The sequence below is a fragment of the Salmo trutta genome, chromosome 2 (genome assembly GCF_901001165.1).
Source record: "Salmo trutta chromosome 2, fSalTru1.1, whole genome shotgun sequence".
In the NCBI taxonomy this organism is placed as follows: Eukaryota; Metazoa; Chordata; class Actinopteri; order Salmoniformes; family Salmonidae; genus Salmo; species Salmo trutta.
In genome coordinates, this window is record NC_042958.1 from 38,826,750 (window position 1) to 38,887,697 (window position 60,948).

Below are 60,948 nucleotides of genomic sequence, written 5' to 3' on the forward strand. Positions count from 1 at the left end.
ACAGGCAGGATATAATCCCACCCACATTGCCAAAGCACAGCCCCCACACCACTAGAGGGATATCTTCAACCACCAACTTACCATCGTGAGACAAGGCCGAGAATAGCCCATTAAGATCTCTCCCACGGCGCAAACCCAAGGGGGGCGCCAACCCGGTTGGAAGATCACGTCAGTGACTCAACCCACTCAAGTGACGCACCCCTCCTAGGGATGGTATGGAAGAGCACCAATAAGCCAGTGACTCAGCTCCTGTAATAGGGTTTGAGGCAGAGAATCCCAGTGGAGAGAGGGGAACCGGCCAGGCAGGGGCGGTTCGTCGCTCCAGTGCCTTTCCGTTCACCTTCACACTCCTGGGCCAGACTACACTCAGTCATAGGACCTACTGAAGAGATGAATCTTCAATAAAGACTTCAGTAAAGGTCGAGACCGAGTCTGCATCTCTTACATGGATAGGCAGACAATTCCATTAAAATGGAGCTCTATAGGAGAAAGCCCTGCCTCCAGCTGTTTGCTTAGAAATTCTATGGACAGTAAGAAGGCCTGCGTCATGTGACTGTAGCGTACGTGTAGGTATGTACGGCAGGACCAAATTGGAAAGATAGGTAGGAGCAAGCCCATGTAATGCTTTGTAGGTTAGCAGTAAAACCTTGAAATCAGCCCTTGCCTTAACAGGAAGCCAGTGTAGAGAGGCTAGCACTGGAGTAATATAATAAAATGTTGGGTTCTAGTCAAAATTCTACTAGCACTAACTGATGTTTATTTAATGCTTTATCCTGGTATACGGAAAGTAGAGCTTTGCAGTAGTCAACAACATGGTAGCAGCACAACATGGTAGCAGCACAAAACATGGTACAAAACATTATTGAGCACAGACAACAACACAAAGGGCAAGAAGGTAGAGACAATAATACATCACACAAAGCAGCCACAACTGTCAGTAAATGTCCAAGATTGAGTCTTTGAATGAAGAGATTGAGATAAAACTGTCCAGTTTGAGTGTTTGTTGCAGCTCGTTCCAGTCACTAGCTGCAGCGAACTGAAAAGAGGAGCGACCCAGGGACGTGTGTGCTTTGGGGACCTTTAACAGAATGTGACTGGCAGAACGGGTGTTGTATGTGGAGGGTGAGGGCTGCAGTAGATATCTCAGATAGGGGGGAGTGAGGCCTAAGATAGTTTTATAAATAAGCATCAACCAGTGGGTCTTGCGATGGGTATACAGAGATGACCAGTTTACAGAGGAGTATAGTCTGCAATGATGTGTCCTATAAGGAGCATTGGTGGCAAATCTGATGGCCGAATGGTAAAGAACATCTTGCCACTCGAGAGCACCCTTACCTGCTGATCTATAAATTATGTCTCCATAATGATTATCCTCTTTGGTATAGGGGGCAGTATTGAGAATTTTGGAAAAAATATGTTCCCATTTTTAACTGCCTCCTACACCAACTCAGAAGCTAGAATATGCATATTATTGTTCAGGTTTGGATAGAAAACACTCTGAATTTTCTAAAACTGTTTGAATGGTGTCTGTGAGTATAACAGAACTCCTATGGCAGGCAAAAACCTGACAAGGCTTCAAGCAGGAAGTACCCTGTCTGACAAGGAGTCGTGCGTCTTACCTCTTTTTATTGAAAAGTAAGGATCTTAGCTGTAACGTGACAATTCCCAGGGCTCCAATAGGCTCTCAGAGCCCGCGAAATAACTGAAGGTTTACGAGGGAACCTCAGGTTGAAATATATTATCGCCTTTTGTAAGTGGATGCTCGGAGGACCTTTCAATGATGCGCGTGCATGAGTCGCTTCTGAGGAGAAATTTTATTCGGCTGTTTAGGCTCAATGCATACTCCCGGTCGGAATATTAACACTTCTCTATGACATAAATGGCATAAAAATTGGTTTTAAACAGCGGTTGACATGCTTCGAAGTACGGTAATGGAATATTTAGACATTTTTGACACGCCAATGCGCCATGCGCGACACCGCGAAGAAGCATTCTAGAACTCACGAACAAAACGTCGCTGTTGGAACATAACGATGGATTATTTGGGACCAAACCAACATTTGTTATTGAAGTAGAAGTCCTGGCAGTGTATTCTGATGAAGAACAAGCAAGGTAAGAACATTTTTCTTATAGGAAATGTGATTTTGGTGGAGGCTGAACTGGGTGGGTATCTAAATAGCTAGCCCTGTAATGCCGGGCTATGTACTTAGATTATTGCAAAATGTGCTTCATCCGAAAAGCTATTTTAAAATCGGACATATCGAGTGCATAGAGGGGTAATGTATCTATAATTCTTAAAATAATTGTTATGCTTTTTGTGAACGTTTATCGTGAGTAATTTAGTAAAATCACCGGAAGTGTTCGGTGGGAATGCTAGTTCTGAACGTCACATGCTAATGTAAAAAGCTGGTTTTTGATATAAATATGAACTTGATTGAACAGACATGCATGTATTGTATAACACAATGTCCTAGGTGTGTCATCTGATGAAGATCATCAAAGGTTAGTGCTGCATTTAGATATGGTTTGGGTTTATGTGACATGATATGCTAGCTTGAAAAATGGCTGTGTGATTATTTCTGGCTGGGTACTCTGCTGACATAATCTAATGTTTTGCTTTTGTTGTAAAGCCTTTTTGAAATCGGACAGTGGGGTTAGATTAACGAGATTCTTGTCTTTAAATAGCTGTGAAATAGTCATATGTTTGAGAAATTGAAGTTATAGCATTTCTAACGATTCAAAAATCGCGCCACTGGATTGAAGTGGCTGTTACGTAGGTGGGACGAAATCGTCCCACATAGCCCAGAGAGGTTAAGGCATAATCTAACATGGGTACGATGGTCATCTGAATCAGGGTTAGTTTGGCAGCTGGGGTGATTAACTTCTCTAGGGTAGGGGGCAGTATTTTCACGGCAGGATGAAAAACGTACCCAAATTAAACGGCCTACTACTTGGGCCCAGGAACTAGAATATGCATATCATTAGTAGATTTGGATAGAAAACACTCTGAAGTTTCTAAAACTGTTTGAATGATGTCTGTGAGTATAACAGAACTCATATGGCAGGCAAAAACCTGAGAAAAATCTAACCAGGAAGTGGGAAATCTGGTGCTTGTAGTCCTTTCAACTCATTGCCTATCGAACACACAGTGACTTAGGGTTCATTTTGCACTTCCTAAGGCTTCCACTAGATGTCAACAGTCTTTAGAAAGTTTTTTGAGGCATCTATGATGAACAGAGAGCGAACAAAGGAAGTTGGAATTTGTTGACTCAGGAAAGCACATGAGTTCATTGGCGCGCATTCACGTGATGGGTAACTGTGTTCCAAAACGTTTTTCAAGACACTGGAATCGTCCAGTTGGAATATTATTGAAGTTATAAGTTAAAAAGGCCCTAAAGATTGATGCTATGCAACGTTTGACATGTTTGAACGAACGTAAATATAACTTTTTTTGACTTTTCGTCGTGACATTTTGGCCGCGCTTCCTACACTTGGAGTAGCTTACTGAACGCGGAAACAACAAGGAGGTATTTGGACATAAATTATGGACTTTATCGAACAAAACAACATTTATTGTGGACCTGGGATTCCTGGAAGTGCCTTCTGATGAAGATCAAAGGTAAGTGAATATTTCTAATGCTATTTATGATTTTAGATGACTCCAAAATGGCGGGTATCTGTATTGCCTGCTGTTGTTTTCTGAGCGCAGTACTCAGATTATTGCAAAGTGTGCTTTCCCCGTGAAGCTTTTTTTAAATCTGTCACAGCGGTTGCATAAAGGAGATGTTCATCTATAATTCTTTGAATAACAGTTTAATATTTTATCAACGTTTATGATGAGTATTTTTGAAAATTGTTGTGCTGTTTCATCGGCAGTATTGGAGGCAAAATATTTTCTGAACATCAAATGCCAATGTAAAATGCTGTTTTTGTATATAAATATCAACTTGATCGAACAAAAAAATGCATGTATTGTGTAACATGATGTCCTAGGAGTGTCATCTGATGAAGATCGTCAAAGGTTAGTGCATCATTTTAGTTGGTTTTCTGTTTTTTGTGATGCCTGTCCTTGCTAGGAAAATGGCTGTGTGGTTTTTCTTGTGTTGGAACTGTCCTAACATAATCTAACTTTATGCTTTCGCCGTAAAGCCTTTTTGAAATCAGACAATGTGGTTACATTAAGGAGACGTGTATCTTTAAAATGGTGTAAAATAGTCGTATGTTTGAGAACTTTGAATTATGACATTTTGTTGTTTTGAATTTGGCGCTCTGATTTTTCCCTGGCTGTTGAATAGTGTGAACCGTGGGTGGGACGGTAGCGTCCCACCTTCCCAAGAGAGGTTAAGGAGTGATTACGATAGAGGAAACCAAGTCTAGATTTAACTTTAGCCTGCAGCTTTGATTTGTGCTGAGAGAAGGACAGTGCCATACTAGCCATACTCCCAAGTACTTGTATGAGGTGACTACCTCAAGCTCCAAACCCTCAAAGCTAGTAATAACACCTGTGGGAAAAATACATTCTTCTTACCAAACCACATAACATTGTTCTGAACACCTCCAAAATAAAGGTTAACTTCTTATGGCATGGGTGCAGTATTTGGAAGTCTGGATGAGAAGCGTGCCCAAAGTAAACTGCCTGTTACTCAGGCCCAGAAGCTAGAATATGCATATAATTGGTAGATTTGGGTAGAAAACACTCTGAAGTTTCCAAAATTGTTAAAATAATGTCTGTGAGTATAACAGAACTGATATGGCAGGCAAAAATCTGATAAAAATGCATCCAGGAAGTAGGATTTCTTTATTTTTGTAGTTTTCTATTCAATGCCATTACAGAATCCATTGACTTAGGACTCAAATTGCAGTTCCTATGCCTTCCACTAGATGTCAACAGTCTTTAGAAATTGTTTCAGGCTTGTATTCTGAAAAATGTGGGAGTAAGACCCTTCTGAATGACTGGACCCTAAAGTGTCACAGAGCTTTTTCATGCGCAATCCCGAGAGCGCGCCTTTCTTGTTTACCTTTTATATTGACAACGTTATTGTCCGGTTGAAATATTATCAATTATTTAGGCTAAAAACAACCTGAGGATTGAATATAAACATCGTTTGACATGTTTCTATGAACTTTACGGATACAATTTGGATTTTTTTTGTCTGCCTGTTGTGACTGCGTTTGAGCCTGTGGATTACTGAAGAAAACGTGCGAACAAAATGGAGGTTTTTGGATATAAAGAGAGACTTTATCAAACAAAACAAATATTTATTGAGTAAATGAACGTCTTCTGAGTGCAACCATATGAAGATCAAAGGTAAGTGATTCATTTTATCTCTATTTCTGACTTGTGTAACTCTTCTACTTGGCTGGTTACTGTTTGTAATGATTTGTCTGCTGGGCGATGTTCTCAAATAATCGCATGGTATGCTTTCGCCGTCAAGGCTTTTTGAAATCTGACACCGTAGTTGGATTCACAAGAAGTTCATCTTTAAACCTATGTATAACACTTGTATGTTTTCTGAGTTTTTATAAAGAGTATTTCTGTTTTTGAATTTGGCACTCTGCAATTTCACTGGATGTTGGCCAGGTGGGACGCTAGCGGAACCCCCTTCCCAGAAACACTGGTGAGGTTAACCTCTCTAGGGCCGGCGGGACGAAATCGTCCCACCTACGTAACAGCCAGTGGAATCCTGTGGCGCGTTATTCAAATACCTTAGAAATGCTATTACTTCAATTTTTCAAACATATGACTATTTAACAGCATTTTAAAGACAAGACTCTCGTTAATCTAACCACACTGTCCGATTTCAAAAAGGCTTTACAACGAATGCAAAACATTAGATTATGTCAGCAGAGTACCCAGCCAGAAATAATCAGACACCCATTTTTCAAGCTAGCATATAATGTCACATAAACCCAGAAGATAGCTAAATGCAGCACTAACCTTTGATGATCTTCATCAGATGACAACCCTAGGACATGATGTTATACAATACATGCATGTTTTGTTCAATCAAGTTCATATTTATATCAAAAACCAGCTTTTTACATTAGCATGTGACGTTCAGAACTAGCATACCCCCCGCAAACTTCCGGCGAATTTACTAACAATTTACTAAATTACTCACGATAAACGTTCACAAAAAGCATAACAATTATTTTAAGAATTATAGATACAGAACTCCTCTATGCACTCGATATGTCCGATTTTAAAATAGCTTTTCGGTGAAAGCACATTTTGCAATATTCTAAGTAGATAGCCCGGCATCACAGGGCTAGCTATTTAGACACCCAGCAAGTTTAGCCTTCACCAAACTCCGATTTACTATTATAAAAGTTTGATTACCTTTGGTGTTCTTCGTCAGAATGCACTCCCAGGACTTCTACTTCAATAACAAATGTTGGTTTGGTCCAAAATAATCCATAGTTATGTTCCAACAGCGGCGTTTTGTTCGTGCGTTCAAGACACTATCCAAATGGTAAATAAGGGTCATGCGCACGGCGCATTTCGTGACAAAAAAATTCTAAATATTCCATTACCGTACTTCGAAGCATGTCAACCGCTGTTTAAAATCAATTTTTATGCCATTTTTCTCGTAAAAAAGCGATAATATTCCGACCGGGAATCTGCAATTAGGTAAACAGACAAAAGAAAATAAAGCACGGGGTCGACTCGGGCACGCGCCTAAGCCCATTGTCCTCTGATCGGCCACTTGTGAAAGCCGATAATGTGTTTCAGCCTGGGGCTGCCTCGATATCGTTCAGCTTTTTCCCGGGCTCTGAGAGCCTATGGGAGCCGTAGGAAGTGTCACGTTACAGCAAAGATCCTCAGTCTTCAATAAACAGAGGCAAGAAGAACAACACCTTGTCAGACAGGCCACTTCCTGCATGAAATCTTCTCAGGTTTTTGCCTGCCATATGAGTTCTGTTATACTCACAGACACCATTCAAACAGTTTTAGAAACTTTAGGGTGTTTTCTATCCAAAGCCAATAATTATATGCATATTCTAGTTACTGGGCAGGAGTAGTAACCAGATTAAATCGGTTACGTTTTTTATCCGGCCGTGTAAATACTGCCACCTAGCCCTAACAGGTTAACTTCTTGGGGCCATGTGGGACGTTAGCGTGCCACCCGTGGCGCACCCTATCAACAGCAGGTGCATTTCAAGAGCGGCAAATTTGAAACCAAATAAATGTCAAAATTCAAATTTCTCAAACATACAACTAACTTACAGCCTTTGAAAGATAAACATCTTCTTAATCTAACCACGTTTACCGATTTCAAAAAGGTTTTACGGAGAAAGCATAAAGTTAGGTTATGTTAGGAGAGTACATTGACAATAGCTGTGTGTAGTGTATTGTCGATTCAAAGACAGGCGTCACCAAAACCATAAAATCAGCTAAAATTATGCACTAACCTTTTACAATCTCCATCAGATGACACTCCTAGGACATTATGTTAGACAATGCATGCATTTTTAGTTCTATCAAGTTCATATTTATATCTAAAAACAGCGTTTTACTATGGCGTTGATGTTCAGGAAATCGTTTCCCCCCAATACCGGCAGTCAAGTCATCTCAACAAAATAATTAATTAATATTAGAAAACATTGGTAAAATATTATATTGTCATTCAAAGAATTATAGATTTACATCTCTTGAACGCAATGGACTTGCCAGATTTAAAATTAACCTTACTGGGAAATCACACTTTGCAATAATCTGAGCACTGCGCCAGAAAAATACGCATTGCGATACAGACTAACCGCCATGTTGGAGAGATCTAAAATCGAAAATACTATGTAAATAATCCATTACCTTTGATTCTCTTCATCAGATGTCACTTCCAAAGAATCCCAGGTCCATAACGAATGTAGTTTTGTTCAAAAAAGCTCATCATTTATGTCCAAAAACCTCCGTGTTGTAGCACATGATCTAAGCCAGCCGGACTTCACTTCACTTCAAGAACGGAAAAAATATATTTTCGTTCGTTCAAACATGTCAAACGTTGTATCGCATAAATCATTAGGGCCTTTTTTAACCAGAACATGAATAATATTCAAGGCGGACCATTGGGTTCTCTTTTAAAACGTTTCGGAATGAGAGTACCCACCATCAAATTGCGCGCCAGGTGTCTAATGGGCCATCGCCGTTCCAACGCTCTTCTTCAGTCAGATCTCACTGTAGAAGACTCAAAACACTTTGTAAAGGCTGGAGACATCTTGTGAAAGCAATAGGAAGTGCCAAAATATTCCTCCTTCCCTTTGTTTTTCAATGGTATAGGCTTAAAGTCAATTCAACACATCAGGTATCCACTTCCTGTCAGAATCTGTCTCAGGGTTTTGCCTGCCAAATGAGTTCTGTTATACTCACAGACACCATTCAAACAGTTTTTGAAACTTTAGGGTGTTTTCTATCCATATATAATAAGTATATGCATATTCTAGTTACTGGGTAGGATTAGTAACCAGATTAAATCGGGTACATTTTTTTATCCAGCCGTGAAAATACTGCCCCCTATACCCTAACAGGTTAAGAGCGGGTGAGGTGAGGATGACGGGACTGGCTTCCTCTCTCACATCAAAACATATCTGCAGACGAGAGACAGATAGATAGAGAGAGAGCATGATTAAGTGTTGTTTTTTTAATTCTAACATGGTCAGTCATCATAATCATCAGGAGGTGAAATGCAAAACTGACCTTGGATCATTAACTCTGGGACTACTACATCTCTATCTGTATTTCAATGTAAGCATCTCTTTAATAATACTTCCTGTTGACCCGACCAAGTGACCTCTCACCTATGATCAAAAGGGGGAGAGGGATGAAGTGAAGGAGAGAGACTTATTGTGTGTGTGTGGTCTCACCTGGTGTCCACACTAAGTGGCTACAGAGTACTTTATGCTGAAAAACAGACAAACAATAGAAGATAATGTCATTATTAGACATAAATACCACTTGAAGCTTGATGATGGCTTGATCATTTGAATCAGGTGTGTAGTGCTAAGGTAAAAACAAAAATGTGCACAGGTGTTTGGAGCATTCCGATATGCCACAGCTGGTGGGGTGTCAGGTTCGCCTCTGTACATAAAGGGTGATTATTCCAACTCTCTGTGAAATGCTGCAGATCTGCAGCAAAGAAGCTGGATCATTCTGGCAATTATACTTGCACCATCTACATGCTGCAGACTCCCTAACTCTTCGCCATTGTACACGATGGCCCATTTCTCTGAGACTTCCTTTGACCATTCTAAAGCCTGCATAGGGCATCCTTGTCTTAATGGCACTGACTTTCTGGTGTAACTCAATCTAACTCAATCTCAGCCTCCAGTATTTATGCTGCAGTAGTTTATGTGTCGGGGGGCTAGTGTCAGTCTGTTATATCTGGAATATTTGTCTTATCCGGTGTCTTATCCGGTGTCCTGTGTGAATTTAAGTATGCTCTCTCTAATTCTCTCCCCTGTCTTATCCGGTGTCCTGTGTGAATTTAAGTATGCTCTCTCTAATTCTCTCTTTTTTTCTGTCTTTCTCGCTTTCTTTCTCTCTCTCTTTCTTTCTCTCTTTCTTTCTCTCTCTCGGAGGACCTGAGCCCTAGGACCATGCCTCAGGACTACCTGGCCTGATGAATTATTGCTGTCAACAGTCCATCTGGCCGTACTGCTGCTCCAGTTTCAACAGTTCTGTCTGCGGCTATGGAACCCTGACCTGTTCACCGGACGTGCTACCTGTCCCAGACCAGTTTTCAAGTCTCTAGAGACAGCAGGAGTGGTAGAGATACTCTGAATTATCAGCTATGAAAAGCCAACTGACATTTACTCCTGAGGTGTTGACCTGTTGTCTGTGACGTTGGATATTTTGTTGTAAAACAATAGAAATGATACAGAAGATTTTACACTAAACTTGAAAAATATTCACTTCTGAACTTCCTGACATCTACTGTGATTACTATTATTTCACCCTGCTGGTCATCTATGAACATTTGAACATCTTGGCCATGTTCTGTTATAATCTCCACCCGGCACAGCCAGAAGAGGACTTGCCACCCCTCACAGCCTAGTTCCTCTCTAGGTTTCTTCCTAGGTTCTGGCTTTTCAAGGGAGTTTTTCCTAGCCATCGTGCTTCTACACCTGCATTGCTTGCTGTTTGAGGTTTTAGGCTGGGTTTCTGTACAGCACTTTGTGATATCAGCTGATGTAAGAACGGCTTTATAAATACATTTGATTTGATCTGACATATCAGAATAGCATTCCCTGACAGACATATTGTGTTCTTTCATCCTTCTGTAAAAAAAGATAACCTTTACACTGTCATGAAATATGATTATATATTGACTATGAAACAAATAGGACATGGCCTGCATATGAGTTGCCATGAAAGAAAGTTAGATTAATTCAACTGAAAATGGCGAGACCAAGTATTCGTAGCTAAATGTTTTTGGTTAGCTTGAGAATAATAATTTCATGAGTTATCATTCTATGGTTTGTATGTACTGTATGTAATATAGTAGAATGTTATGAACCGACACTGAATTGTAGGAGCTAACTACTAGCTATGTAAAAGTTGGACGGAAGAACCCCCAGTGCGGCTTACCTGAGATGCTATCATCACACAGTCCTTCTTCGTAGGTGTTGGATGGAAGAACGCCCAGTGCTGCTTACCTGAGATGCCATCATCACACAGTCCTTCTTCGTAGGTGTCCGCTAGGACGTCCTTTGTGTCGGAAAAAAAGTAGCTTTCAGGACAATTACTTTTGATGACAATAAAAAAGTTTTTCTCTCGACAAAAAGACACAAATGTACCTCCATAGCATATAACAATTTGTCTGTGAATAACCAGGCCTTCATACAAACTTGCTCTGCAGAATTCTTGACGCACAACCAAAGGTGCTGCCATATCCTGCCAGCACGCCCACAAACGAGCCACTCAGGTGCATAATGACATGTGGAAGAGGGCAAGGAACGAGATGGGAGTAACAACAATTTGTTGCATGTTGGGAAGGGGGCTAATAGCTGAACAATAGACTATTCAACCTTTACTAAAGAATAGTCTAATAGCTGAGCCAGGTGTGAAAACACCCATCTCCTATCACAGATTAGATTTTCCCTTACGACCAATGGGTAGCTTGCTACTCAATGTAATAAAGTAATGACTTTTCAAGTAAGTTACCTTACACATTATGTTGGCTGACAATTTGTTAGCTACACTGTCCTTATGAACCACATATCATATCATTACCGCAGTATGTACCGGTATGTTAGTTAGCTACCTACCGTTAGTAGTTAGACATCAAACTTGCCTGTATATTAACTATAGGCTATCTAACTACCCAACATTTATTGACTTGATTATTCCCATCATTCTTAGCTTAGCTAAATGGTATAGTCGTTGTGTGCTGTCAATGAACATTCGGGTACTTTCGTAAATCCGCTCTGGCTATCTACACCGATTTCAGAGCACTCTCATCTGAGTGTACCAGAGCGCAGAATAATGAATTTACGAGCGCTCAACACCCGTTGAATATGGCTGGTGTCAGTAAACATCGGCAAAAAAGCGTATTTAAATTATTTCCAGCAGCACAGTTACAGTCACCAACGCTCTGGTTAACACGAAAACAGCCTAACCAGCTCTGCTAGGGCGAGTAAAATGGTCAGAGTGGTCTCATTTGTGTCTGGAAGTTGCTAGCAAGCTAGCCAACGTTAGCTTGGGTGCTTGAATGCCATTGAAAGGCCAGAACGCTCAAATCAACCCTACTTCTCGGCCCGAATGTCGTGTGTGCGCTCCGAAAGCGAATCGGTCTGAATTTACACAGAGGGTTTTTCATGGAATAGAAACACCATAATATTTATGAAATTAATTAAGCAAGTACCAGTCAAAGGTTTGTACACCTACTCAATCCAGGATTTTTCAATATTTTTACTATTTTCTACATTGTAGAATAATAGTGAAGACATCACAACTAGGAAATAACAAATATGGAATCAGTTAAGAACAAATTCATATTTACAAGGACAGCCTACTCCTTTCTCCCCTTTGCGGGATTGAACCCCAGTCTCCTGTCTGCTATTCCCGTCCGCACGACACAGGGATTCATTAGCTAAATAGCCCAGTACTGTACTGCTGACTGTCACATTTTACAGTGTCATATTTTCCATTCCATCCTAACAGAAACCCACAGGGTTTTTAATTTTTCATGGAATAGAAACACTATAATATTAATCAAATTAATTAAGCAAGTACTTTAGTACTTTACTGGAGAAAAATACCAAAGAATGCGCTCTCAGTCACAAGCTTGGAAACACTACAGCCAAAATGGGAGCCACCTAGAAAAACGACAATTTCTGGCTCATTTTTCCAAAAACCAGCCTGAAACTCTTTCTAAAGACTGTTGACATCTAGTGGAAGCCCTAGGAGCTGCAATCGGGCACAATTTCGCCCTATTATAAAAGTGCCAGCCATTGAAATCAGTGGTAGGATGATTTTTTACTTTTTGGGGGGGGGGTGGTTTGTCCTCGGGGTTTCGCCTGCAATTTCAGTTCTGTTATACTCACAGACATTATTTTAACAGTGTTAGAAACGTTAGAGTGTTTTCTATCCAAATCTACCATATATATACCATATATATGCATATCCTACCTTCTGGGCCTGTGTAGCAGGCATGCTTTTCATCCGGCGTCAAAGAAGTTAAGAACAAATTCTTATTTACAAGGACAGCTTACTCCTTCCTCCCCGTGCTTGCAATATGGAAGACTGTCAAATGCTTCTCAAAGATGCCATCTGTTGGTCAAACTAGCAATAAAATGACTGACAAATAGATAACATGCCACAGAATGCTGCAGCAGCCCGCAAGGTGTGACGCTGTATGACGCAACTTTTATAGGATGAACCACTTTGTGAGTCCCGGACTGAACTTCCTCCCATGTCTCTGACCCATTAATCATGAATTCCCTGTTACAGAAAAACAACTATTTCCATTGATCGTTAATTCCCTCTTCACCTTTAGTCCTCTGTCTTGTGTCTTAAAATATTCTTTGAGGGGCGGCAGGTAGCCTAGTGGTTAGAGCGTTAAGCCAGTAACCGAAAGGTTGCTGGATTGATTCCCCTAGCTGACAAGTTAAAAATCTGTTGTTCTGCCCCTGAACAAGGCTGTTAAACCATTGTTCCCCGGTAGGCTGTTCTTTGTAAATAAGAATTTGTTCTTAACTGACTTGCCTAGTTAAATAAAGGTATCATTTAATTTAAAACAAATCTTACAAACGCAATCACTAACACTGGACAATTGATGAATGGAAAAATATTGCCTGGTTCAATGATTCTTGATTCTGTTGCGCCATGCTGATGGCAGAGTCAGGATTTGGCGTTAAGCAGCATGGCCCCATCCTGCCTGGTGTCAACGGTACATGCACAGTGTATGGTGTGGGGAATGCTTTTCTGGCACACATTAGGACCCTTGATAGCAACTGAGCAATGTTTGAATGCCACAGCGTATCTGAACATTGTTGCTGATCAGGTGCATCCCTTCATGGCTACAGGGGAGTCTGACATGGTACTAGATGGGTGTACTTAATAAACTGGTAACTGAGTATACGTTGGTATGATGTGCATCACACTGTATAAAAATTACTTGGTCAAAGTGACTACAGATTTCGAACTGCATTGATGTCATGGCTGAAGCTTTTTTGAAGTCCTCATTCTTCTCCACAAACCCCTCTCTCTCTCCCCCTCTCCTCTCCCCTTATTTTCTGTGTGTGTGTGTATATGTGTGTGCATGTGTGTGTTTCTAAGCAGAGTTGCGAGTGATCTCACCAGGCCAACAGTTATGTACAAGCCCAGCCCATTCTCTTGAGACTCCTATATCTGCTGCAGAGACACACACAGAGGTGTGGAGTGGGGTGAGAAAGTGGGCGATTGAGGACAGAGATGGGGGAAAGCTTAGAGAGAGGGGGAGGCAGTGTTTTGGAGCCCACTGAAGACAAACTCTCTGCTCATGTCCTATGGAGAACGCTGGTCGGAGGCTGCAGTGAGGACTGTTTGACAGGCCCGTAGTTGGCCCGTAGTCACTGTGATGTTTCAAAGGCGACCACTAACGCACACCCTTTGGTGGTGTGGGCTGAGCAAACCATTAGTTTGATGATGAATATGACATAAGTCTTACAGCGCAGACATTATACAACAGGCAAGAGGCCATCGTGTGGCTTTCTTATTGAATTTTGGTTGTGAAATACTGTAGGACTTTTCCCCGGCGAGTGGAATTTCTGTGTTAAGGTCAGCGGATTCTTTAAGCAATGTGTTTTACATGCCTGTGACATACCAGGCAGGATATATTACAGTGTAGCTTATTGTGAGTGTCTGTGGGATGTCATGTTCAGGAAAAGAGGGTCACATAAGTAGGCTGGGGTTAATCAATGTTTTCCGCATGGTTACCGTTGCCATGATACGCATTAGAGACTAGGGGAAAGTCCTGTTTCTTTTACATGGTGTAGTTACGTCTAGAACAGTCTATGAATGGTTAGTTGTGGTCGTATCCGTGACACGTAGCCTAATTGGAAAGTGTGTGGAACAGAATCTGTGATTTTTCAGACTTCTTGGATGTTGGAGCTCTGTCTCAAAGTCAACAGCATCCAAAAGTTTGTCATTATACAAAATGTAATTCTTCAACTCTACCAACATCAAACTCTTATTGCATCAAGGTGTGATGTATTAGCCTAAGAGGAATTCAATTAGAAGATCCAGGAAGTTATAAGCTTAGCCGGTCTCTGATGACAGCACTAAACACAAAGTATGCAGAGCTACGTCCTGTCCTGGAATGAACTCCTTCGTTTAATTTTTTACCTTCCTGACTGCTTGGTAGAACTGTAGCCATGTCAACATACTGTCAAAGGGGTCGTAAAATGGAGACCTAGACGCAGCGTGGATAGTGCTCATTTTCAAACTCTTTAACTTCTTGGGGCTATGTGGGACGTTAGCGTGCCACCCGTGGCGCACCCTATCAACAGCAGGTGCATTTCAAGAGCGGCAAATTTGAAACCAAATAAATGTCAAAATTCACATTTCTCAAACATACAACTAACTTACAGCCTTTGAAAGATAAACATCTTCTTAATCTAACCACGTTGTCCGATTTCAAAAAGGTTTTACGGGGAAAGCATAAAGTTAGGTTATGTTAGGAGAGTACATTGATAATAGCTGTGTGTAATGCATTGTCGATTCAAAGACAGGCGTCACCAAAACCATAAAATCAGCTAAAATTATGCACTAACCTTTTACAATCTCCATCAGATGACACTCCTAGGACATTATGTTAGACAATGCATGCATTTTTAGTTCTATCAAGTTCATATTTATATCTAAAAACAGCGTTTTACTATGGCGTTGATGTTCAGGAAATCGTTTCCCTCCAATACCGGCAGTCAAGTCATGACAACAAAATAATTAATTAATATTAGAAAACATTGGTAAAATATTATATTGTCATTCAAAGAATTATAGATTTACATCTCTTGAACGCAATGGACTTGCCAGATTTAAAATTAACCTTACTGGGAAATCACACTTTGCAATAATCTGAGCACTGCGCCAGAAAAATACGCATTGCGATACAGACTAACCGCCATGTTGGAGAGATCTAAAATCGAAAATACTATGTAAATAATCCATTACCTTTGATTCTCTTCATCAGATGTCACTTCCAAAGAATCCCAGGTCCATAACGAATGTAGTTTTGTTCAAAAAAGCTCATCATTTATGTCCAAAAACCTCCGTGTTGTAGCACATGATCTAAGCCAGCCGGACTTCACTTCACTTCAAGAACGGAAAAAATATATTTTCGTTCGTTCAAACATGTCAAACGTTGTATCGCATAAATCATTAGGGCCTTTTTTAACCAGAACATGAATAAAATTCAAGGCGGACCATTGGGTTCTCTTTTAAAACGTTTCGGAATGAGAGTACCCACCATCAACTCGCGCGCAAGGTGTCTAATGGGCCATCACCGTTCCAAGGCTCTTCTTCAGTCAGATCTCACTGTAGAAGACTCAAAACACTTTGTAAAGGCTGGGGACATCTTGTGGAAGCAATAGGAAGTGCCAAAACATTCCTCACCCCCTTTGTTTTTCAATGGTATAGGCTTAAAGTCAATTCAACACATCAGGTATCCACTTCCTGTCAGAATCTGTCTCAGGGTTTTGCCTGCCAAATGAGTTCTGTTATACTCACAGACACCATTCAAACAGTTTTTGAAACTTTAGGGTGTTTTCTATCCATATATAATAAGTATATGCATATTGTAGTTACTGGGTAGGATTAGTAACCAGATTAAATCGGGTACATTTTTTTATCCAGCCGTGAAAATACTGCCCCCTATACCCTAACAGGTTTTAATGAACACAGGGGGGTCTTCCCTGTGACTCAGTTGGTAGAGCATGGTGTTTGCAACGCCAGCATGGTGTGTGCAACGTCAGGGTTGTGGGTTCGATTCCCACGGGGGGCCAGTACAATATTTTTTTTTAAATGCATGAAAAGAAATGAAATGAAATGTATGCATTCATTACTGTTAGTCGCTCTGGATAAGAGCGTCTGCTAAATGACTAAAATGTAAAACACACTTGACAAAATAACAAACGACCAACACAGTCCTGTCAGGTAGACTAGCCTAGAGCGGAAAACAACTAGCCACAACCCCAAAAGAAAAACAGGCTGCCTAAGTATGGCTTCCAATCAGAGACAACGAAAGACACCTGCCTCTGATTGGAAACCATACCTGGCCGAACATGAAAACCAACACATAGAAATAGACAACTAGAACAAACCCACATAGAAACAGAAAACCCAAAATACATACAAAACAAACCCTCCTGCCACGACCTGACCATACTACTATGGCAAATGACCTCTTTCACTGGTCAGGACGTGACACATACTGAGTCTTTATTACATTTCATGTAACTTCATTTGATTTAATATCTGTGAGTATCTGCCAAATGAACTCTCACTCAATGTGTTTTATCTGTGAAAACAGAGAGCTCTGTTTGAGTAAAGCTTATTTACTATCTTCAGTGTCAAGGAACACATTGAGAGTATAGTGGGGATTTGATCCCATGTTCTCATCACTTGTAAATTGTGGCCTTGTGAACCTGATGATTGCTGCTAAAGGGGCAATCACCAGTTGCTAAATCAATTTTTAGATTCATAAATGAATGATATGTACCCATTTATTCTTGAAGGACATGGGCTAACTTTTAAATGCGTCATGAGCTCAGTTCAACTGTTGTACACCATCAAAATATAAGGTTGTTTTATTCCAATGTTTGTAAACAAAGTACACACTATATAGCCTCAAAACATGGTTAAAACAACAACAAAAATGTATCTTGGATGGTCAGTCCTAGCTCAGTCTGTGAATTTGAGAGTGGTGACAGTTATCCATACCCCATCCCTGAGCATTTTAGTGAAACAGCGGCAGGGATTGCTTTGTCATTGTTTCAACTGCTGATTGCAGTTTTAAGATCTTATTATGTCATCTGTACTGAAGGTCTCCTATTGGGAGATCTAAATTAGACTAGATTTGTTCATGTTCTCCTATCTGACCAGGCCCTTATGTGTAAATCTTATGGGTGTGCTGCGGATGTCATGTCTGACTGTGTCGCTCTTTGCCTTTCTGCTGAATCTTTCTGCTGCATCCTTCACAGTTTCAATCGATTCAAACCACCTTCTCCCTGTAGGAGGATAATAGATTAAATGAGTAAAGTCTAAGGCCACCTCCAGATATTAATGTTTTCTTCTGTGACTGAATTGTCAATTACACTAGCAGAAGTATGTAAGAGGAAAACATGTTCATCTATCTGTCCTACTTTGAGTGGATTATCTCAAAGGTCACATTAACCATATTAATATTCTATCAATCCCTCTCTATGTTTTTCTCAGGCCAAACAGCAGGATGGGCATGACCAGAGCGAGGCCTCGGCCCTAGCAACAGGGTCCCCAGGCAGGGGGAGTGAGTGCTTCTCCTGGCCGGGCCCCAAGACGCTCCGGCTGCAGCGCACCTCGCAGTGTCTCGGCTTCACGCTGCGCCACTTCATTGTCTACCCGTCCGAGTCAGCCGTCCACTCTTCTCTCAAGGTGAGAACATCATCACTCAGTCAACCTTAGTTAGCATAGATATGACAGCTGTAGCCGTTTTAGTATCAGTTGTATAATTGTTATATATTCCTCAGCTATTTTCAGTGCTACACTTTGGCATACTATTGTACTAACATTCAACCATATTACTATAATATTAATCATCAACTAATATGGACCAATTGTAGTTTGTATAGAGGTAGAGAAAGACGGTTACAGCTGTAAGTTTCCTACAACACTGAAATTCACAACATTATCTGGTAGTAATCTCAGTTGTGCCATCCTACCTGGGAAGTGTGCCAGAAACACCCACTGGATAACGTCAACATTATGCTGCCTCTTGCATAATTTGTCTCTCCCAGCATTTCCGTGCTTAATGGGCTGTCGTTCTACAGTTTTCAGTAAATACCGGAATACTCAACCTCTTCTAATGGGATAGTGCTTCCGATGTCTCCATCTGATCGTTTCAATCCAAGTTTTTAAGGGATTTACTGTAGTTGAACCACCTGCCTCCGTTTGGGATTTTCCTAACGATAAAAACATTTGTAGAGGTGTGCGTTGTGTTTTTTTGTTTAAGTTCACAAGTGTATTTTAACATTAATTTCACTGCGCAGAGCACACTCTTCTCTTCCCGGTCAGTTTTTGCTATGGCATTGACATTTAGATGCAAAGCTGAAGCACTCCGGTCTAGATGTTGCAGAATTTTATCCAGCAGAACTGATGCAAAGGCTCTCCTTTGTGCCACTGTACAGTGTTAACCTATTTTCTTATTTCAAGTAGAATTGGGTTGCTTTGTGTTTCTGAATAATCACAGTTCAGCTCATATCTGGAAAAACTGAACCTTTCCTAACTTCATTGAGAGTTTATGGGTTCTCAGTGCATTAAGAAATAACAAACAAAATACATCTCCATCAATAACAGTTAGCATTTGGCAGGGATTCACAGTCCCAGTCTTTCTGAAACTGGGTTAGCTTGAAGAGGGTCCGTCTGTCTTAAAGGATCGCCAAGGAAAGTTTGGAGACTTACAGGATATGTGGAGAACATATGTGTTTCTGTCGGGGTACGATATTAGCACACGCATGTGGATTTTGAACCTGGATTTTAAGGAAATTCAGAATGTAAGCTTTAAGAAGTCAAATTTCTTATCTCACATTTCCGCGACGGCAACACCCTGAAGAACTCTGCCAGTGTCCCTTGTGTCTCCTGTCACTTTTGCTTGAATTGGTTTCCTTTTTATGACTGTGAAAGCTGTGTACTTCTCTACTCCATAGTCTACTAAACTCATTCACTTCATCTTCATTGATGAAAACTCCAGATTAAAAAATAGAATGCAAAAAATGTCTGACTATCTTTTCTCTTTTTCCTCTCTCTTTTAGGATGAGGACAATGGCAGTAGAGGTAAGTGTGCAGCATTTGTATCACATTCTCATTGCGTTTGTAGCTCTACTCCCTCCAGGCTTTGAATAGAACATGTATTATTTAGAAGAAGACTGATCGGTAAACAAGCTTCATGCCTCTCCTTCAGTGTTATGCAAGGTCACTCACAAACCATTCAGGTGAACCTTCCCATTCAACTTCAAAGCATTTTGCAACGTGACAAAACAGTGCACTCTTGAATGCACTTCATTCCACACTGTATCAAATTAAAGAAGTCACCCCCTTCTCTTACACAGGAGAGAAGCCCCAGCAGTCACTGCACAACTCACTCTGGATCCTGACCAATCCTAGACATGTGTTTGGTTACTCTCTCTAGTTTAGTGTAGTTTACTCTCTGATGATTGCAGTGAGATCACAACGCTAGTAGTCAGAGTGGAGTGATAACAGCAGATCTCTCAAGCTAGATTGAAACCTGCAATTGATTTACTCTTCTTCAATCTCCATTAAAACCTGTTTAGGATAGGGGGCAGTATTTTCACGGCCGGATGAAAAAAACGTACCCGATTTAAACTGGTTGCAACTCTTGCCCAGAAACGAGAATATGCATATTATTAGTAGATTTGGATAGTTTCTAAAACTGTTTGAATGGTGTCTGTGAGTATAACAGAACTCATGTGGCAGGCAAAAACCTGAGAAAATTCCAAGCAGGAAGTGGCCTTTCTGAGAATTTGTAATTCTTCTTTTGATTCTCTATCGAAAATACAGTATCTGTGGAGTTACGTAGCACTTTCTAAGGCTTCCATTGGCTCTCTAAAGCCTTCAGAAAGCGAATTGAGGCGTCTCCTGTCTCTGGGCAGAGTATAGTAGCTCAGTTTCTCAGTGGTCTGCCTGGTGGCAAAGAGATTGGATAAGCACTTCCACGCGACCACGCTGTTTTTTATTTTCCTCTTTGAATGAATACACCATTGTCTGGTTGGAATATTATCGCTATTTTACGAGAAAAATACCATAAAAATGTATTTTAAACAGAGTTTGACATGCTTCTAAGTACGGTAATGGAACATTTGGAATTTTTTTGTCTCGAAATGCGCTCGCGCATTACCCTTTGGATAGTGACCTGAACGCACAAACAAAACGGAGGTATTTGGACATAACTATGGATTATTTGGAACAAAAACAACATTTCTTGTGGAAGTAGCAGTCCTGGGAGTGCATTCTGATGAAGATCAGCAAAGGTAATACAATTTTTCTAATACTGATTCTGAGTTTAGTGTGCCCCGAACTTGGCGGGTGTCAAAATAGCTAGCCGTGATGGCTGAGCTATGTACTCAGAATATTGCAAAATGTGCTTTCGCCAAAAAGCCATTTTAAAATCTGACATAGCGATTGCATAAAGGAGTTCTGTATCTATAATTCTTAAAATAATTGTTATGTATTTTGTCAATGTCTATGATGAGTAATTTAGTAAATTCACCAGAAGTTTTTGGTGGGAATACATTTTCTGAACATCACACGCCAATGTAAAAAGCTGTTTTTTGATATAAATATGAACTTGATTGAACAAAACATGCATGTATTGTATACCATAATGTCCTAGGAGTGTCATCTGATGAAGATCATCAAAGGTTAGTGCTTCATTTAGCTGTGTTTTGGATTTTTGTGACATATATGCATGCTTGGAAAATAGCTGTGTGATTGTTTTTGGCTATGTACTCTCCTAACATAATCTAATATTTTGCTGTCGCAGTCAAGCCTTTTTGAAATCGGACAATGTGGTTAGATTAACCTCTCTAAGGTAGGTGGAACGAAATCGTCCCACCTACGCAACAGCCAGTGTAATCCCGTGGTGCGATATTCAAATACCTTAGAAATGCTATTACTTCAATTTCTCAAAACATATGACTATTTTACACCATTTTAAAGACAAGTTTCTCGTTAATCTAACCACACCGTCCGATTTCAAAAAGGCTTTACAACGAAAGCAAAACATTAGATTATGTCAGCAGAGTACCTAGCCAGAAATAATCAGACACCCATTTTTCAAGCTAGCATATAATGTCACAAAAAACAAAACCACAGCTAAATGCAGCACTAACCTTTGATGACCTTCATCAGATGACACACCTAGGACATTATGTTACACAATATATGCATGTTTTGTTCAATCAAGTTCATATTTATATCAAAAACCAGCTTTTTACATTAGCATGTGACGTTCAGAACTAGCATACCCACCGCAAACTTCCGGTGAATTTACTAAATTACTCACGATAAATGTTCACAAAAAACATAACAATTATTTTAAGAATTATAGATACAGAACTCCTCTATGCACTCGCTATGTCCGATTTTAAAATAGCTTTTCGGTGAAAGCACATTTTGCAATATTCTAAGTAGATAGCCCGGCATCACAGGGCTAGCTATTTAGACACCCACCAAGTTTAGCCCTCACCAAAGTCAGATTTACTATAGGAAAAATGTAATTACCTTTGCTGTTCTTCGTCAGAATGCACTCCCAGGACTTCTACTTCAATAACAAATGTTGGTTTGGTTCAAAATAATCCATAGTTATGTTCAAATATCCTCTGTTTTGTTCGTGCGTTCAAGACACTATCCGAAAGGGTAAATAAGGGTGACGCGCCCGACGCGTTTCGTGACAAAAAAATTCTAAATATTCCATTACCGTACTTCGAAGCATGTCAACCGCTGTTTAAAATCAATTTTTATGCCATTTGTCTCGTAAAAAAGCGATAAAATTCCGACCGGGAATCTGTGTTTTAGTTCAAAGACAGAGAAAATAAAAACATGGGGTCGCCTCGTGCACGCGCCTCAGTCTCATTGTCCTCTGATAGACCACTTACCAAAGGCGCTAATGTTTTTCAGCCAGGGGCTGGAATTACATCATTCAGCTTTTTCCCGGGTTCTGAGAGCCTATGGGAGCCGTAGGAAGTGTCACGTTACAGCAAATATCCTCAGTTTTCAATAAAGAGAGCCAAGAAGCCCAAGGAATGGTCAGAGAGGGCACTTCCTGTACAGAATCTTCTCAGGTTTTTGCCTGCCATATGAGTTCTGTTATACTCACAGACACCATTCAAACAGTTTTAGAAACTTTAGGGTGTTTTCTATCCAAGCCAATAATTATATGCATATTCTAGTTTCTGGGCAGTAGTAATAACCAGATTAAATCGGGTACGTTTTTTATCCGGCCGTGTAAATACTGCCCCCTAGCCCTAACAGGTTAACGAGAGTCTTATCTTTAAAATGGTGTAAAATAGTCGTATGTTTGAAAAATAGAAAGTATTGCATTTTTGAGGTTTTGTATTTCACGCCACGCTCTTCCATTGGATATTGGCGAGAGAAGTTAACTTCTTCAAGTAGCAAAAAATCCTAATGCTTTTTAACCTTCACTGCTTCAGATGAATCAGTGGTAAATAATTTCAGCATAGAAAATAACCAGTTTCAAGTAGGACTGATCAAGTAGTTGATAACCAAATTGTATTCGTCAATCAGCTTTCCCAGTGGTCTGTAACTTTGGTGAGCTATACAAAATCCATCAGTACGGTCAGGACAGTATTCTCTATTGGGGTTAAATATAATTACAAACTAGGTAGTTTGGGTCCTGGATGTTGATTAGCTGAAAGCCATGGTATATCTGACATTATAAACTGGGTGGTTGGAGCCCTGAATGCTGATTGGCTGACAGCCGTGGTATATCAGACCATATACCATCGGTATGACAAAACATTTATTTTTACTGCTCTAATTATGTTGGTAACCAGTTTATAATAGCAATAAGGCACCTAGGGGGTTTGTGATATATGGCCAATATATCATGACTAAGGGCTGTGTCCAGGCACTCTGCATTGAAATGCACGTAAGAACAGCTCTAAGCCGTGGTATTTTGGCCATATATCACACCCCCTCGGGCCTTATTGCTTAAATGTACCACAGGTATGATTACAAATTACTTGTTTACTGTTCTAATTATGTTGGCAACCTGTGTATAATAGCAATAAGGCACCTCGGGGGTTTGTGGTACAGTACATGGCCACTATACCACGCCTAAGGGCTGTATCTAGGCACTCTGCGCTACGTCGTGCTTAAAACCTCTTACGGCTCGGATCCCGCTACCGGGATCAATTTGACAACATCCGGTGAAATTGCAGAGTGCGAAATTCAAATTGCAAAAATCGTAATATTAAACATTCTTGAAAATACAAGTGTCATACATCAAACAAAGCAGAGTTCACTTCTTGAGTAGCAAGCTCAAGGCTTATATTATTTTTGATCACTTTCGGTGAGGACAAACCATCCAGGGAAAAATGAAAAATAGTTCCAATAAGTTTCTATGGGATGCCCTTTTTATTAGGAACCTGGTTGCAGTTCCTATGGCTTCCACTAGATGTCAACAGTCTTTAGAAATTGTTTGATGTTTTTCTTTTGAGAAATGAAGAAGTAGTCCAGGTGGACTCTACTTGGTTTTGGTGCGCGTGACCAGTAGCTCGCCCCACATTGTTTTTCTCCAGTATTAGAAACAGTTTATTCCGTCTTAAATTTTATTGATTATTTACATTTTAGGGTACCTGAGGATGGATTATAAATGTTGTTTGAAATGTTTGGACCAAGTTTACAGGTAACTTATTTGATACTTTGTAGGGCGAGTTGAAACCGGTGTATTTCTGAATCAAACGCGCCAAACAAATTTTTGGGACATAAAGAAGGACATTATCGAACAAAAGGACAATTTGTGATGTTTCTGGGACATTTTGGATTGCCAACAGAAGAAGATCTTCAAAGGTAAGGCATTAATTATATCGCTATTTCTGACTTTTGTGGCGCACCTGCCTGGTTGAAATATATTTTTCATGGTTTTGTATGTGGGGCGCTGTCCTCAGATAATCGCATGGATGCTTTCGCTGTAAAGCCTTTTTGAAATCTGACACAGCGATTGGATTAACCTCTTGTATCTAGATGTTCCGCTAGCGGAACCCCGTTCCGCCAGCGGAACCCCTAGCCAACAGCCAATGGGATTGCATGGCGCGAAATACAAAAACAACTAAAATACCACAATTAAATTTTCTCAAACATACGACTATTTTACACCATTTGAAAGATAAACCTCTCCTGAATCCAACCACGTTGTTCGATTTCAAAAAGGCTTTAAAGCGAAAGCAAAACATTAGATTATGTTAGGATACAACCACAGCAAAAAACAACAACACAGCCATTTTCTTAGCAAGGACAGCCATTTTCAAAGCAAGGTTAGCCGTCCAAAAGCACAAAACCAACTAGAATTATACACTAACCTTTGACGATCTTCATCAGATGACACTCCTTGGACATTATGTTAGACAATACATGCATTTTTTGTTCCATCAAGTTCATATTTATATATAAAAAAAACATTTTACATTGGCGCGTGACGTTCAGAAAATGTATTCACCCCAAAATTTAAGAATTTACAAAAATACTCATCATAAACGTTGACAAAATACATAACAATTATTTTATGAATTATAGATAGAGTACTCTTTTATGCACCCGCTGTGTCAGATTTCAAAATAACTTTATGTAGAAAGCACATTGTTCAATATTCTGAGTATTGAGCGCCATGCTATTCAGTTAGCCGTCCAGCCACGGCATCCCCAAAACGCTGAAATATGTTAAAAATATTATCTTACCTTTGCTGATCTTCGGCTGAATGCACTCGGAAGGTCTCCCACTTCCACAAGAAATTTTAATTTGTTCGATAAAGTCCATCATTTATGTCTAAATAAATCCGTTTTGATGGCGCGTCCAGATCCCCATTCCAAAATGCATCTATCCACCGGCGACGAAAAGTAATAAAGTTCCCTCAGCGTTTGTAGTAACATGTCAAACCATGTTCACAATCAATCTTTAGAGTGTTATAATCGTAGAATTGCGATAATATTCCAACTGGACAATAGCAGATTCATTACAGAAGAAAAAGAAAAATGGCTAATCCTTCGTGAGTGCGCGCGAGGTAAGGCAATGACCCCAGGTCGACCACATACTGTCCCGTGTATTATTCAATCAAATTGTATTCTAGAAGCCTCAAACGAGGTTCTAATGACTGTTGACATCTAGTGGAAGCCTTAGGAAGTGCAATATGACATCACAGACACTGTAGTTTAGACAGAACATCATTTGAAATGACTACAACCCTCTGAAGTCCAACTTTCTGGTTGGAATTTTCTCAGGTTTTTGCCTGCCATATGAGTTCTGTTATACTCACAGACATCATTCAAACAGTTTTAGAAACTTCAGAGTGTTTTCTATCGAAATCTACTGATAATATGCATATTCTAGTTCCTGAGCCCGAGTAGTAGGCCGTTTAATTTGGGTACGTTTTTCATCCGGCCGTGAAAATACTGCCCCCTACCCTAGAAAGGTTAATTTTAGCTGCATTTATGGTTTTTGTGACCCCTCTCCTGCTTGGAAAATGGCTGTGTGGTTTTTCTTGTGTTGGCACTGTCCTAACATAATCTAACTTTATGCTTTCGCCGTAAAGCCTTTTTGAAATCGGACAATGTGGTTGGATTAAGGAGAGGTTTATCTTTAAAGTGGTGTAAAATAGTTGTGTGTTTGAGAACTTTGAATTATGATATTTTGTTGTTTTGAATTTGGCGCTCTGTTTTTTCACTGGCTGTTGAATAGTGTGAACCGTGGGTGGGGCGGTAGCGTCCCACGCAGCCCTGAGAAGTTAACAGTTTTAGAAACTGCAGAGCGTTTTATATCCAATTCTACCAATTATATGCATATCCTAGCTTCTGGGCCTGAATAACAGAAAGTTTACTTTGGGCACGTCAGACAGGCGGAAATTCAGGAAATTGAAGGTTAAAATTCCCAGCTACAATAAATGCAGCCTCAGGATATGTGGTTTCCAGTTTACATAGAGTCCAATGAAGTTCTTTCATGGCAGTTGAGGTGTCTGCCTGGGGGGATGTACACGACTGTGAATATAATCGAATAGAATTCTCTTGGTAGATAATGCGGTCGGCATTTGATTGTAAGTAATTCTAGGTCAGGTGAACAATAGGACTTGAGTTCCTGTATGTTGTTATGATCACACCATGACTCGTTAATCATAAGGCATACACCCCCACCCTTCTTACCAGAGAGATGTTTGTTTCTGTCGGCGCGATGCGTGAAGAAACCAGGTGGCTGTACCGACTCTGATGACGTGTCCCAAGTGAGCCATGTTTCCGTGAAACAAAGAATGTTATAATTTCTGATGTCTCTCTGGAAGGCAACCCTTGCTCAGATTTCATCTGCCTTGTTGTCAAGAGACTGGACATTGGTGAGTAGTATACTCAGGAGCGGTGGGCGATGTGCCCGTCTACGGAGCCTGACCAGAAGACCGCTCCGTCTGCCCCTTCTGCGGCGCCGTTGTTTTGAGTCACCTGCTGGGATCCGATCCATTGTCCTGGGTGGTGGACCAAACAGAGGATCCGCTTCGGGAAAGTCATATTCCCGGTCATAATGTTGGTAAGTTGACGTTGCTCTTATATCCAATAGTTCCTCCTGTCTGTATGTAATAAGACATAAGATTTCCTGGGGTAACAACAATGTAAGAAATAATACATGAAAAAAACAAAATACTGCATAGCTTCCTAAGAATGCGAAGCGAGGCGGCCATCTCTGTCGGGCCGGAAGTCATAATTCCGCCACCTGTGCTGATATTCCTGCAGGTAACGTGCCTGTCACTATCACATTGTCCATTGTAGTAACTGCCCATCCTGCTTTCCTCACACCCCCCTCACAATGCTTGAACCGTCTGTGTATAAGATAAACTCAGGGTTTTCCAACGGATAACTCTTAATAAACCCATCAGAGAGCTGATCCAAAACCAACTCACAACAGTTGTGTTCAAGTAATGCGTTATCTGGAGGAAGCATCAGAGTAGCTGGGTTACATGGTGTGCCACGTTGTATGATGATGTTAGGAGCCTCCAACACAGTTGACCATTTGTTCCAACGAGCAGCTGTGACCTGTGCAGCTCAATTTATTGTCAAAAGAGTATGAACAGCATGTGGACACTTGATGGTAAGATGCCTGCATAGCTCTGAGACAGGGACCCCATCCCAATGCCACATCATCCAATTTCTTCTAATAGTAGCCTACAGGTTTCTGACAATCACCATGGTCTTGTGTCAGCACAGAGGTCATCTTTTTCAGCCACAAAGAGGGTGAACGGTTGGCCTGAGTCCGTAATGTCCAAAGCCGGCACTGATGGCAGAGCTAGTTTAAGCTTGACAGACCTGTTTCTGTTCTTCCATGAAGGCTACAGAGTCTCTTGAATCAGGGTCTCCCTTGAGGCGGTTGTTAAGGGGTTGTGCAATTTCGGCGAAGGAGTCCACCCAGCGTCTGTTGTAGTTGCACAAGCCCATGAAGGAGCGAAGTTATTTTATAGTAGTGGGCTCCTTGGCAGCTTGTATGGCAGCCATACAACTTTGTGTCATCTCTCATTTTCCCTGTGAGACCAGTTGACCAAGGTAGATAACCTGTGATTGCATGAGTTGGGCCTTCGTAGGGCTAGCTTTATGGCCTTTGGCATGCAAGTGGTCTAACAGTGATTTTAGATCCTTAGCATGTGTTGCCTCATCTTCTGATGCCAACAATATATCATCAACATATTGTTTAACAGATGACATCTGAGGGAGATCTTGGAGATGTCTCCGCAATGCTTGATGGTAAATCAAAGGACTATTATGAAGGCCCATAGGAGTCCTAGTCCACTGATACTGTTGACCATCCACAGAAAAAGCAAGCCACCTCTGGATGTAAGGGCACCGAGGTCTCATGAGATACGCATGTATTTAATATATTCAACAGGTTTTTGATGATGAGTGCAAGCAGATCAGAGTGTATGACACAAAAGGCTCCCACCAAGGCATTGGGTCAGAGGGTCTGGACTCAGAAACCTTTACTTTTTCCAGATTTTCTTTACGTGCCAGCCTTATTTTAAAATGTATTAAATTGCTTTTTCCCTCGTCAATCTTCACACAAAAACCCATAATGACAAAGCAAAAACAGGTTTTTAGACATTTTTGAAAATGTATCACACAAAAAACTGAAATATAAGATTTACATAAGCATTCAGACCCTTTACACAGTACTTTGGCAGAAATTACAGCCTCTAGTCTTATTGGGTATGACGCTACAAGCTTGGCACACCTGTATTTGGGAAATTTCTCCCATGCTTCTTTGCAGATCCTCTCAAGCTCTGTCAGGTTGGATGGGGAGCGTCGCTGCACAGCTATTATCAGGTCTCTCCAAAGATGTTTGATTGGGTTCAAGTCCGGGCTCTGGCTGGGCTTCTCAAGGACATTCAGAGACTTGTCCCGAAGCCACTCCAGCGTTGTCTTGGCTGTGTGCCTAGGGTCGTCGTCCTGTTGGAAGGTGAACCTTCACCACATTCAGAGGTCCTGAGCGCTCTGGAGCAGGTATTCATCAAGGATCTCTCTGTACTTTGCTCCGTTCATCTTTTCCTCGATCCTGACAAGTCTTCCAGTCCCTGCTGCTAAAAATCATCCCAACAGCATGATGCTGCCACCATAATGCTTCACCGTAGGGATGGTACCAAGTTTCCTCCAGACGTGACGCTTTTCATTCAGGCCAAAGAGTGCAATCTTGGTTTCATCAGACCAGAAAATCTTGTTTCTCATGGTCTGAGAGTCCTTTAGGTGCCTTTTGGCAAACTCCATGCAGGCTGTCATGTGCCTTTTACTGAGGAGTGGTTTCCGTCTTTCCACTCTACCATAAAGGCCTGATTTGTGGAGTGCTGCAGAGATGGTTGTCCTTCTGGAAGGTTCTCCACAGAGGAACTCTGGACCTCTGTCAGAGCCCTGACCAAGGCCATTCTCCCCCGATTGCTCAGGCAGCCAGTTTTAGTGGTTCCAAAGTTCTTCCATTTAAGAATGATGGAGGTCACTGTGTTCTTGGTGACCTTTAATGCTGCAGAAATGCTTTGGTACTGTGATGTCAGATTTTATCTTGGTGCTTTTCCAATAACCAATTTCTGTGTTCATGCAAGTGACTGATTGAAGAAATCTTCACTATCAGTATCCGCCATTTGGCAGTACGCCCAGTTTTGATAGTTTCAAGGTCTCGGCTAAGAGAGAAGAAGCCTTGTAAGATATTGGTCTGTCACATGCATGACCCAGTACTGGTCAACCACATGAATGAAGCAAACGTTAATGATGAATTAATCATGAATGATGAATAAGCTCAATCATGCAAATATAACAAATTCTTTCAATATAATGTCGCTGGAAGGGATGGGCTCCTTTTTTACGGGCTCCTAACCAACTGTGCTTTTTTATTTGTAAGTCATTTTACATAATGTTGCTGCTACCATCTCTTATGACCAAAAAGAGCTTCTGGGCATCAGAACAGCGATTACTCACCTCAAACTGGACGAAAACATTTTCTTTAATGAGTCTGATGCGAAGGATATACTGCGTTGGCAAAACAAGGCCCAAATCCCGTCATCAGCGTGAAGAAAAGACGGAGGAAAAGGGGGGGAGTAGGGGGGGTGCCTTGTAAGAATTTGCCGACGAGTAGGTAAACCACCACATCCCTCCATATTATTGGCCAACGTGCAATCATTGGAAAACAAACTGGACAATCTACGATTAAGACTATCCAAACATTAGGGACATTAAAAACTGTCATATCTTATGTTTAACCGAGACGGAACGACGACACATAATATAGAGCTGGGTGGCTTCTCTGTGCATCGGCAGGACAGAGCAGCTACGTCTGGTAAGATGAGGAGCGGGGGTGTGTGTCTATTTGTTAATAACTGCTGGTGTGCGATGTCTAATATTAAAAAAGTATTGAGGTATTGCTCCCCTCAAGGTAGAATACCTCATGATAAGCTGGAAATCACACTATCTACCAAGAGAGTTCTCATCTATATCATTCAAAGCCGTCTATTTACCACCACAAACCGATGCTGGCACTAAGACCACTCTCAATCAATCAATCAAATTTATTTATAAAGCCCTTCTTACATCAGCTGATGTCACAAAGTGCTGTACAGAAACCCAGCCTAAAACCACAAACAGCAAGCAATGCAGGTGTAGAAGCACGGTGGCTAGGAAAAACTCCCTAGAAAGGCCGGAACCTAGGAAGAAACCTAGAAAGGAGCCAGGCTATGAAGGCCAATCCTCTTCTGGCTATGCCGGGTGGAGATTATAACAGAACATGGCCAAGATGTTCAAGTGTTCATAGATGAGCAGTAGGGTCAAATAATAATAATCACAGTGGTTGTAGAGGGTGCAACAGGTCAGCACCTCAGGAGTAAATGTCAGTTGGCTTTTCATAGCCGATCATTCAGAGTATCTCTAACACTCCTGCTGTCTCTAGAGAGTTGAAAACAGCAGGTCTGGGACAAGGTAGCACATCTGGTGAACAGGCCAGGGTTCCATAGCCCCAGGCAGAACAGTTGAAACTGGAGCAGCAGCACAACCAGGTGGACTGGGGACAGCAAGCAGTCATCAGGCCAGGTAATCCTAAGGCATGGTCCTAGGGCTCAGGTCCTCCGAGAGAGAGAGAGACAACGAAAAAGAGAGAGAGAGAAAAAAAAAAAAGAGAGAGAGAGAGAGAGAGAGAGAGAGAATACTTAAATTCACACAGGACACCGGATAAGACAGGAGAAATACTCCAGATATAACAGACTGACCCTAGCCCTCTGACCTAAACTATTGCAGCATAAATACTGGAGGCTGAGACATGAATGGATTATAGTAATAAAATGATGGAAGAAATACAAGCCGCAAATAAGATATTGAAAACTACCATGGGCTCCCTAAAAGACACTACAGAGAGGCTACGGTATGATAATAAAAGCTAAATTACTTGATCTAAAGTATGCGGAAGTATGAAAAATAATATTGTTATAATGGGAACAAAGGAGGATGAAAACGAAAACTATCAGTCAACGGAGGAAAAAGTCAAGGTGTTCATGAAACGTAATCTCAAAATGACGAATGAACAGGTGGAAACAATTGTTTTTCAAAGGGCTCACTGTTTCGGCGCCGGAGCAGAAGGAAGGTCCTGTCCGATTGCAGCTATGCTAACCCACTACAAAATGAAAATTGCCTTGTTACAACAGGGTAGGGAATTGAAGAACACCCCATTCTCTATTAATGAACAATTTCCCCATGAAATAGTGCAGAGACGACGTACCCTGTACCCCACTTTCAAAAGGCTCCGAGCAGAGAAGCAGAATGTTCGTCTAGTGGTTGATAAATTATATGTAAACAACCAAATGTTCAAAGTCTCCACGATTACAACGTGGCTGTGAGTGATAGCTACCTCCTGTTGAAGTAGTCCACACAATACATTTTTGCACCGCATAACACATTACAAATATGGATTCATTTGTTTTTTACAAAAAAACGTTTTGCATGATGGACAATTGTTTTATTCATACAGTATGGAACCATGGACAATGTGGACTTAAAATAAGGTTTTGATATAGGGGAAGACGAAGATGGGTTGAGCTCTTTTCTTTATGATTGTTTATTTATTTAATCAGAAGATTGTACATTAAAAATACCAAGGTTGTTTTTGTTTTGTTTGAAATTATATGGCCTAATTGTAGAGGTTGGTATATTATGACTTAAAAACTGTTATATAGCGCGGCCCTTGTTCGTGGATGTGAATCGGAACGATTGGCTTTTAAGAAGAAAAAAAACATAATAAATATGAATAGGATAAAGGATTATGGAATTAAAAACCTGCCTATGTTTTCTATTGGAATAGGCCTATACGATCCTAAAATAATTGGTGTCATTACCCTTTTACATTTAAAAAATACATCTCAATATAAAAAATGTAAAGGATGATTATTGTTCTGATACACACTGGCAATGTCACGTCCTGACCAGTATAGAGTATATTTGGTTATTGTAGTTTGGTCAGGATGTGGCAGAGGGTAGTTGATGTATGTATTTTGGGGTTTGTCACTGGTCTATGTCTGTGTTTCTATGTCTAGTTGATTGGGGTTGGACTCTCAATTGAAGGCAGGTGTGTTGAGTTGCCTTTGATTGGGAGTCCTATATAGTAGGGTGTGTTTGTCTTTGTTTTTCGTGGGTAGTTGTTTGAGAGCACTGCTTTTTGTTGAGCCTGCTTTCACTGTTTCATGTCGTTAGTTTGTTTATTGTTTTCTTCCGTGGTGTTCGCATTATTCTATAAATAAATATGTTGAGCACGAAACCCGCTGTGTATTGGTCCCTTTCTCTCTACAACGACGAGCGGGACAGAACTACCCATAATACCAGGACCAAGCAGCGGAGGATATCTGGCGAGGACTGGGGAACACGGCTGGTAAAGGAGCCCAAGAGGCAGCCCCAATAAAAAAAATTGGGGGGGCACAAGGGCAGTTTGGCGGGGCAAGGATGGAGCCCCAGGCCAGCTCCCCGTACCCTTTACAGGCAGAGACGAACTGGACAGGTCCCGTGCTTTGGGGTGATGGGTACGGTGGTGAGGCCGAGCATTTTCAGGCCAGTACGCGCAGTACCAGCGCCCCGCATGTGCCAGGGCAAAGTGGGCATCCAGCCAGTAGGGGTGATGCCAGTCCTGTGCTCAAAACTGCCAGTGCACCTCTACGGTCCAGTGTTTCCTGCTACACGCACGAGCCTTGAGGTGCATCAGCCCAGTCTGACTCGGCCTGTTCCCACTCCCCGCACTAGCCCTAAGGTGCGTGTGCCCAGACTGGCACATCCTGCACAAGCCCCACGCATCAGGCATCTAGTGCGTCAGCCCAGCCTCGCCAGTCTGGTGCCGTCAGAGCCGCCCGCCAGTCAGGAGTCGCCAGAGCCGCCCGCCAGTCAGGAGCCGTCAGAGCCGCCTGCCAGTCAGGAGCCGTCAGAGCCGCCCGCCAGTCAGGAGCCGTCAGAGCCGCCCGCCAGTCAGGAGCCGTCAGAGCCGCCCGCTAGTCAGGAGCCGTCAGAGCCGCCCGCCAGTCAGGAGCCGTCAGAGCCGCCCGCCAGTCAGGAGTCGTCAGAGCCGCCCGCCAGTCAGGAGCCGTCAGAGCCGCCCGCTAGTCAGGAGCCGTCAGAGCCGCCCGCCAGTCAGGAGCCGTCAGAGCCGCCCGCCAGTCAGGAGTCGCCAGAGCCGCCCGCCAGTCATGAGCCGCCAGAGCCGCCCGCCAGTCAGGGGCTGCCAGAGCCGCCCGCCAGTCAGGAGCTGCCAGAGCCGCCCGCCAGTCAGGAGCTGCCAGAGTGGCCCGTCTGCCCGGAGCTGCCAGAGTGGCCCATCTGCCCGGAGCTGCCAGAGTGGCCCGGAGCTGCCAGAGTTGCCCGTCTGTCCGGAGCTGCCAGAGTGGCCCGTCTGCCCGGATCTGCCAGAGTGGCCCGCCGTTCTGGATCTGCCAGAGTGGCCCGCCGTTCCGGATCTGCCAGAGTGGACCTGCCGTGCCAGATCTGCCAGAGTGGCCCGCCGTGCCGGATCTGCCAGAGTGGCCCGCCAGCCGGGCGCAGTCATCGCCGCCCGGCTGGCGCAGTCATCGCCGCCCGCCAGCATGGCGCTGCCAGAGTGGCCCGTCTGCCCGGAGCTGCCAGAGTGGCCCGTCTGCCCGGAGCTGCCAGAGTGGCCCGTCTGTCCGGAGCTGCCAGAGTGGCCCGTCTGCCCGGATCTGCCAGAGTGGCCCGCCGTTCCGGATCTGCCAGAGTGGCCCGCCGTTCCGGATCTGCCAGAGTGGCCCGCCGTGCCGGATCTGCCAGAGTGGCCCGCCGTTCCGGATCTGCCAGAGTGGCCCGCCGTGCCGGATCTGCCAGAGTGGCCCGCCGGGCCGGATCTGCCAGAGTGGCCCGCCAGCCGGGCGCAGTCATCGCCACCCGGCTGGCGCAGTCATCGCCGCCCGCCAGCCGGGCGCAGCAAGGGTTGCCCGCCAGCCGGGCGCAGCCAGAGACACCCGCCAGCCGGTCGCGGCAAGAATTGCCCGCCAGTCGGGCGAGGTCAGGGGCGCCACTTAAGTGGACTACGTCAGGGATGGAGTGGAGTCCACGTCCCGCACCTGAGCCGCCTCCCATATAGGTGGGTTGGGGAGGGGGGGTGTAGCACTGTTCAGTCGTTGACGGCAGCCACCATCCCTTCCCTCCCTTTTTGTTTAGGGGATTTTTCTGGTTGTTTTGGGGTTTTTCTGTGTTTTGTGTAGGTGCATTCCGGGGTCTGCACCTTTGGGGGGGGGTACTGTCACGTCCTGACCAGTATAGAGTATATTTGGTTATTGTAGTTTGGTCAGGACGTGGCAGAGGGTAGTTGATGTATGTATTATGGGGTTTGTCACTGGTCTATGTCTGTGTTTCTATGTCTAGTTGATTGGGGTTGGACTCTCAATTGAAGGCAGGTGTGTTGAGTTGCCTTTGATTGGGAGTCCTATATAGTAGGGTGTGTTTGTCTTTGTTTTTCGTGGGTAGTTGTTTGAGAGCACTGCTTTTTGTTGAGCCTGCTTTCACTGTTTCATGTCGTTAGTTTGTTTATTGTTTTCTTCCGTGGTGTTCGCATTATTCTATAAATAAATATGTTGAGCACGAAACCCGCTGCGTATTGGTCCCTTTCTCTCTACAACGACGAGCGGGACAGAACTACCCATAATACCAGGACCAAGCAGCGGAGGATATCTGGCGAGGACTGGGGAACACGGCTGGTAAAGGAGCCCAAGAGGCAGCCCCAATAAAAAAAATTGGGGGGGCACAAGGGCAGTTTGGCGGGGCGAGGATGGAGCCCCAGGCCAGCTCCCCGTACCCTTTATAGGCAGAGACGAACTGGACAGGTCCCGTGCTTTGGGGTGATGGGTACGGTGGTGAGGCCGAGCATTTTCAGGCCAGTACGCGCAGTACCAGCGCCCCGCATGTGCCAGGGGAAAGTGGGCATCCAGCCAGTAGGGGTGATGCCAGTCCTGTGCTCAAAACTGCCAGTGCACCTCTACGGTCCAGTGTTTCCTGCTACACGCACGAGCCTTGAGGTGCATCAGCCCAGTCTGACTCGGCCTGTTCCCACTCCCCGCACTAGCCCTAAGGTGCGTGTGCCCAGACTGGCACATCCTGCACCAGCCCCACGCATCAGGCATCTAGTGCGTCAGCCCAGCCTCGCCAGTCTGGTGCCGTCAAAGCCGCCCGCCAGTCAGGAGTCGCCAGAGCCGCCCGCCAGTCAGGAGCCGTCAGAGCCGCCCGCCAGTCAGGAGCCGTCAGAGCCGCCCGCCAGTCAGGAGCCGTCAGAGCCGCCCGCCAGTCAGGAGCCGTCAGAGCCGCCCGCTAGTCAGGAGCCGTCAGAGCTGCCCGCCAGTCAGGAGCCGTCAGAGCCGCCCGCCAGTCAGGAGTCGTCAGAGCCGCCCGCCAGTCAGGAGCCGTCAGAGCCGCTCGCTAGTCAGGAGCCGTCAGAGCCGCCCGCCAGTCAGGAGCCGTCAGAGCCGCCCGCCAGTCAGGAGTCGCCAGAGCCGCCCGCCAGTCATGAGCCGCCAGAGCCGCCCGCCAGTCAGGGGCTGCCAGAGCCGCCCGCCAGTCAGGAGCTGCCAGAGCCGCCCGCCAGTCAGGAGCTGCCAGAGTGGCCCGTCTGCCCGGAGCTGCCAGAGTGGCCCGTCTGTCCGGAGCTGCCAGAGTGGCCCGTCTGCCCGGATCTGCCAGAGTGGCCCGCCGTTCTGGATCTGCCAGAGGGGCCCGCCGTTCCGGATCTGCCAGAGTGGACCTGCCATGCTAGATCTGCCAGAGTGGCCCGCCGTGCCGGATCTGCCACAGTGGCCCGCCAGCCGGGCGCAGTCATCGCCGCCCGGCTGGCGCAGTCATCGCCGCCCGCCAGCCGGGCGCTGCCAGAGTGGCCCGTCTGCCCGGAGCTGCCAGAGTGGCCCGTCTGCCCAGAGCTGCCAGAGTGGCCCGTCTGCCCGGAGCTGCCAGAGTGGCCCGTCTGTCCGGAGCTGCCAGAGTGGCCCGCCAGCCGGGCGCAGTCATCGCCGCCCGGCTGGCGCAGTCATCGCCGCCCGCCAGCATGGCGCTGCCAGAGTGGCCCGTCTGCCCGGAGCTGCCAGAGTGGCCCGTCTGCCCGGAGCTGCCAGAGTGGCCCGTCTGCCCGGAGCTGCCAGAGTGGCCCGTCTGTCCGGAGCTGCCAGAGTGGCCCGTCTGCCCGGATCTGCCAGAGTGGCCCGCCGTTCCGGATCTGCCAGAGTGGCCCGCCGTTCCGGATCTGCCAGAGTGGCCCGCCGTGCCGGATCTGCCAGAGTGGCCCGCCGGGCCGGATCTGCCAGAGTGGCCCGCCAGCCGGGCGCAGTCATCGCCGCCCGGCTGGCGCAGTCTTCGCCGCCCGCCAGCCGGGCGCAGCAAGGGTTGCCCGCCAGCCGGGCGCAGCCAGAGACACCCGCCAGCCGGTCGCGGCAAGAATTGCCCGCCAGTCGGGCGAGGTCAGGGGCGCCACTTAAGTGGACTACGTCAGGGATGGAGTGGAGTCCACGTCCCGCACCTGAGCCGCCTCCCATATAGGTGGGTTGGGGAGGGGGGGTGTAGCACTGTTCAGTCGTTGACGGCAGCCACCATCCCTTCCCTCCCTTTTTGTTTAGGGGATTTTTCTGGTTGTTTTGGGGTTTTTCTGTGTTTTGTGTAGGTGCATTCCGGGGTCTGCACCTTTGGGGGGGGTACTGTCACGTCCTGACCAGTATAGAGTATATTTGGTTATTGTAGTTTGGTCAGGACGTGGCAGAGGGTAGTTGATGTATGTATTATGGGGTTTGTCACTGGTCTATGTCTGTGTTTCTATGTCTAGTTGATTGGGGTTGGACTCTCAATTGAAGGCAGGTGTGTTGAGTTGCCTTTGATTGGGAGTCCTATATAGTAGGGTGTGTTTGTCTTTGTTTTTCGTGGGTAGTTGTTTGAGAGCACTGCTTTTTGTTGAGCCTGCTTTCACTGTTTCATGTCATTAGTTTGTTTATTGTTTTCTTCCGTGGTGTTCGTATTATTCTATAAATAAATATGTTGAGCACGAAACCCGCTGCGCATTGGTTCCTTTCTCTCTACGACGACGAGCGTGACAGGCAAATTGATTTGGTATTGTCAACATTGTTGTTGTCTATAGTAGTGTGTGGCGGGCTGGTTAACACTGGGATAAACTGATTCAAGTTAACGGTAGAACTAACACAATAACTGGCTTATATATTATATATTTCTTTATGAGCTATTTATGCACCTTTTGATATTCTTGATCCTAATGATGTAGGCCTGTAGGTGTAAAACAGCATAGGTGATAGAGCAACAAACCTGGAATAAAAACGAAATATGTGTGGGTGGAGAGAGGGTTGGTTTTACAGGTTTACTTGCTCTGGATTGTCAGTACTATATGTATTATTGGCTATTGTGCAATGGCTGTGTCTGTGTTTCAGACATAAGGAAGTGGATGGCTGCAAACTTTCTACTTTTAAACTCGGACAAAACAGAGATGCTTGTTCTAGGTCCCAAGAAACAAAGAGATCTTCTGTTGAATCTGACAATTAATCTGGATGGTTGTACAGTCGTCTCAAATAAAACTGTGAAGGACCTCTGCGTTACTCTGGACCCTGATCTCTCTTTTGAAGAACATATCAAGACTGTTTCAAGGACAGCTTTTTTCCATCTACGTAACATTGCAAAAATCAGAAACTTTCTGTCCAAAAATTACGCAGAAAAATTAATCCATGCTTTTGTTACTTCTAGGCTGGACTACTGCAATGCTCTACTTTCCGGCTACCTGGATAAAGCACTAAACAAACTTCAGTTAGTGCTAAATACGGCTGCTAGAATCCTGACTAGAACCAAAAAATTTGATCATATTACTCCAGTGCTAGCCTCCCTACACTGGCTTCCTGTTAAGGCAAGGGCTGATTTGAAGGTTTTACTGCTAACCTACAAAGCATTACATGGGCTTGCTCCTACCTATCTTTCCGATTTGGTCCTGCCGTACATACCTACACGTACGCTACGGTCACAAGACGCAGGCCTCCTAATTGTCCCTAGAATTTCTAAGCAAACGGCTGGAGGTAGGGCTTTCTCCTATAGAGCTCCATTTTTATGGAATGCTCTGCCTACCCATGTGAGAGACGCAGACTCAGTCTCAACCTTTAAGTCTTTACTGAAGACTTATCTCTTCAGTAGGTCCTATGATTAAGTGTAGTCTGGCCCAGGAGTGTGAAGGTGAACGGAAAGGCTGGAGCAACAAACCGCCCTTGCTGTCTCTGCCTTGCCGGTTCCCCTCTTTCCACTGGGATTCTCTGCCTCTAACCCTATTACAGGGGCTGAGTCACTGACTTACTGGTGTTCTTCCATGCCGTCCATGGGAGGGGTGCGTCACTTGAGTGGGTTGAGTCACTGACGTGGTCTTCCTGTCTGGGTTGGCGCCCCCCCTTGGGTTGTGACATGGCGGAGATCTTTGTGGGCTATACTCGGCCTTGTCTTCGGACGGTAAGTTGGTGGTTGTAGACATCCCTCTAGTGGTGTGGGGGCTGTGCTTTGGCAAAGTGGGTGGGGTTATATCCTGCCTGTTTGGCCCTGTCCGGGGGTATCATCGGATGGGGCCACAGTGTCTTCTGATCCCTCCTGTCTCAGCCTCCAGTATTTATGCTGCAGTAGTTTATGTACGGGGGGCTAGGGTCAGTCTGTTACATCTGGAGTATTTCTCTTGTCTTATCCGGTGTCCTGTGTGAATTTATATATGCTCTCTCTAATTCTCTCTTTCTCTCTTTCTTTCTTTCTTTCTTTCTCTCGGAGGACCTGAGCCCTAGGACCATGCCTCAGGACTACCTGGCATGATGACTCCTTGCTGTCCCCAGTCCACCTGGCCATGCTGCTGCTCCAGTTTCAACTGTTCTGCCTGCGGCTATGGAACCCTGACCTGTTCACCGGACGTCACCCTCGACAACTACAATGATTATTATTATTTGACCATGCTGGTCATTTATGAACATTTTAACATCTTGACCATGTTCTGTTATAATATCCACCCGGCACAGCCAGAAGAGGACTGGCCACCCCTCATAGCCTGGTTCCTCTCTAGGTTTCTTCCTAGGTTTTTGGCCTTTCTAGGGAGTTTTTCCTAGGGAGTTTTTCCTAGCCACCGTGCTTCTTTCACATGCATTGCTAGCCCGTCTGGTGTTCAACCTTCCCAAGTTCTCTCACGTCACCCCGCTCCTCCGCTCTCTCCACTGGCTTCCAGTTGAAGCTCGCATCCGCTACAAGACCATGGTGCTTGCCTACGGAGCTGTGAGGGGAACGGCACCTCCATACCTTCAGGCTCTGATCAGGCCCTACACCCAAAGAAGGGCACTGCGTTCATCCACCTCTGGCCTGCTGGCCCCCCTACCTCTGAGGAAGCACGGTTCCCGCTCAGCCCAGTCCAAACTGTTCGCTGCTCTGGCACCCCAATGGTGGAACAAGCTCCCTCACGACGCCAGGACAGCGGAGTCAATCACCACCTTCCGGAGACACCTGAAACCCCACCTCTTTAAGGAATACCTGGGATAGGATAAAGTAATCCTTCTAACCCCCCCCCCCCCTAAAAGATTTAGATGCACTATTGTAAAGTGGTTGTTCCACTGGATCCAATGAATGCACCAATTTGTAAGTCGCTCTGGATAAGAGCGTCTGCTAAATGACTTAAATGTAAATGTAAATGTAAATTTGATTTGTGTCAGAGTCGATTGTAAGTTAAACTTGGGTATTCCTTTATGGGCAGTGTGATGCCTAAGACTAATTTTTACTTGCAGTCATTAGCGGTCGTTAGAATCTATTTTCCTTTTTCCTTATTTTTTTTGTCGGAATACAACAGGATATAATGAGGACTACATGAAATATATAATGTATGTAATGGACATAAAAAAGTACTGATCTTGGGATATATTTAGGTTGTTTTCTCTTAATTTTTCCAAAAATGTTCTAGCAATTGAATCCAATGAACTGAGCAGGCTGGGCTGACGTGCTTGTAGCCTTGCTAGGACTTTCTAAATATGAGCATGCATTTATAAGATTCTGCTGTTATTATTTCTATTAATATTATCTATTATTGTTACTATTTATTTTTCTGACTGTTTTCCATGTTATTTTGTTAGAAAGCACCCTCATAGATATTTCTGTTATCATGGGACTACCCATATTTCCCTCTGGCCAATGCCAGTTGGCAGCCAAGGGTTTGCTTTAGGACGCAAAGGTGCATCAAGGGTCAGGGAGATGGTCAGATGGCCTGTGACAACAGACCTAGATATGGGGGGGAGGTTTTAGTGGGGGGAATATTAGGACAATTGGAGATTTACAAATTTGCAACTACAGTATACTTAACAGTGCAAATATTATGGTACAGCTATATGGACACTAATCATCATGGAGCTTTTTAATGATAAGTTTACAAACATTGGTTGTGGTAAGTATGATTGAAACTTGGGTATCATTATGGGAAGTGGGGAAATAAGTATAGACAGTTATAATTGTAATGGCTTAGCAGATCATAAAAAAAGATCCATTTTTAAATGGCTAAAAGAGAAAGAATATAATATATATTTCTGACAGGAAACTCATTCTACAAATATAGATGAGGTTGGGTGGAAAAAGGATTGGGAGGGAAAAATCTATTTTTGTAATGGGCAAAGAAACTCAAAAGGGGTGATTATACTAATTAATACAAATGTTGATCCGATTGTGCAAACTGTGCAAAAAGATCCACAAGGAAGATGGTTTATTTTAAATATGCTATTGGACCAAAAACAGATCTGGATAATTAATCTATATGGGCCAAATAATGATGATCCACACTTCTTTGAAAATATATATAATAATCTATTGAGCTCACAAGCAACGAATTAATCTATTATAAGTACCTCAATGGATCGTAAAGGAAATCACTCTACAAACTATCACCCTCAAGCACAAATGGATACATTAGAACTAGTGGATATATGGAGGCTGGAAAACCCTGACCTAGTGAGATTTTTTTATTTATTCTACCCTTATTTTACCAGGTAAGTTGACTAAGAGCACATTCTCATTTACAACAACAACCTGGGGAAAAGTTACAGGGGAGAGATGAATGAGCCAATTGTAAGCTGGGAATGATTAGGTGACCATGATGGTATGAGAGACAGATTGGGAATTTAGCCAGGACACCGGGGTTAACACCCCTACTCTGACACAGAGAGTCAGGCACCCGTTTAACATCCCATCCGAAAGATGGCAACTGTAGGAGAAAATTCATGACTATGGGGGATTTCCCAGTACATATATTATGCACTTCAGGAGTAGTAAGCAGAATCAATATAGTCTTAAAGAGAAGCCATGCATTATGTATGCATGCCTGTGCTGTTATAGGCCTGAGGTAAGTCATTACCTGGTCCTGTGACTAGCTTTAAGGCATGTCATTGTATTATATCAAATCAAATCAAATTGATTTATATAGCCCTTCGTATATCAGCTGAAATCTCAAAGTGCTGTACAGAAACCCAGCCTAAAACCCCAAACAGCAAGCAATGCATGTGAAAGAAGCATGGTGGCTAGGAAAAACTCCCTAGGAAAAAACTCCCTAGAAAGGCCAAAAACCTAAGAAGAAACCTAGAGAGGAACCAGGCTATGAGGGGTGGCCAGTCCTCTTCTGGCTGTGCCGGGTGGATATTATAACAGAACATGGTCAAGATGTTAAAATGTTCATAAATGACCAGCATGGTCAAATAATAATAATCATTGTAGTTGTCGAGGGTGCAACAAGCACGTCCGGTGAACAGGTCAGGGTTCCGTAGCCGCAGGCAGAACAGTTGAAACTGGAGCAGCAGCATGGCCAGGTGGACTGGGGACAGCAAGGAGTCATCATGCCAGGTAGTCCCGAGGCATGGTCCTAGGGCTCAGGTCCTCCGAGAGAAAGAAAGAAAGAAAGAGAGAAAGAGAGAATTAGAGAGAGCATATTTAAATTCACACAGGACACCGGATAAGACAAGAGAATACTCCAGATGTAACAGACTGACCCTAGCCCCCCGGCACATAAACTACTGCAGCATAAATACTGGAGGCTGAGACAGGAGGGATCAGAAGACACTGTGCCCCCATCCGATGATAGCCCCGGACAGAGCCAAACAGGCAGGATATAACCCCACCCACTTTGCCAAAGCACAGCCCCCACACCACTAGAGGGATGTCTACAACCACCAACTTACCGTCCGAAGACAAGGCCGAGTATAGCCCACAAAAATCTCCGCCATGGCACAACCCAAGGGGGGGGGGGGGGGGCAACCCAGACAGGAAGACCACGTCAGTGACTCAACCCACTCAAGTGACGCACCCCTCCCATGGACGGCATGGAAGAACACCAGTAAGTCAGTGACTCAGCCCCTGTAATAGGGTTAGAGGCAGAGAATCCCAGTGGAAAGAGGGGAACCGGCAAGGCAGAGACAGCAAGGGCGGTTTGTTGCTCCAGCCTTTCCGTTCACCTTCACACTCCTGGGCCAGACTACACTTAATCATAGGACCTACTGAAGAGATAAGTCTTCAGTAAAGACTTAAAGGTTGAGACTGAGTCTGCGTCTCTCACATGGGCAGGCAGACCATTCCATAAAAATGGAGCTCTATAGGAGAAAGCCCTACCTCCAGCCGTTTGCTTAGAAATTCTAGGGACAATTAGGAGGCCTGCGTTTTGTGACCGTAGCGTACGTGTAGGTATGTACGGCAGGACCAAATCGGAAAGATAGGTAGGAGCAAGCCCATGTAATGCTTTGTAGGTTAGCTGTAAAACCTTCAAATCAGCCCTTGCCTTAACAGGAAGCCAGTGTAGGGAGGCTAGCACTGGAGTAATATGATCAAATTTTTTGGATCTAGTCAGGATTCTAGCAGCCGTATTTAGCACTAACTGAAGTTTGTTTAGTGCTTTATCCGGGTAGCCGGAAAGTAGAGCATTGCAGTAGTCCAGCCTAGAAGTAACAAAAGCATGGATTAATTTTTCTGCGTCATTTTTGGACAGAAAGTTTCTGATTTTTGCAATGTTACGTAGATGGAAAAAAGCTGTCCTTGAAACAGTCTTGATATGTTCTTCAAAAGAGAGATCAGGGTCCAGAGTAACACCGAGGTCCTTCACAGTTTTATTTGAGATGACTGTACAACCATCCAGATTAATTGTCAGATTGAACAGCATCTCTGTTTTGTCCGAGTTTAAAAGTAGAAAGTTTGCAGCCATCCACTTCCTTATGTCTGAAACACAGGCTTCTAGCGAGGGCAATTTTGGAGCTTCACCATGTTTCATTGAAATGTACAGCTGTGTGTCGTCCGCATAGCAGTGAAATTTAACATTATGTTTTCGAATGACATCCCCAAGATGTAAAATATATAGTGAAAACAATAGTGGTCCTAAAACGGAACCTTGAGGAACACCGAAATTTACAATTGATTTGTCAGAGGACAAACCATTCACAGAGACAAACTGATATCTTTCCGACAGATAAGATCTAAACCAGGCCAGAACTTGTCCATGTAGACCAATTTGGGTTTCCAATCTCTCCAAAAGAATGTGGTGATCGATGGTATCAAAAGCGGCACTAAGATCTAGGAGCACGAGGACAGATGCAGAGCCTCGGTCTGACGTCATTAAAAGGTCATTTACCACCTTCACAAGTGCAGTCTCAGTGCTATGTTGGGGTCTAAAACCAGACTGAAGCTGAAGTGTTTCGTATACATTGTTTGTCTTCAGGAAGGCAGTGAGTTGCTGTGCAACAGCTTTTTCTAAAATGTTTGAGAGGAATGGAAGATTCGATATAGGCCGATAGTTTTTTATAATTTCTGGGTCAAGATTCGGCTTTTTCAAGAGAGGCTTTATTACTGCCACTTTTAGTGAGCTTGGTACACATCCGGTGGATAGAGAGCCGTTTATTATGTTCAACATAGGAGGGCCAAGCACAGGAAGCAGCTCTTTCAGTAGTTTAGTTGGAATAGGGTCCAGTATGCAGCTTGAGGGTTTGGAGGCCATGATTATTTCCATCATTGTGTCAAGAGATATAGTACTAAAACACTTTAGTATCTCCCTTGAGCCAAGGTCCTGGCAGAGTTGTGCAGACTCAGGAAAATGGAGCTTTGGAGGAATACCCAGATTTAAAGAGGAGTCCGTAATTTGCTTTCTAATGATCATTATCTTTTCCTCAAAGAAGTTCATAAATGTATTACTGCTGAAGTGAAAGCCATCCTCCATTTGCGAATGCTGCTTTTTAGTTAGCTTTGCGACAGTATCAAAAAGAAATTTCGGATTGTTCTTATTTTCCTCAATTAAGTTGGAAAAATAGGATGATCGAGCAGCAGTGAGGGCTCTTCGATACTGCACGGTACTGTCTTTCCAAGCTAGTCGGAAGACTTCCAGTTTGGTGTGGCGCCATTTCCGTTCCAATTTTCTGGAAGCTTGCTTCAGAGCTCGTGTATTTTCTGTATACCAGGGAGCTAGTTTCTTATGACAGATGTTTTTAATTTTTAGGGGTGCAACTGCATCTAGGGTATTGCGCAAGGTTAAATTGAGTTCCTTGGTTAGGTGGTTAACTGATTTTTGTCCTCTGACGTCCTTGGGTAGGCAGAGGGAGTCTGGAAGGGCATCAAGGAATCTTTGGGTTGTCTGAGAATTTATAGCACGACTTTTAATGCTCCTTGGTTGGGGTCTGAGCAGATTATTTGTTGCAATTGTAAACACAATAAAATGGTGGTCCGATAATCCAGGATTATGAGGAAAAACATTAAGATCCACAACATTTATTCCATGGGACAAAACTAGGTCCAGAGTATGACTGTGGCAGTGAGTATGTCCAAAGACATGTTGGACAAAACCCACTGAGTCGATGATGGCTCCGAAAGCCTTTTGGAGTGGGTCTGTGGACTTTTCCATGTGAATGTTAAAGTCACCAAAAATTAGAATATTATCTGCTATGACTACAAGATCCGATAGGAATTCAGGGAACTCAGTGAGGAACACTGCATATGGCCCAGGAGGCCTGTAAACAGTAGCTATAAAAAGTGAGTGAGTAGGCTGCATAGATTTCATGACTAGAAGCTCAAAAGACGAAAACGTCATTGTTTTTTTTTTTGTAAATTGAAATTTGCTATCGTAGATGTTAGCAACACCTCCGCCTTTGCCGGATGCACGGGGGGTATGGTCACTAGTGTAACCAGGGGGTGAGGCCTCATTTAACACAGTAAATTCATCAGGCTTAAGCCATGTTTCAGTCAGGCCAATCACATCAAGACTATGATCAGTGATTAGTTCATTGACTATAACTGCCTTGGAAGTGAGGGATCTAACATTAAGTAACCCAATTTTGAGATGTGAAGTATCACAATCTCTTTCAATAATGTCAGGAATGGAGGAGGTCTTTATACTAGTGAGATTACTAAAGCGAACACCGCCATTTTTAATTTTGCCCAACCTAGATCGAGGCACAGACACGGTCTCAATGGGGAAAGCTGAGCTGACTACGCTGACTGTGCTAATGGCAGACTCCACCAAGCTGGCAGGCTGGCTAACAGCCTGCTGCCTGGCCTGCACCCTATTTCATTGTGGAGCTAGAGGAGTTAGAGCCCTGTCTATGTTCGTAGATAAGATGAGAGCACCCCTCCAGCTAGGATGGAGTCCATCACTCCTCAACAGGCCAGGCTTGGTCCTGTTTGTGGGTGAGTCCCAGAAAGAGGGCCAGTTATCTACAAATTCTATCTTTTGGGAGGGGCAGAACACAGTTTTCATCCAGCGATTGAGTTGTGAGACTCTGCTGTAGAGCTCATCACTCCCCCTAACTGGGAGGGGGCCAGAGACAATTACTCGATGCCGACACATCTTTCTAGCTGACTTCCACGCTGAAGCTATGTTGCGCTTGGTGACCTCTGACTGTTTCATCCTAACATCGTTGGTGCCGATGTGGATAACATATCTCTATACTCTCTACACTCGCCAGTTTTAGCTTTAGCCAGCACCGTCTTTAGATTAGCCTTAACGTCGGTAGCCCTGCCCCCTGGTAAACAGTGTATGATCACTGGATGATTCGTTTTAAGTCTAATACTGCGGGTAATGGAGTCGCCAATGACTAGGGTTTTCAATTTGTCAGAGCTAATGGTGGGAGCCGTCGGCGTCTCAGACCCCACAGCGGGAGGAGTAGAGACCAGAGAAGTCTCGGCCTCCGACTCCGACTCACTTAATGGGGAGAACCGGTTGAAAGTTTCTGTCGACTGAATAAGCGACACCGGTTGAGTATTCCTACAGCGTTTCCCTCCAGAAGCCATGAGAAAGTTGTCCGGCTGCGGGGACCGTGCGAGGGGATTTATACTAACGTTATTATCTGTACTTGCTGGTGGCACAGACGCTGTTTCATCCTTTCCTACACTGAAATTACCCTTGCCTAACGATTGCGTCTGAAGCTGGGCTTGCAGCACAGCTATCCTTGCCGTAAGGCGATCGTTCTCCTGTATATTATAAGTACAACGACTGCAATTAGAAGGCATCATGTTAATGTTACTTAGCTTCGGCTGTTTGAAGTCCTGACGAACCATGTCCAGATAAAATCTCCGGGGTAAGAAAGTTGAATGAAAAAAGTTGAGTGAGGGTAAAAAGTAAAAATATACGGTAATGAAAAAGTAAAAACCGTTAGGTAGCAAAGTAAGATCGGCAACAAAAACGCACAGTAGCGTAAACAAGTCTGCAAGTTGTGACCGGAAACAGGAAACAGGAAACAATATCCTCCGTGTCACTTGACGCAGCACTTCCCAGACTGTATTATATATGTACAGTGGGCCAAAAAATATTTAGTCAGCCACCAATTGTGCAAGTTCTCCCACTTAAAAAGATGAGAGAGGCCTGTCATTTTCATCATAGGTACACTTCAACTATGACAGACAAAATGAGAAAAAAAAATCCAGAAAATCCCATTGTAGGATTCTTTATGAATTTATTTGCAAATTATGGTGGAAAATAAGTATTTGGTCAATAACAAAAGTTTATTTTTTTAGATCAGAGGAAAGGGTGCCTCCTACTAGCCCTCTAACACCACTTCCACCAGAATCTGGTCTCCCATCCAGGGACCAACCAGGACCAACCATGCTTAGCTTTCAGAAGCAAACCAACAGTGGGATGCAGGGTGATATGCTGCATATACATGGAGGAGGCTTAATCAACCTAGCCGTCTTGATTACTTCCTAGTCTCATTCTTGCTGGCATCAAAAGTTAAAAAAAAAGTATTTATAGGAGACGGAATGCAATCTAATTGGCCTCAATATAACTCTTATAGAATTTCCACGTGGACGGGGAAATTGGAAATTTAATCAAAGCCTATTGGATGACAATTTGTTCTTAACTAAGACAAAATAATTCCTAATTTACTTTTTTTTGCACAACATACAGTGGGGGAAAAAAGTATTTAATCCCCTGCTGATTTTGTATGTTTGCCCACTGACAAAGAAATGATCAGTCTATAATTTTAATGGTAGGTTTATTTGAACAGTGAAAGACAGAATAACAACAAAAACATCCAGAAAAACGCATGTCAGAAATGTTATAAATTGATTTGCATTTTAATGAGGGAAATAAGTATTTGACCCCCTCTCAATCAGAAAGATTTCTGTCTCCCAGGTGTCTTTTATACAGGTAACGAGCTGAGATCAAGCACGGGATCAAATACTTTTTCCCCCCACTGTATATTGTATTTACTTTGCCACCATGGCCTTTTTGCCTTTACCTCCCTTATCTCACCTCATTTGCTCACATTGTATATAGACTTATTTTTCTACTGTATTATTGACTGTATGTTTGTTTTACTCCATGTGTAACTCTGTGTTGTTGTATGTTGTCGAACTGCTTTGCTTTATCTTGGCCAGGTCACAATTGTAAATGAGAACTTGTTCTCAACTTGCCTACCTGGTTAAATAAAGGTGAAATAAATAAATAAAAAATAATAATAAAGTCAGACATGCACTGTATACTCTAATCATTTAATGCACATGTATCAAACTCAGAGGGCTGATTGTCTGCGTGTTTTCAGACAAAGCCCTGGCGTAGTGTCTGCGGGTTTTTGGTTTTTCCGTTCAATTAAGAAGTAGACACCCAGATACAATCAAGTACAAGGGAGGAGCGAAAACCCGCAGACACTCGGCCCTCCGTGAAATGAGTTTGCCACGTTGCAATCATGACACAAGTTGTGGACATTGACCCACCTTAGAACTGAAAGGATAAAAATATGACTTCATCTCTTTCAGGACTATGGGGGCACTGCTTGCAAAAGTTGGTTTGCATCAAAGTGACTAATTAAACTTTTGGGCACTTTATTTCAAAGGACATGACATCCCACTGCCTACATTTTAGCAGACACTCTTATCCAGAGCAACTTACATGAGTGCATGCATTTTCATACTTTTTTCATATGAGCTACACAGGACTACACACACATCCGTGGTATGAGCTGCCTCCACTGTCCTCACACACGGAGGCGGTGCGTCCCATGGTTGCCTGCAGCAGGTCATAGACGCTCTCGTTGTAGATCTCAAAGGCACCAACATGGCGAACTAGCACCGGTCCCGCTCTCCAAACGACACATCCACAAACTCAACTAAAAGAGAGGCAGAGAACTGCATATAGGATCCACTCTATTAGCCAATGTTTCAAAATACAAATGTTGTCCAACTTCAACAAGATGGGCTTACAGATGTGATGTACCTGTGTTATAAGATACGGAGAGGCTTCGATAGAATTGATCAGGCTGTTGATTTATTTTATTTTTATTTAAATCGGCAAGTCAGTTAAGAACAAATTCTTATTTTACAATGTCGGCCTACCCTGGCCAAACCCTAACCCGGATGACACTAAGCCAATTGTGCACCGCCCTATGGGACTCCCAATCACAGCCGGTTGTGATACAGCCTGGAATCGAACCAGTGTCTGTAGTGACGCCTCTAGCACTGAGATGCAGTGCCTCAGACCGCTGTGCCACTCGGAAGCCCCTGTAATTGTGGATTGTGGAATCTTGTCCCTCTCCTCTTCAATGGCTGTGCGAAGTTGCTGGATATTGGCGGAAACTAGAACACACTGTCACACACATTGATCCAGAGCATCCCAACCATGCTCAATGGGTGACATATCTGGTGAGTATGCAGGTCGTGAAAGAACTAACAGATTCCAGGAACTGTGTACAGATCCTTGCGACATGGGGCCTTGCATTATCATGTGCTGATGGCGGCGGATGAATGGCACGACAATGGGCCTCAGGATCTCATCACGGTATCTCTGTGCATCCAAATTGCCATCGATAAAATGCAATCGTGTTCATTGTCCGTAGCTTATGCCTGCCCATACCATAACCCCACCTTCTGGGATGGCTACAAGGCCCTCCCACAACCTTCCCAAAGTCCCTTCCTATAGGCAGAAACTTAAACAGGAAGTACCCGTGCAAAGGTCTATTCAACTCTAGTCTGACAAACTGTAATCAATGCATCGAGATCGTTTTGATCACATGGACTGGGATATGTTCCAGGTTGCCTCTGAGAACAGTGATGGAAAAAGTACCCAAATTGTCATACTTGAATAAAACTTGAATACCTTAATAGAAAATGACTCAAGTAAAAGTTAATCACCCAGTAAAATACTTGAGAAAGTCAAAGCTTTTGGTTTTACATTTTGTTAAGTATCAAAAGTAAATGCTAAAATATACTTAGGTATCAAAGGTATAAATTGTTTCAAATTCTTTGTATTATGCAAATCTTTCTAATTTATGGAAAGCCAGGTGCACACTCCAAAACAGACAATTTACAAAGTATTTGTGTGAGTCTGTAGGGATGACAAGGGATGTTCTTGATTAGTGCGTGAATGGGACCATCTCTCCTAAGCATTCAAAATATAACGAGTACTTACTTTTGGGTGTCAGGAAAATTTTAAAAGTGCACTACTTTCTTTAGGAATGTAGTGGAGTAAAAATAGTAAAATATAAAATGTAAAGTACAGATACCCCCCCCAAAAAAACCACTTGTACTTGTGGTTCATTTCTTTACTATCAAATGAAAGCTATCACACAAGTCAGTTACACTTAAAAACTAAATCTTTTAAAGTGAGAGCTTTGCAATAGCAATGGCTTGTCGACGAATCACCGTTTCTGATGATCCGTTGAAAAGCCACGAGACAGAAGTACAAAGGTCTTTCATAACCAAGATACATCCCTTTCAACCTACATGAAGAACAGATATATAGAATGGGTCACAAGGTTAAGATTTGTATGAAAGATACCAATAATGCATCTGCTGTGTCAACAGTTTATTGACTAGTGTCTGGCCCTCAGACTCCAAACTGGAACCATCTCTCTCTGGAAGCATATAGAACAGAAACATTAACTCATGCTCTGGAATGCTCTTTAGGTTTTATCACCCAAAGACATCTTAAATCTCCTCTGTCAGTGTTCTCACAGAGGCCCATCCTCAGTAGACCACACACACAATAGCTATAATACTCTGTCAAATAAAACAAGCATTTGATGCAATAAAAGACTTATCATAATCTTGCACTATTTCTCACATACTTTACACTGAGAATAACACTGATGTATACACAGACAGTTCACCAGGAAGTGTTTTGAGGATGTTCACACTGACAATTAAAACCTATCCAAACCAAAACTGAAAGTGCAAACCACTGCAAGGTGACTGGGAATACAGGCAAGTTTAGCCAACTGTAAGGCAATAACCAGGCAAAACATCAGTACAGTGTCAGAATTCAATAACTCAGACATTACACCCGGAAAAGATCCAATCTGTATTCCGTCTTGAAATCCATAGATTAGGGACTCATATTTCATTATTTACTCCTAAATCGTTGCAATGATCTTTTCAGTGTAGTTCTGTTTTGCAACAAATCTAGGTCTACCTCATTACAGGCATGACAAGGGGGTGGCAGACTGATAACTAACCCAATGTTTGCCCTTTCATCGGCAGCAGTTCTACATGAGTGTCACACCGTAACCATTAGTGAGTTACACTTATGCGACTCCTTTCACCAATTAATTTAAACATCCTGTAGTGCAAGCCCACTTGTGATGAGGACCCAACACCAATCAAGTTGAGAACCATTTTTTTTTTTAAATTAAATATTCCTATATTGATAGGTCAATTTCATAGCATACCACAATTTTCCAATAAAACCACCCATCTCATTAGTGCCACCACCAACACTGAAAATCCTGTGGCATTGAATAATGAGCCAAGACTGGCAATTCAGTTTTATCTTTTTATTGCATGTACAAAACAGCTTATGCGTCAGCAATGGTGACCTCGACCTCTACACCAGGCTCGATGCTGATGGAGGTGATCTGCTTGACAATCTCAGAGGGACTGTGCAGGTCGATAAGACGCTTGTGGATCCGCATCTGGAAGCGATCCCAGGTCTTGGAACCCTCTCCACAGGGGGTCTTCCTGGTTGTGATACGCAGAGTCTGAAAGGAGATGAGAAAATAAAATAAGATTATACCATAACTGAACAGACATCCAGGTACTTCCGCAGGTGCTGGAGTTTTAGGCAAACTCATGGAAAACAAAGTTGCACACTGCTGCTCCCAGGTGATATTTATTTAAAACAACATTTTGACCCTCATGGAAGACCTATTTCAGGTGTGGGTGGAATGAAATATATATATATATATACACACATATACACAGTGCTCAGTGACATCACTTTCTGAAACAGGAGGTAAAAAAAAAGTTTCACAATATTAACATTCAATGTATAAAAATATATCATACACAGGGAATGTTATCAATATTTACAGTAATATGTATTTTTTAAAGACCCCCAAACGTGAGGGAGTGGTTAAATCTGATTACCCACGAGAAAAATGGGAAACTTTTTGGGACAAGGTTCCAGAAGGTAATTACAAATGTGGCAAATGCCCTCAATGCAGCTTTATGTACAAATGCAACTTATTTACCCACCCCCGCAAAGGCCAAAGATTTAACTTCTCTAGGGTAGGGGGCAGTATTTTGACGCCCGGATGAAAGGCATGCCCGTAGTAAACTGCCTGCTACTCAGGCTCAGAAGGTAGGATATGCATATTATTAGTAGATTTGGATAGAAAACACACAGTTTCTAAAACTGTCTGAATGATGTCTGTGTATAACAGAACTCATATGGCAGGCAAAAACCTGAGAAAAATACAACCAGGAAATGAAAATCTGGTGCCTGTAGTTTTTTTCAAGTCATTGCCAATCGAACACAGTGAGTTAGGGTTCATTTTGCACTTCCTAAGGCTTCCACTAGATGTCAACAGCCTTTAGAAAGTTGTTTGAGACGTCTATGATGGAACAGAGACCGAACAAGAAGGCTGGGAAGTTGGTGACCCAGGGAAGGACATCACTTCATTGGCGCGCATTCACATAAGGTAGCTCTGTTCCAAAACGTTTTTCAAGACAATGGAATCGTCCAGTTTGAATATTACTGAATTTTCACGTTCTAAAGGCCCTAAAGACTGATGCTTTACAACGTTTAACATGATTGAACGAACGTAAACAGAACTTTTTTGGGGCTTTTCGTTGTGACATTATCCTCACGCGTCCTCCATTTTGAGTAGCTTACCGAACACACTAACAACGGAGTTATTTGGACATAAATTATTAACTTTATCGAACAAACCAACATTTATTGTGGACCTGGGATTCCTGGAAGTGCCTTCTGATGAAGATTATTAAAGGTAAGTGAATATTTAATGCTATTTATGCATTTAGATGACTCCAAAATGGCGGGTATCTAATTGCCTGATGTATTTTTCTGAGCGCAGTACTCAGATTATTGCAAAGTGTGCTTTCCCAGTAAAGTTATTTTCAAATCTGTCAATGCGGTTGCATTCAGGAGATGATAATCTATAATTCTTTGAATAACAGTTTAATATTTTATCAACGTTTATAATGAGTATTTTTGTAAATTGTTGTGCTGATTCACCAGAATTTTTGGGAGGAAATACATTTTCTGAACGTCACACGCCAATGTAAAATGGGGTTTTTGGATATAAATATGAACTTGATACAACAAAAAAATGCATGTGTTGTCTAACATAATGTACTAGGAGTGTCATCTGATGAAGATCGTCAAAGGTTAGTGCATAATTTTAGCTGGTTTTCTGCTTTTGGTGACGCTTGTCCTTGCATTGAAAATGGCTGTGTGTAATTTTTTGTCCATGTAGTGTCCTAACATAATCTAACTTTATGCTTTTGCCGTAAAGACTTTTTGAAATCGGACAACGTGGTTGGATTAACCTGTTGGGGCTAGGGGGCAGTATTTGCACGGCCGGATAAAAAACGTACCCGATTTAAACTGGTTACTACTCTTGCCCAGAAACGAGAATATGCATATAATTAGTAGATTTGGATAGAAAACACTAACGTTTCTAAAACTGTTTGAATGGTGTCTGTGAGTATAACAGAACTCATATGGCAGGCCAAAACCTGAGAAGATTCCATACAGGAAGAGCCTGTTGTCCTTCAGTTGCAACTCTATCGAAAATACAGCATCTCTGCTGTAACGTAACGTGACATTTTCTAAGGCTTCCATTGGCTCTCAGAAAGTGTAATGGGGTGTCTGCAGTCTCTGGGCGAAGTACAGCAGCTCTGATTTTGAGTGGTCGGCCTGGGAACAGTGAGACAGAAGCGCGTTCATGAGAATTCTCATTTTTTTATTTCAGCCTTTGAATGAATACAACATCGCCCGGTTGGAATATTATCGCTATTTTATGAGAAAAATAGCATAAAACTGATTTTAAACAGCTTTTGACATGCTTCGAAGTACGGTAATGGAATATTTTGACATTTTTGGTCACGAAATGCGCTCGCGCGTCACCCTTCGGATAGTGTCCTGAACACACAAACAAAACGGTATTTGAATATAACTATGGATTATTTGGAACCAAAACATTTGTTGTTGAAGTAGAAGTCCTGGGAGTGCATTCTGACGAAGAACAGCAAAGGTAATCCAATTTTACTTATAATAAGTCCGAGTTTGGTGAGGGCCAAACTTGGTGGGTGTCAAATTAGTTAGCCGTGATGGCCGAGCTATCTACTCAGAATATTTGTAAATGTGCTTTCACTGAAAAGCTATTTTAAAATCTGACACTGCGATTGCATAAAGGAGTTCTGTATCTGTAATTCTTAAAATAATTGTGTATTTTGTGAACGTTAATCATGAGTAATTTAGTAAATTCACCGGAAGTTTGCGGTGGGTATGATAGTTCTGAACATCACATGCTAATGTAAAAAGCTGGTTTTTGATATAAATATGAACTTGATTGAACAAAACATGCATGTATTGTATAACATAATGTCCTAGGAGTGTCATCTGATGAAGATCATCAAAGGTTAGTGCTGCATTTAGCTGTGGTTTTGGTTTTTGTGACATATATGCTTGCTTTGAAAATGGCTGTGTGATTATTTTTGGCAGGGTACTCTCCTGACATAATCTAATGTTTTGCTTTCGCTGTAAAGCCTTTTTGAAATCGGACAATGTGGTTAGATTAACGAGAGTCTTGTCTTTAAAATGGTGTAAAATAGTCATATGTTTGAGAAATTGAAGTTACAGCATTTGAGGTATTTGTATTTCGCGCCACGCGATTCCACTGGCTGTTGACTAGGTGGGACGCAAACAAAAGCCCAGGGAAGTTAAGGAGATGTTTATCTATAAAATGGTGTAAAATAGTTGTGTTTGAGAAATTTGAATTATGACATTTTGTTGTTTCCGAATTTGGCGCTCTGATTTTTCTGGCTGCACGGTGGGTTTCACTGGCTGCACGGCCTCAAAAAGTTAAGGGCAGAAAGTTAACACCCTCCAAGTGTGGGTAGCTTTAGGTATTGACAGGTAAGAAAGTCCATTTCAACAGCCACGTTGACAGGTGGTAAAGTTGCAGGGCTCTACAGTGCAAGCATTACATTCCTGAATAAAAATCTAAAGTATGATCACATGCAAGTTACAATTTACATTAGAAAAATGCTGCAGTAGCTGTTTACAAAGTAATACTGCAGTTTTGTTTAATTGCTGCTAATCACAAAGATGTGCAAATCCGATATCCCACCCCGTTCAGCAACATTGCCTGCCAAGGTGCTGTGCTCACTAAAGTGCTGATAGTCATTGGTAACCTCACACCCTTAACTTCTTGGGGTGTAGGGGGCAGTATTTTCACAGCCGGATGAAAAACGTACCCAATTTAAACAGGTTACTACTCTGGCCCAGAAACTAGAATATGCAAATTAGTAGATTTGGATAGAAAACACTTTGAAGTTTCTAAAACTGTTTGAATGGTGTCTGAGTATAACATAACTCATATGGCAGGCAAAAACCTGAGAAAAATCCAAGCAGGAAGTGGAAAGTCAGAATTGTAGTTCTTTTGATTCTCTATCGAAACTACATTGTCTGTGGGGTGACGTTGCACTTCCTAAGGCTTCCATTGGCTGTCAACAGCCTTCAGAAAGTGGTTTGAGCGTTCTCCTGTCACTGGGCAGATAATTGGAGCTCAGTCACTGAGTGGACTGCCTGGAGACAAAGGGATTGGATATGCTCGGTCCCGCGAGCGTGCCCCTCCTTCTTGAATGAATATGCCATTGTCCGGTTGGAATATTATCGCAATTTTACGTTAAAAATACCATAAAGATTGATTTTAAACAGCGTTTGACATGCTTCTAAGTACGGTAATGGAACATTGACTTTTCAACTCTGGTACTATGCCTTTGGATAGTGACCTGAACGCACGAACAAACAAAACGGAGGTATTTGGACATAAATATGGATTATTTCGAACAAAAACATTTCTTGTGGAAGTAGCAGTCCTGAGAGTACATTCTGACAAAGATCAGCAAAGACAATATTTCTAATACTAATTCTGAGTTTAGGTTGCCCCGAACTTGGCAGGTGTCTGTATAGCTCTCTGTGATGGCTGAGCTATGTACTCAGAATATTGAAAAATGTGCTTTCTCCGTAAAGCTATTTTAAAATCTGACAAAGCGGTTGCATCCAGGAGTAGTCCATCTATAATTCTTTAAATAATTGTTGTATATTTTGTCAATGTTTATGATGAGTATTTTTGTAAATTGATGTGCACATTCACCAGCAGTTTTGGTGGGAATACATTTTCTTAACATCATACACCGATGTAAAATGCTGTTTTTGGATATAAATATGAACTTTATCGAACAAAACATACATGTATTGTGTAACAGTGTCCTAGAAGTGTCATCTGACGAAGATCGTCAAAGGTTAGTGCTTCATTTAGCTGTGTTTTGGGTTTTATCGACATGTCCTTGCTTGGAAAATGGCTGTGTGATTATTTTTGTCTATGTACTCTCGTAACATAATCTAATGTTTTGCTTTTGCTGTAAAGCCTTTTTGAAATCGGACAATGTGGTTACATCAAGGAGAAGTGCATCTTTAAAATGGTGTAAAATAGTTGTATGTTTGAGGAAGTTGAATTATGACTTTTTGTTGTTTTGAATATGCCGCCCTGATATTTCACTGGCTGTGTCCTGCAGGTGGGTGTCCCACGTAGCCCATAGAAGTTAAAGGGGCAGCTGTCTTATTTGATATTTTGGTTAAAAGATTCAGACAAAATGAAACAATATAACATTGTAAATACATTTCTTGTTTTAAAAACAGAGCATGGTCAGTTTGTTTTTGATGCAATGATTTAAATATTTTATCAGAAAATCTTGAGTCAGGTATATGGAAAAATCTAACAGCCAGTGGCTGGTGGGCCAAAAAGCACATTTTGGCCATGGATCTGGTCAAAAAACACAAAAAAAAACTCATCGCATCTTCTGCAGCTTTAGTCCTAGTGACAGTTGTCAGAACGAAGTTAGTCACGTCTTCCACAATTCAATCCGAGCCGCCAGAGCGGGCAGAAAGAGCAGGGACATTGATTTGGCATCACCTCTATAGAGACCTGGGGTAGACCACAGATGTGAGTGTCAGGCTGTCAAGGATGCAGCGAAATCCACCATCTATATCTGATACATACCTTGGTGGGCATACGGACTGGTCCCTTCACCTTGAGGTTCTTCTCCTTAGCGCCACGGATGAGGTCTGCACACACTGAGGACACAAAGGAAAACAGTTGCATGTCAAAAGAAAGTAGCATGTGTGTGCCAATGTGCACACAAGGCTCAGAATAGCATATGATAGAAAAGCTATGACACATTCTGGTTTATGTCATCAAGTTATCCTCATAGCCAAAGGTGTTGACTCAAAGTTATGGCAGTATATAACAATTTCACTTATGACTGAATGCCATAGCAAAGTGAGCTTACCCTTTTCCAGAGACTTGACATTGCGGCTAGTGAGGGTGATACGGATGCGATGGATGGCAACCTCAGCCTCAACAGGGGCTTTACCAGTGTCCTTGAATGCCTACAGGTGCAAGAAAATGTGCTCAGAATAACATGTGTGAGAATTTGTCATAACCCCCCTCTTACACTCCTTGCCAACGGTGCAGAAGCAATGAATGCATGCAGAGTAGCCAGGACTGAATGTTCTACAAACAAGCTCCAGAAATAAAGTGAATTAAAGTGAATTAGAGGATTTCAGCATCTGGGGGTACACCTTGTTAGTACAATGGTCACTTAAATTTGAGTTACTTAGGTAATTGCTAGCCTACACACGCGTTGTTTTTATTGACCTAAACAAAAGTAAATGGCTTCAGGCGTACCTAGTAACGTTAACGTTAATAGCCATGTTTCACTCCATCGGTGCATCAACGAAAATTAAATTGAGGTGGAGGTTTATAAACCCAACTACATTTGTACGGCTTCAAAGTATGTTAACTAACCAAGACTTAATGTTAAGTTAGAGTTTGGCAGATGGGGGGGTTACTATAATAAAAAGGGACATGTTCCGTTGGCTAACAAGCAAATCAGGCATCGGCAAATACTTATTTGGTCTCATTTAAAACTATAAACGTCACATCAAAACCGTTGCAAAACTATTTATACGACATCAGATCTCCGCCCATTAATTGAGGAATCTACAGCAAGCTAAAGTTAAGGGCCAAAATAGCTAGCTAACGTCAGCCGTCTTAACTAGTTACCTACTACATTTGTGCGCAATTTCTCGGATTCAAAAGAAAAACCCAACTGTTCCATGTTGCACGTAGCTAGTTAGCTATATGTAATGACTGTAGCTACCGTATAGTTTAAGGAATGAAAATGTTCTCTTACCATTTGTTATATATATTCCCGACCGACTTATTCGTAAATTCCAAGCGAACAGAACAGCGGTGAGTCAGGAACATAAACTCTGTGTTAGTTTTTCGCGAAAGGATAGAATCAGGCCTGCTTCCATATTTATACCTCTTTTCGGGTACCACGTGATCGTTGTACCGAAGATAAACCAATAGTATGGCCTACATGCGAAGGAGGCGTATCTGAACAAAATACTTCTTGAATAAATACCTTTTTATCCATGTTTTCACCTGAATAATGTAATTATTCCAAGGGATATCGGGGTACCCTACACATTCTGAAAATTCCACCTAGTTAAGTTTGTTGTGTAGAGTATGGAACTTTTTTTTGCCTTGATAGCCTATGTAATGCTTGCCTGTGTTGCTGTCTGTTATGTAGCATATTGTTGCTTTTTATGTGATAAGGTTTTAACTAACTGTACCTACAGCTGAAGAATACACTTTGAATTGCCTAAGGGGTCCATTTAATCAGATACCCTTCTAGCGGTGTCAGAGGTGGAACTCTATTAGAACGGCTCCCGACAACTGTACCAGCGGCTCTTGGCATTATATAGCTAAAGCAGACATTGCCATTTGCTGCACAGAGTCACATTAAGATAAATCCCATGCATTCCTTACAAGTTCAAACACTGGAATGTGAGATGTAATCTACGCTTGATTAGGTTGATAGACACCTTCATTATTTTGTTTAATGATTTTCAACTTGAGCTTCATTATTTCTACAGTATATAGACTACAGTGGAGATTTTAGCATGTACAGAGCATTCGGAAAATATTCAGACCCCTTGACTTTTACCACATTTTGTTATGTTACAGCCTATTCTAAAATTGATTTAATTGTTTTTTCCCCCTCATCAATCTACACACAATACACCATAATGACAGGTTTTAATTTTTTTTCAAATGTATTAAAAATAAAAAACTTAAATATCACATTTACATAAGTATTCAGACTCTTTACTCAGTAATTTATTGAAGCACCTTTGGCAGTGATTACAGTCTCGGGTCTTCTTGGGTATGACGCTACAAGCTTGGCACACCTGTATTTGGGGAGTTTGCCCCATTCATCTCTGCAGATCCACTCAAGCTCTGTCAGGTTAGATATGGAGCGTTGTTGCACAGCTACTTTCAGGTCTCTCCAGAGATGTTAGATCGGGTTCAAGTCCAGGCTCTGGCTGGGCCATTCAAGGACATTTACAGACTTGTCCCAAAGCCACTCCTGCCTTGTCTTGGCTGTGTGCTTAGGGTTGTTGTCCTGTTGGAAGGTTAACCTTCGCCCCAGTCTGAGGTCCTGAGTGCTCTGGAGCAGGTTTTCATCAAGGATCTCTCTGTACTTTGCTCCATTCATCTTTCCCTCGATCCTGACTAGTCTCCCAGTCCCTGCCGCTGAATAACATCCCCACATCATGATGCTTCCACCATGCTGCCATCATGCTTCATCGCAGGGAGGGTGCCAAGTTTCCTACAGATGTGACGCTTGGCATTCAGGCTAAAGAGTTCAATCTTGTTTTCATCAGACCAGATAGTCTTGTTTCTCATGGTCTGAGAGTCCTTTAGGTGCCTATTTGCAAACTTCAAGTGGGCTGTCATTTGCCTTTTCTGAGGAGTGGCTTCCGTCTGTCCACTTAAAGGCCTGATTGGTGGAGCACTGCAGAGATCATTGTCCTTCTGGAAGGTTCTCCCATCTCCACAGAGGAACTCTGGAGCTCTGTCAGAGTGACCATCGGGTTCTTGGTCACCTCCCTGACCAAGGCCTTTCTCCACCGATTGCTCAGTTTGGCAGGGTAGCCAACTCTAGGAAGAGTTTTTGTGGTTCCAAACTTCTTTCATTGAAGAATGATGGCAGCCACTGTGTTCTTGGGGACCATTTTTTGGTACCCTTCCCCAGATCTGTGTCTCGACATAATCCTGTCTTGGAGCTCTACAGACAATTCCTTCAACCTCATGGCTTGGTGTTTGCTCTGACATGCACTGTCAACTGTGGGACCTTATATAGACAGGTGTGGGCTTTTCCAAATCATGTCCAATCAATTTAATTTACCACAGATGGACTCCAATCCAGTTGTAAAAACATCTCAAGGATGAGCCATAGAAACAGGATGCACTGGAGCTCAATTTCGAGACTCATAGCAAAGGGTCTGAACACTTGTGTAAATAAGGTATTTCTGTTTTTTATTTTTAACATATTAGCTAAAATGTCTAAAAACTTGTTTTCCCTTTGTCATTATGGGGTATTGTGTGTAGATTGATG

At 42.9% G+C, this 60,948-nt stretch overlaps 1 protein-coding gene across 1 annotated transcript; it reads right to left on the minus strand.

Annotated features, from left to right (window-relative positions):
• Window positions 1-51,707: 51,707 nt before the first annotated feature.
• On the minus strand, window positions 51,708-58,805 carry LOC115155081 (40S ribosomal protein S20). Its single transcript, XM_029701867.1, has 4 exons — window positions 58,675-58,805; window positions 57,769-57,868; window positions 57,480-57,553; window positions 51,708-51,926 (listed from the first exon to the last, which is right to left on the minus strand). The coding sequence occupies exons 1-4, from the start codon at window positions 58,675-58,677 to the stop codon at window positions 51,744-51,746; spliced, it is 360 nt and encodes a 119-aa protein (XP_029557727.1). The 5' UTR covers window positions 58,678-58,805; the 3' UTR covers window positions 51,708-51,743.
• Window positions 58,806-60,948: the final 2,143 nt, after the last annotated feature.

Excerpts from the sequence above, each read along its gene's own strand:
- LOC115155081 (XM_029701867.1), bottom strand. Across the intron at positions 57,554-57,768 it reads TGTCAAGTCTCTGGAAAAGG|TGTGTGCAGACCTCATCCGT; the intron begins GTAAGCTCACTT and ends TTGTGTCCTCAG. Across the intron at positions 51,927-57,479 it reads CAGTCCGTATGCCCACCAAG|ACTCTGCGTATCACAACCAG; the intron begins GTATGTATCAGA and ends ATCTCCTTTCAG.